The following is a 60,948-nucleotide window of genomic DNA, read 5'->3' as shown; positions in this document are numbered from 1 at the left end:
CTCTCACTACCTCAAGCTAAATCTCCCCAAAAACGAAGCTCCTTATTTTCCCCCTTCTTTCAAAATCTCCACCCCCATTTCTCTATAACTGCATCATTACCCCAACCCCATATGCCTGATAACTTGGGGTCACACTTGACACAGATCTTTTACTCCTCACATTCAGTCCTTTACTAAAGTCTGCCGCTTCCACCTTAAAAAAAAAAAAAACACATCTCTAGAATTAGACATTTCCTTACACAAGACAACTAAGATTTTAATCTACTCATATCCTTTCCCGCCTCAACTACTGCAACGCAATCCTCTCATCTCTCTAGCTCCTTTACAATCCATAATGAACGCCTCTGCCAGGCTCATCTTCCTTACACGTTGCTCTTTATCTGCTGCACCTCTGCCAATCTCTTCACTGGCTTCCTCTTGCCTCCAGGATTAAACACATAATTCTCACCGACACACAAAGCCCTCAACTGCACTGCTCCCCCTACATCTCAAACCTGGTCTCCAGTTACTCTCCCTCCCGACCCCTTCTCTCATGATCTCCTACTCTCGTTACCTCCTCAGATTCAAGTTTACAAGATTTTTCCAGACTGGCTCCCATCTTATGGAACTCTGCCTCGCTCCACGACTCTCCCCTAGTTTTGAAAGCTTCAAGCGCTCCCTGAAGACTCTACTATTCAGGAATGCATACAACCTACACTAACCTTCCTTTCTACACTGCTATCCCCTTAAACCCCATAAGCATGTAAGCATACTAGCCCAGCTGTCTGTAGTTCACAATCATAAGAGCCAACTAAAACATTGCAACTCTCGGCAGGGCCTTGTACCCACTTGACCCCTGTAAATGTTATTTTGTATACCATCTATGTTCATAGCGCTGCAGAATCTGTTGGCGCTCTACAAAATACCTGATAATACTAATTATACACATTTTGCAACTCTGTATTCACTGCATAAATAAAAAGTGGTATTAAAATGTTCAATGAGGCAGTTGTTTTCATGGTTGTTACTTTATGGTTACACATTTCTAGCATTGTCATATTAAAGAGATTCTAGAATCTGTATAAATGAGGCTCCTCCATACAAGTCAGTTTGAGAATCTAACCCTAGTTGTGTTCAGCTAATTCCCAGGAATGTATTGTTGCTCAAAAACTGATTATGTTCAATCCCTTAATAGAATGAAAGGAGCAATTATTGCACTGGAATTAGGAAACCCTGCATTAGATTTTCATTTCGCACTTATGTCCCTTTAAAATCATTGCACATCAGACTTCACAATAAATATTTTTTTATTTGACAGTTTTTTTCTTTTAATATAAAACAATGTATTTTTTTTTTATATGTGACATTCTACTCACTGCATTAGGTCATTCTAGAGCAATGACTATAACAGTAACAATCTTATGGCTTTATAAAGCAGGGGCAACATTTCTGCAGAAAAAGTCTATAATTATCATATAAGTACAGTTATGTTAAAGGACCATAATACCCAAATGTTTAAACACTTGAAAGTGATGCAGTATAGCTGTAAAAAGCCGACTAGAAAATATCACCTGAACATCTCTATGTAAAAAAAGATAGATATTTTACCTCAAAAGTTCCTCAGTAGCCACATCCCATTGTAAAGGATTTCTAGGGGGATGAGCCTCATGCACTCATTATTTCACCAATCAGGTAAAGGAAGCTTACTATGAAATCTCATGAGAGTTAAGTCAAATCTCATGAGATCACAGTAAGAGTTCATGACCTCAGCACTGCTGATGCTGATTGGTTGCAGTTCATTTCTTCATTATTATTTTTTTGCTACCTGCAGCTGGGAACAGCCGAGTATAACTTTTTACACAGAACTTACTCTGCTGAGCTGAGGAGATTGTGAGGTAAAACATCTTCCTTTTTTACATAGAGATGCTCAGGTGATATTTTCCTGTCAGCTTTTTACAGTTATACTGCATCAGTTTCAAGTGATTTAGCATATGAGTATTATGTTCCTTTAAGGAACACAATGCAGATTAAACTGTAAATATACAAAGAGGTTACTTAGACACTGGGCATGACCCAAGATTAATTTAAACAAATGACAGGTCCTCAGTTCCTGTAACCATAATTGTATGTGCACCAAGAAGCTAAATATGAATTTGTTCTTCCTAAATCATATGTACCAAGTTCAGGAAAACTTCATTTTTACTCCTCTAAAACGGGAATACCATAATAAAAGTTTTTGTTTAAATATACAAACAGTTGAATGGAAGCACACACATTTTTTTACCATTGAGATAAACAGGAGATGGTGACACTAGTGAAATAAAAAGGGGTACTATAGCATTTTCACCAATAAGGCGGGAGGAATATTGTGTTGTCTTAAAGGGATATGAAATCCAAATTGTTTCTCTTATGACGATTCAGATAGAAGTAATTTAGAAAGTTGGTTAAAAAAAAATCATACTATCTTCAATTTCTCTTCGTTGTCTTGGTATCTTGTTAAAAAGCAGGGATGATTGCTTATGAGCCAAATCATTTTCTGGATAACTATATGGCAGCAGTTTTGCAAGAGCACTACATCCTGCTATGTAGTGCTCCAGATGCCTACCGATATAATGTAAACTAAGCAAATTTACTAATAGAGCATGCCATTTTAAAATGGTTTCCAATTTACTTCTGTCTTAATCACAAAACAAATTGGTGTTTCATATCCCTTTTAGCCAATACTATTCTATTAAATTCCAAGACAGTTTCAATTTTGAACTTCAGCAAAATTTTACTTTTTTTTTTTTTTTTTTTTAACATATTGTCCATAATAAAAAAAAGGTAGACTAAGGATTTTTGGTGCCAGTTGGGCACTGGGGAAGTAAGCATCTCTAGGGAGAACACCACTAATACTGTAGTCACAGCATGCCCTATTTCCTTTCTATTAAAAGGAAACATGTTAAAAGCTAAAATATATATATAAAAAATATGATATAACATGCTTTAAAATATCTGAACTCTTGTATGAGCCAAATAGAGAACATACCAGAGCATCAATACACATCAAAAACAGATTTTCATTGATTTTACTTGCCCAGCAATAAGACCATAATCCTTCATTTATAAGAGATATTACTGAATTCATCCAGCAGATCAGTACCTGTCAATCATGTAAGAATACAACAGCAAATCTAAGAAATATTAGGAACATTATCTGTTTTTCACACACACTCCTAAAAAAACTGCATATAATCATTTCATTGCATGCTTTGGAAGCACCTCTATGCAAAAAAATATATAATATACAAAAACTGAATATAAAAGTTTTGGTAGTCTAAGACAACTTGTATTTAAATCCACATCACTTGCTTATATACTAAATGTAAAATAGGGGGATTTAAAACCAAAACAGAAGCAGCCCACAAAGCAACCGTAGAACTGTAGTGTCCATCTAAAGTCAGTTTTTAAGCCATGGATGTGCTTCTAAGGAAGACTTGCTCCTGTCTCCATAGTCATATAGCAATTCCTCTCCTGCATTGATGTCCCGAGATGCAATCAGTATCAGGTGAGGCAAGTTGTGGATATTGTGGAGCTTTGTGTGACAGTTTCCAGCCTTGCTATGGTTTATTAGCCTTCCTAAGCGGTTGGTTTCTTTTGTAGCATCAATACTGCCAAGAAATTACAAAAGTGTTAATGGAACAGAGATTTCAGACCAGTTAAAGGGGTGCATTTCAATTTGAAATAGAAGCACGTTTGCAATATACTTCCATTAACAAAAATGCTTCTAATAAGTTAGTTTCCATAGGCATATGCACATATTCTGTTAGGGGCCTGTGCACCAGTTTTCAAACATCACACCTTCTCAGAGGGTCAGCAGCAGTAGACACTTATTACGTATTCAGAAGCATTACGCACCATAGCCACCTCTATAAGCATGCATAGTTTTTGAATACTGGTGAATGGGCCATCACAGGATGCGTGTGTATGCCTCTAAACTTACTAGAATCATTTTTGACCTTTGTATCCCTTTAAACTATGTGACAAGGCATGTGCATTGAGAATGGAAAAATAAAATGTTCTAGTATGTTAAACCCCAGCAAAGACGACTTTGTGGAGTTTAAAGAGATACTAAAATCTGAACTTTTTACTTCTATTACCAAATTTTGATACGCACATACACGCCAGCTCCTACTGAACATGTGCCCAAGGTCATAGGGTATATGTATATTTGTTTGATTGGCTTATGTCTGTCACATGATACAGGGGGCCAGCAAATTGGGGGGGGGGAGATAAATATAACAGAAAAATAAAAATCTACTGCTGATTTGAAACTCAGAGTAAGTTGCATTGTCTATATATGCAATTCTACTGTATTTAGTGGTCCTTTAAATACGCTATTCGTAAAAGGACAAATCAAATGCAAAATTATTTAGAATGTCCCTTTAACCCTTTGAGTGATAAGCACTTTCCCACCTGGGTGCTAAGATTTTTTAAGGTTTTTTATTTTTTGACCCACTGTTGGTGGGTCTTGGGGGTCTGTAGCTGCTTAGATGTCCGAGATACAGGTTTCTAAGCAGCATGCCCCCTGCTCCTATACTTAACATTGTTAAGAATAAATTTGTGGTGACGTCATCACGTTATTGCGTGACGTCACTACGCATAACGGGAAGCCCCGGCGATGCCTGCCACTATACAGGCACAATCGCCGGGGTAGGAGCGGGTGGGAGCCCCCAGATCTCCCTCAAGGTGGGAGACTGGTGCCACTCTGTTACTAGCAGAGTGGGAAACTGACGGCTCAGAGCCGTCATTAGCACTCAAAAGGTTAAAAACAAAAAAAAAAAAACCCACACAATTATCCTCCTCTTCCCAATGAATATTTTATAAATCATTCCTTTATTTTGTAATTTTAGATAGCCGATTTTCCATGTTGCCACATACTGAAAATGTAAATACTGCTGATTCTAAGAGATAGTTTTCACTTTAGATGATTCAGTCACGGAGAGTTAAATTATTTGTGTTACTATTCACTCATATTTTTTTCCTTACTGGAGTCACAATACAGTGTCAAAACATTAGAGGTCAGTGTTTTACTATATACAGTGCATTAGGAGACCTAGAGAAACAAAAATTATGCTTACTTGATCATTTAATTTCCATCTGTGGGAGGAGAGTCCACTGCTTCATTCATTACTTGTGAGAATTAAGAACCTGGCCACCAGGAGGAGGCAAAAACATCCCAGCCAAAGGCTTAAATACCTCCCCCACTCCCCTAATCCCCCCAGTCATTCTGCCAAGGAACAAAGAACAGTAGGAGAAATATTAGGGTATAAATGGTGCCAGAAAATATTAAATTCAGGCCCGCCCCCCGGAGAAAGTGGACTCTCTCACAGATGGAAATGAAAATTATCAGGTAAGCATAAAATGTAGGGTTTCCATCTTAATGGGAGGAAAGTCCACTGCTTCATTCATTACTTGTGGGAAGGAATATCCAAGCTCTAGAGGACACTGAAGGAGGAAAAAAAAATTAAAAAAAAAAAAAAAAAATTATGCTTACCTGATAAATTTATTTCTCTTGTAGTGTATCCAGTCCACTGATCATCCATTACTTGTGGGATATTCTCCTTCCCAACAGGAAGTTGCAAGAGGATCACCCACAGCAGAGCTGCTATATAGCTCCTCCCCTCACTGCCATATCCAGTCATTCGACCGAAACAAGCCGAGAAAGGAGAAACCACAGGGTGCAGTGGTGACTGTAGTTTAATTAAACTTTAGACCTGCCTGAAAAGGACAGGGCGGGCCGTGGACTGGATACACTACAAGAGAAATACATTTATCAGGTAAGCATAAATTATGTTTTCTCTTGTTAAGTGTATCCAGTCCACGGATCATCCATTACTTGTGGGATACCAATACCAAAGCTAAAGTACACGGATGAAGGGAGGGACAAGGCAGGAACTTAAACGGAAGGAACCACTGCCTGTAGAACCTGTCTCCCAAAAACAGCCTCCGAAGAAGCAAAAGTATCAAATTTGTAAAATTTGGAAAAAAGTATGAAGGGAAGACCAAGTCGCAGCCTTGCAAATCTGTTCAACAGAGGCCTCATTTTTAAAGGCCCAGGTGGAAGCCACAGCTCTAGTAGAATGAGCTGTAATCCTTTCAGGAGGCTGCTGTCCAGCAGTCTCATAGGCTAAACGGATTATACTCCGAAGCCAAAAAGAAAGAGAGGTTGCCGAGGCCTTCTGACCTCTCCTCTGTCCAGAGTAAACAAAAAACAGGTTAGATGTTTGTCGAAAATCTTTAGTAGCCTGTAAGTAAAACTTCAAGGCACGGACTACGTCTAGATTATGCAAAAGACGTTCCTTCTTTGAAGGATTAGGACATAATGATGGAACAACAATCTCTTGATTGATATTCTTGTTATAAACCACCTTAGGTAAAAACCCAGGTTTTGTACGCAGAACAACTTTATCTGAATGAAAGATCAGATAAGGAGAATCACAATGTAAGGCAGATAACTCTGAGACTCTTCGAGCCGAGGAAATAGCCATCAGAAAAAGAACTTTCCATGATAGAAGTTTGATATCAATAGAATGAAGGGGTTCAAACGGAACCCCTTGAAGAACCTTAAGAACTAAGTTTAAGCTCCATGGAGGAGCAACAGGTTTAAACACAGGCTTAATTCTAACTAAAGCCTGACAAAATGCCTGAACGTCTGGAACTTCTGCCAGACGCTTGTGTAAAAGAATAGACAGAGCAGAAATCTGTCCCTTTAAAGAACTAGCTGATAATCCTTTGTCCAAACCCTCTTGGAGGAAGGACAATATCCTAGGAATCCTAACCCTACTCCATGAGTAATTCTTGGATTCACACCAACCAATGAAGATATTTACGCCATATCTTGTGGTAAATTTTCCTGGTGACAGGCTTTCGTGCCTGTATTAAGGTATCAATTACTGACTCGGAGAAGCCACGCTTTGATAGGATCAAGCGTTCAATCTCCATGCAGTCAGTCTCAGAGAAAGTAGATTCGGATGATTGAAAGGACCTTGTATTAGAAGGTCCTGTCTTAGAGGCACAGTCCATGGTGGAAAGGATGACATGTCCACTAGGTCTGCATACCAGGTCCTGCGTGGCCACGCAGGCGCTATCAATATCACTGATGCTCTTTCCTGTTTGATTTTGGCAATCAGACGAGGGAGCAGAGGAAACGGTGGAAACACATAAGCCAGGTTGAAGAACCAAGGCGCTGCTAGAGCATCTATCAGTGCCGCTTCTGGGTCCCTGGATCCGTAACAAGGAAGCTTGGCATTCTGGCGAGACGCCGTGAGATCCAATTCTGGTTTGCCCCAACGGAGAACCAATTGAGCAAACACCTCCGGATGGAGTTCCCATTCCCCCGGAAAAAAAGTCTGACGACTTAGAAAATCCGCCTCCCAGTTCTCTACACCTGGGATATGGATCGCTGACAGGTGGCAAGAGTGAGTCTCTACCCAGCGAATTATCTTGGAGACTTCTGACATCGCTAGGGAACTCCTGCTTCCCCCTTGATGGTTGATGTAAGCCACAGTCGTGATGTTGTCCGACTGAAATCTGATGAACCTCAGTGTTGCTAGCCGAGGCCAAGCCAGAAGAGCATTGAATATTGCTCTTAACTCCAGAATATTTATTGGGAGGAGTTTCTCCTCCTGAGTCCATGAACCCTGAGCCTTCAGGGAGTTCCAGACTGCACCCCAACCTAGAAGGCTGGCATCTGTTGTTACAATTGTCCAATCTGGTCTGCGAAAGGTCATACCCTTGGACAGATGGGCCCGAGATAACCAGCAGAGAAGAGAATCTCAGGTTTCCTGATCCAGATTTAGTAGAGGGGACAAATCTGTGTAATCCCCATTCCACTGACTGAGCATGCATAATTGCAGCAATCTGAGATGCAGGCGAGCGAATGGCACTATGTCCATCGCCGCTACCATTAAGCCGATTACTTCCATGCACTGAGCCACCGTGGGGCGCGGAATGGAGTGAAGAACACGGCAAGCATTTAGAAGTTTTGATAACCTGGACTCCGTCAGGTAAATTTTCATTTCTACAGAATCTATTAGAGTCCCTAGTAAGGAAACCCTTGTGAGAGGAGATAGAGAACTCTTTTCTTCGTTCACTTTCCACCCATGCGACCTCAGGAATGCCAGAACTATCTCTATGAGATTTGGCAATTTGAAAGCTTGACGCCCGTATCAGGATATCGTCCAGGTAAGGAGCCACCTCTATGCCTCGCGGTCTTAGGACCGCCAGAAGTGAGCCCAGAACCTTTGTAAAAATTCTTGGGGCTGTAGCCAACCCGAATGGAAGAGCTACAAATTGGTAATGCCCGTCTAGAAAGGCAAACCTCAGGAACTGATGGTGATTCTTGTGAATCGGAATGTGAAGGTAGGCATCCTTTAAGTCCACTGTGGTCATGTACTGACCCTCTTGGATCATGGGTAAAATGGTTCGAATAGTTTCCATCTTGAATGACGGAACTCTGAGGAATTTGTTTAGGATCTTTAAATCCAAAATTGGTCTGAAGGTTCCCTCTTTTTTGGGAACCACAAACAGATTTGAATAAATCCACTGGATGGATCATTCCCATTACAAGGAGATCTTGTACGCAGCTTAGGAATGCCTCTCTCTTTATCTGGTTTGCAGATAATCTTGAAAGGTGAAATCTCTCTTGTGGAGGAGAAGCTTTGAAGTCCAGAAGATATCCCTGAGATATGATCTCCAACGAACAGGGATCCTGAACATCTCTTGCCCACGTCTGGGCGAAGAGAGAGTCTGCCCCCTACTAGATCCGTTGTCGGATAGGGGGCCGCTCCTTCATGCTGTCTTAGAGGCAGCAGCAGGCTTTCTGGCCTGCTTGCTCTTGTTCCAGGACTGGTTAGGTTTCCAGGCCTGCTTGGATTGAGCAAAAGTTCCCTCTTGTTTTGAAGCAGAGGAAGTTGATGCTGCACCTGCCTTGAAATTTCGAAAGGCACGAAAATTAGACTGTTTGGCCTTTGATTTGGCCCTGTCCTGAGGAAGGGTATGACCCTTACCTCCAGTAATGTCAGCAATAATTTCTTTCAAACCAGGCCCAAATAAGGTCTGCCCCTTGAAAGGAATGTTGAGTAATTTAGACTTTGAAGTCACATCAGCTGACCAGGATTTGAGCCATAGCGCCCTACGCGCCTGGATGGCGAATCCGGAATTCTTAGCCGTTTGTTTAGTCACATGAACAATGGCATCAGAAACAAATGAGTTAGCTAGCTTAAGAGTTCTAAGCTTGTCAACAATTTCAGTCAATGGAGCTGTATGGATGGCCTCTTCCAGGGCCTCAAACCAGAATGCCGCCGCAGCAGTAACAGGCGCAATGCATGCAAGAGACTGTAAAATAAAACCTTGTTGAATAAACATTTTCTTAAGGTAACCCTCTAATTTTTTATCCATTGGATCTGAAAAAGCACAACTGTCCTCAACCAGGATAGTGGTACGCTTTGCTAAAGTAGAAACTGCTCCCTCCACCTTAGGGACAGTCTGCCATAAGTCCCGTGTAGTGGCATCTATTGGAAAAAAAAATTCTAAATATAGGAGGTGGGGAAAAGGGCACACCGGGCCTATCCCACTCCTTACTAATAATTTCTGTAAGCCTTTTAGGTATTGGAAAAACATCAGTACTCACCGGCACTGCATAGTATTTATCCAGCCTACACAATTTCTCTGGCACTGCAATTGTGTCACAGTCATTCAGAGCAGCTAATACCTCCCCAAGCAATACACAGAGGTTCTCAAGCTTAAATTTAAAATTAGAAATCTCTGAATCAGGTCTCCCCGATTCAGAGACGTCACCCACAGACTGAAGCTCTCCGTCCTCAGGTTCTGCATATTGTGACGCAGTATCAGACATGGCTCTTACAGCATCTACGCGCTCTGTATCTCGTCTAACCCCAGAGCTATCGCGCTTGCCCCTCAATTCAGGCAATCTGGATAATACCTCTGACAGGGTATTATTCATGATTGCAGCCATGTCCTGCAAAGTAATCGCTATGGGCGTCCCTGATGTACTTGGAGCCATATTAGCGTGCGTCCCTTGAGCGGGAGGCGAAGGGTCCGACACGTGAGGAGAGTTAGTCAGCATAACTTCCCCCTCGACAGACCCCTCTGGTGACAATTCTTTTATAGATAAAGACTGATCTTTACTGTTTAAGGTGAAATCAATACATTTAGTACACATTCTCCTATGGGGCTCCACCATGGCTTTTAAACATAATGAACAAGTATCCTCTGTTTCAGACATGTTTGTACAGACTAGCAATGAGACTAGCAAGCTTGGAAAACCACTTTAAAAGCAAGTTAACAAGCAATATAAAAAACGTTACTGTGCCTTTAAGAGAAACAAATTTTGACAAAATTTGAAACAGTGAAAAAAGGCAGTTACACTAACAAAATTTTTACAGTGTATGTAACAAGTCAGCAGAGCATTGCACCCACTTGCAAATGGATGATTAACCCCTTAATAACAAAAACAGAATATTAAATGACAAAAACGTTTTTTTTAAACACATACACAACTGCCACAGTCTACTGTGATCGTTACCCTCCTCAAACACGACTTTGAAGCCTTTTGAGCCCTTCAGAGATGTCCTGTATCATGCAGAGGGAAGCTGAATGTCTGTCAGTATTTTTAGCTGCACAGAAAAGCACTAAAATAGGCCCTTCCCACTCATATTGCAACAGTGGAAAGCCTGTTACTAGGCAAAAATAAAGCCAGCCATGTGGAAAAAAAACTAGGCCCCAATAAGTTTTGTCACCAAACATATATAAAAACGATTAACATGCCAGCAAATGTTTTATATTACACTTTTATTTTCATTTTTCTAGCAAATTCCATCCCTAGAAATATGTTAACTGCACATACCTTATTACAGGAAAACCTGCACGCTATTCCCCCTCTGAAGTTACCTCACTCCTCAGAATATGTGAGAACAGCAAAGGATCTTAGTTACTTCTGCTAAGATCATAGAAATCACAGGCAGATTCTTCTTCTAATGCTGCCTGAGATGAAACGGTACACTCCGGTACCATTTAAAAATAACAAACTTTTGATTGAAGTTAAAAAACTAACTATAATACACCACTCTCCTTTTACTATGTCCATCTTTGTTGAGAGTTGCAAGAGAATAACTGGATATGGCAGTGAGGGGAGGAGCTATATAGCAGCTCTGCTGTGGGTGATCCTCTTGCAACTTCCTGTTGGGAAGGAGAATATCCCACAAGTAATGGATGATCCGTGGACTGGATACACTTAAGAGAAAAAAAACAAAACCAAAACAAAAAAAAAAAAAAAACACACTAGGGTTAAAGAGGCGGACCCTATACTAAGGGCACCACAGCCTGCAGAACCTGTCTCCAAAAAGCTGCTTCCGCCAAATCAAAAACATCAAATTTGTAAAATGTTGTAAAAGTATGTAAAGAGGACCAAGTAGCTGCCTTACAAATCTGCTCCATAGAAGCCTCGTTCTTAAAGGCCCAAGAAAAGGCCACAGCTCTAGTTGACTGAGCCATAATCCTCTGAGGAGGCTTATGTCCCACTGTCTCAATGTGAAAAGGAGGACACTTCTCATCCAAAAAGATAAGGAAGTTGAAGAGGCCCTCTGAACCCCACGCTTCCCAGAAAGAGAACAAAGAGAAAGAAGTTTGTCTAAATTCCTACGTGGTCTGAAGATAGGTTTCCAACATAATTCTGGATGTGGTTTGTGCCTTGAAGTCCTAACTTGGTTCGTAAAACAGCCTTATCGGCATGGAAAGCCAGATGAGGGATACATTGCAAGGCAGAAATCACAGATACTCTGTGCACAGAAGCAATAGCCCGTAGAAAAGGAACCTTCCAAGACAATTTAATGTCTACTACATGCATAGGCTCCAATGGAGCCCGTGCAAATCTAAAGAACAAGATTTAAACTCCAAGGAGGAGCAATAGATCTTTACACAGGCCTGATCTTAGCAGATCCTTAAGTGACTACACATCAGGAAGCTCAGCGAACCTCTTGAGCAGTAACAGACAGGGCCGAAATCTGCCCCCTCAGGGGACTTGCAGAAAGCCCTTCTCCAGTTCATCCTGGAGAACAGAATAAGTAGGTCCTCCACACCTTATGATAGATGCGACGAGCAACCAGCTATGACCTTGAAATGAGAGTAAAAATAACACTCTCAGAAACACTCTTGGCTAGGACTAAGCGTTCCATCACCACACAGTCAGCCTCCGAGATCTAGACCTAGATTAACAAAGAGACCTTGGTCAGCAGATCCCTGTGACAAGGTAACTTCCACAGAGGAAGGAATGAAATCCCCACTAGTCCGCAAACCCTATCCTTCGTGGCCAAGACGGAGCAATCCATATCACCAACGCCTGCTTGATTCGAACCACTACACTAGGAAGTAGTGGTAACAGCCGTAAAAGATAAATTAGATTTAACCTCCAAGGCCCCACTAATTTATTTGTTAGCTCCGCCTGAGGATCCCTGTACCTCGACCCATATCTGGTTAACTTGGTAATGAGACGTCATAAGATCTCCCTTTTAGGGATAGAACCTCACAACTCCATATAGAGTCCAGGGCCGGGAACGATTTGTTAAAGGGAGAAGAGAAGAACAATCCAGTCCCATTCATTCTTAATAATGTTAGTCATCTAACAGGAGCAGGGAAGGATAAGCTACTACCCTGTCCTCAAAATCTATCCATTTTAGGAATTAAAGGTTCATCAGTCAATTTGGCCTCTGGAACCACTGAATTCGCCAAAACATCCTTTAGAAGAAAGCGTAAAATCCTAAAACTAAAATCTGGTTCCTCCGCAGGCAGAGGTTTAGAGGCAGCAGACTCCAACCCAGAATGTTCATACTCTGAAGTTTCAGAAAAGAACTTCATCCTCTGATAACCCTATCAGTTAAATCCAATAAATTATCTGATGTACTCTGGGAAGGAGTGCAATATGTAACCTTTCGCTTAGCAGGGCGAGGTAAAGCATTAAAGGCCGCAGACACTGCCATCTGAACTGCGCAGTAACGTCTGGTGAACAAATGGCCCCCTCCAGATGGAGGATCAGCAATGCTACGTGAAACTGCATGTAGAGAGATAAGCATGTAGGGTACGCACCTCACTGGACGGCTCAGTGGTATCAAACATGTTTGATATCACATTATCAAGGTATATGGAACATAATTGAGGGGGCGGTACTAAGGCCTCCTCACATTATAAACAGGAATTACTCACTAGGAATAGAGGGCGTGCCCTCTAACAGAATCCTCCATCGCTAGTCCAATAAAAAAAAATTAAAAAACACTGCACCTTAATATCCCAAATGTCTGTGGCACTCACCACCTCCCATGACCCAGACAGTACAGAGAGTTAAGACTCCTCTCCGATAGACACCCGGTCAGGAAAGAGGGAAAGAATCATATGGTGCACAATGCAGGACCGTCCCTGCTATGAGAAAAAGCTTGCTAAGATTGTAAGCTGCATGGCTCTCAAAGTGAAACCTGTATATTCCATAACAGCCTATGAGCCCATAACATCTCACACAAAGCAGCATAAAATCAAACATACAAGATTATTCCCCCCTGTTCAATAATCCCCCTCAGGAGATATTAACCCTTGATTCTATACAGATAAAAAAAATGAGTCACACTGTGACCCTGTCTTCTTGCGTTATCATACATGTATAAAAAAAAAAAAAAAAAAAAAAAAAAAAAGGAAATAAACAATCTTACCAGAATCTATGCCGTGGAACAGGAACACGACCTTTCAAGTGTGACAGGTTAGTAGCATCGCTCCTGACATGGACTTGAGAGCAGAAAGCAGGCAACGAAACTCGTCAATGCCGATTGATTATAGAGCTGTTAATCTGAGTCGGGATGGTTTCGCAGAGACGACACTCCCTGCATCTCCAGACTCTAGCTTTCACCCATGCTCTCACTGAGAGGCTGACAGGACTACTTAAAACTCCAGTCCCATTGTGAAGAGTACTACCCTCCATAAGAGACTACTCCGAATCTTTCGACACTTCTCTGCCAACCTCCTGTGACAAGAGGCAAAGAATGACTGGGGGAGGTATTTAAGCCTTTGGCTGGGGTGTCTTTGCCTCCTCCTGGTGGCCAGGTTCTTAATTCCCACAAGTAATGAATGAAGCAGTGGACTCTCCTCCCATCAAGATGGAAAATGGTTTATATACACACACACCTCCTCATTGGTGATGCGGAGGGGTGTCCTGCAATTGGCTGGTTAGTGTGTCAGTTGACGTCTCAGATGGGTTGTGCATTGTCGTGGATTTATGAAGGATCACGTGACTAATAGCATGGCACGGATGCCATGAGCATCATTTTGGTGTGTCAGTGGCATGACCGTTCCTGAAGGGGGAAGTGTACACATGGAGGCTACGTGGTCAATAGGAATGACACGCATCTATTCAGTGCGAATATCGCTGGGCATTTGGCTGGTATTGATGATGTCACTTGGAATTGTATGCATAGTGCCATGTGGAATTTCTTTTTGAAAACTTTGTGGTTAAAGTGACATAACCAAATTTTTAAACACTTGAAAGAGATGCAGCATAGCTGTAAAAAAGTGGACTAGAATATATACCTAAAGATCTCTAGGTTAAAAAACCTCAAAAATGTCCTAAGTATTCACACCCCATTGTAGAGAACTTTAAGCAGCAAATCAGTTTGCCTGTCTCGGGACTTGCAAGGGAGCTTGCCTCATGCACACTCCTGTTATTTCCCTATTCAGTAAATAATAAACTACCCCTTGTCAATACAGGAGGTTTTAACTCTTTGAAGTTTTCCGAGTTCTTTTTCTCTTTTGGGCTCTAACATCCTGACACTGGACCTGATCACCAGAGGGAGCTATCTGGGGGACTCATATAAACCCAGCCTGCTTGGTCTGCACTATTTGTTAGTGATCTAGACTCGAGAGTATTCGTCCTCTGAGTGAGCATGAATGTGTTTTTACATGATATACTGCGTCATTGGGGCACCTTGTTTTCATTTTTTAATATTGCAATAATGACTAAGAAAAGCTATGTTAACAGGAGTGGAGGTGGGAAATGGGATAACCAGCCCATTTAAAATGGTGTTCCTGCAACTGCACTGAATACAACAAAATCTTAAGTCATTTGCCTAAGTACATTGTCTCTTTAATAAACAATCACAAAAAAACATGATAAAACACACACATATATAAAACTCAAAATGTTACTTTCATGATTCAAAAAAAAAAAAAAAAAAAAAAAAAATTGGAGACTTTATAAAATTGTATGCTCTATTACCAAATTTACTTCAATCTCATGTTATTGTTTGTTGGAGATATCTAGATAGGTAGCGTGCACATGTCTAAAGCACTATGTGGCAGGGAAGAGTGCTGCTATCTAGTGCTCTTGCTAATGTATAAACATACTTTTAAAACTGCTGCCATACAGTGCAGTGGACACGTGCACCTTCTTGCTTTTCAACAAATCACCTATGACTAGAGGGAGACTGGGAATAACCTCCAATATTATGCTCATAAAAACAGAATTTATGCTTACCTGATAAATTACTTTCTCCAACGGTGTGTCCGGTCCACGGCGTCATCCTTACTTGTGGGATATTCTCTTCCCCAACAGGAAATGGCAAAGAGCCCAGCAAAGCTGGTCACATGATCCCTCCTAGGCTCCGCCTACCCCAGTCATTCGACCGACGGACAGGAGGAAATATGCATAGGAGAAACCATATGATACCGTGGTGACTGTAGTTAGAGAAAATAATTCATCAGACCTGATTAAAAAAACCAGGGCGGGCCGTGGACCGGACACACCGTTGGAGAAAGTAATTTATCAGGTAAGCATAAATTCTGTTTTCTCCAACATAGGTGTGTCCGGTCCACGGCGTCATCCTTACTTGTGGGAACCAATACCAAAGCTTTAGGACACGGATGAAGGGAGGGAGCAAATCAGGTCACCTAAACGGAAGGCACCACAGCTTGCAAAACCTCTCTCCCAAAAATAGCCTCAGAAGAAGCAAAAGTATCAAATTTGTAAAATTTTGCAAAAGTGTGCAGAGAAGACCAAGTCGCTGCCTTACATATCTGGTCAACAGAAGCCTCGTTCTTGAAGTCCCAAGTGGAAGCCACAGCCCTAGTGGAGTGAGCTGTGATTCTTTCAGGAGGCTGCCGTCCGGCAGTCTCATAAGCCAATCGGATAATGCTTTTAAGCCAAAAGAAAGGAGGTAGAAGTTGCTTTTTGACCTCTCCTTTTACCAGAATAAACAACAAACAAAGAAGATGTTTGTCTGAAATCTTTAGTAGCCTCTAAATAGAATTTTAGAGCACGGACTACGTCCAAATTGTGTAACAAACGTTCCTTCTTTGAAGCTGGATTCGGACACAAAGAAGGTACAACTATCTCCTGGTTAATATTTTTGTTAGAAACAACTTTAGGAAGAAAACCAGGCTTAGTACGCAAAACCACCTTATCTGCATGGAACACCAGATAGGGCGGAGAACACTGCAGAGCAGATAACTCTGAAACTCTTCTAGCAGAAGAAATTGCAACCAAAAACAAAACTTTCCAAGATAATAACTTAATATCTATGGAATGTAAGGGTTCAAACGGAACCCCTTGAAGAACTGAAAGAACTAGATTTAGACTCCAGGGAGGAGTCAAAGGTCTGTAAACAGGCTTGATTCTAACCAGAGCCTGAACAAATGCTTGAACATCTGGCACAGCTGCCAGCCTTTTGTGAAGTAAAACAGATAAAGCAGAGATCTGTCCCTTCAGAGAACTTGCAGATAATCCTTTCTCCAAACCTTCTTGTAGAAAGGATAGAATCTTAGGAATTTTTATCTTGTTCCATGGGAATCCTTTAGATTCACACCAACAGATATATTTTTTCCATATTTTATGGTAAATTTTTCTAGTTACAGGCTTTCAAGCCTGAATCAGAGTATCTATTACAGAATCTGAAAACCCACGCTTTGATAAAATCAAGCGTTCAATCTCCAAGCCGTCAGTTGGAGGGAAACCAGATTCGGATGTTCGAATGGACCTTGAACAAGAAGGTCCTGTCTAAAAGGTAGCTTCCATGGTGGAGCCGATGACATATTCACCAGGTCTGCATACCAAGTCCTGCGTGGCCACGCAGGAGCTATCAAGATCACCGAAGCCCTTTCCCGATTGATCCTGGCTACCAGCCTGGGAATGAGAGGAAACGGTGGAAATACATAAGCTAGGTTGAAGGTCCAAGGTGCTACTAGTGCATCTACTAGAGTCGCCTTGGGATCCCTGGATCTGGACCCGTAGCAAGGAACCTTGAAGTTCTGACGAGACGCCATCAGATCCATGTCTGGAATGCCCCATAATTGAGTTATTTGGGCAAAGATTTCCGGATGGAGTTCCCACTCCCCCGGATGGAATGTCTGACGACTCAGAAAATCCGCTTCCCAATTTTCCACTCCTGGGATGTGGATTGCAGACAAGTGGCAGGAGTGATCCTCCGCCCATTGAATTATTTTGGTCACTTCTTCCATCGCCAGGGAACTCCTTGTTCCCCCCTGATGGTTGATATATGCAACAGTCGTCATGTTGTCTGATTGAAACCTTATGAATTTGGCCTTTGCTAGTTGAGGCCAAGCTTTGAGAGCATTGAATATCGCTCGGAGATCCAGAATGTTTATCGGGAGAAGAGATTCTTCCCGAGACCATAGACCCTGAGCTTTCAGGGGTTCCCAGACCGCGCCCCAGCCCACCAGACTGGCGTCGGTCGTGACAATGACCCACTCTGGTCTGCGGAAGCTCATTCCCTGTGACAGATTGTCCAGGATCAGCCACCAACGGAGTGAATCTCTGGTCTTTTGTGACAAGAGCTTAGAATTTTTGATTTTCTGACCTCTGTCAGAAAAATCCTCATTTCTAAGGAATCTATTATTGTTCCCAAGAAGGGAACTCTTGTTGACGGGGACAGAGAACTTTTTTCTTTGTTCACTTTCCATCCGTGAGATCTGAGAAAGGCTAGGACGATGTCCACATGAGCCTTTGTTTTTGACAGAGACGACGCTTGAATCAGGATGTCGTCCAAGTAAGGTACTACTGCAATGCCCCTTGGTCTTAGAACCGCTAGAAGGGACCCTAGTACCTTTGTGAAAATTCTCGGAGCAGTGGCTAATCCGAATGGACGTGCCACAAACTGGTAATGCCTGTCCAGAAAAGCGAACCTTAGGAACTGATGATGTTCCTTGTGGATAGGAATATGTAGGTACGCATCCTTTAAATCCACCGTGGTCATAAATTGACCTTCCTGGATGGTGGGAAGGATCGTTCGAATGGTTTCCATTTTGAACGATGGAACCCTGAGAAATTTGTTTAGGATCTTGAGATCTAAAATTGGTCTGAATGTTCCCTCTTTTTTGGGAACTATGAACAGGTTGGAATAAAACCCCATCCCTTGTTCTCCTATTGGAACTGGATGAATTACTCCCATCTTTAACAGGTCTTCTACACAATGTAAGAATGCCTGTCTTTATTTGGTTTGAAGATAATTGAGACCTGTGGAACCTTCCCCTTGGGGGTAGTTCCTTGAATTCCAGGAGATAACCCTGAGAAACTATTTCTAGTGCCCAAGGATCCTGAACATCTCTTGCCCAAGCCTGAGCAAAGAGAGAAAGTCTGCCCCCCACCAGATCCGGTCCCGGATCGGGGGCCATCCCTTCATGCTGTTTTGGTAGCAGGCTTCTTGGCCTGCTTACCCTTGTTCCAGCCTTGCATCGGTCTCCAGGCTGGTTTGGGTTGTGAAGTATTACCCTCTTGCTTAGAGGATGTAGAATTAGAGGCTGGTCCGTTTCTGCGAAAGGGACGAAAATTAGGCTTATTTTTAGCCTTAAAAGACCTATCCTGAGGGAGGGCGTGGCCCTTTCCCCCGGTGATGTCTGAAATAATCTCTTTCAAATCAGGTCCAAACAGTGTTTTACCTTTGAAAGGGATGTTAAGCAATTTTGTCTTGGAAGACACATCCGCTGACCAAGACTTTAGCCAAAGCGCTCTGCGCGCCACGATAGCAAACCCTGAATTTTTCGCCGCTAATCTAGCTAATTGCAAAGCGGCATCTAAAATAAAAGAGTTAGCCAATTTAAGTGCTTGAACTCTGTCCATAACCTCCTCATACGAAGATTCTTTATTGAGCGACTTTTCTAGTTCCTCGAACCAGAAACACGCTGCCGTAGTGACAGGAACAATGCATGAAATTGGTTGTAGAAGGTAACCTTGCTGAACAAACATCTTTTTAAGCAAACCCTCTAATTTTTTATCCATAGGATCTTTGAAAGCACAACTATCCTCTATAGGAATAGTAGTGCGTTTGTTTAGAGTAGAAACCGCCCCCTCGACCTTGGGGACTGTCTGCCATAAGTCCTTTCTGGGGTCGACTATAGGAAATAATTTCTTAAATATAGGGGGAGGAACAAAAAGGTATGCGGGGCCTTTCCCACTCCTTATTTACTATGTCCGCCACCCGCTTGGGTATAGGAAAGGCGTCGGGGGGCACCGGGACCTCTAGGAACTTGTCCATCTTACATAATTTCTCTGGAATGACCAAATTGTCACAATCATCCAGAGTAGATAATACCTCCTTAAGCAGTGCGCAGAGATGTTCTAATTTAAATTTAAATGTTACAACATCAGGTTCAGCTTGAGAAATTTTTCCTGAATCTGAAATTTCTCCCTCAGACAAAACCTCCCTCCTGGCCCCTTCAGATTGGTGTGAGGGTATGTCAGAACCGTTATCATCAGCGTCCTCTTGCTCTTCAGTGTTTAAAACAGAGCAATCGCGCTTTCTCTGATAAGTAGGCATTTTGGATAAAATGTTTGCAATAGAATTATCCATTACAGCCGTTAATTGTTGCATGGTAATAAGTATTGGCGCACTAGATGTACTAGGGGCCTCTTGTGTGGGCAAAACTGGTGTAGACACAGAAGGGGATGATGCAGTATCATGCTTACTCCCCTCATTTGAGGAATCATCTTGGGCAATATCATTATCTGTGGCATCATTGTCCCTACTTTGTTTGGACACTATGGCACAATTATCACAAATTTAAATGGGGAGAAACCTTGGTTTTCATACATATAGAACATAGCTTATCTGATGGTACAGACATGTTAAACAGGCTTAAACTTGTCAACAAAGCACAAAAAACGTTTTAAAATAAAACCGTTACTGTCACTTTAAATTTCAAACTGAACACACTTTATTACTGAATATGTGAAAAAGTATGAATGAATTGTTCAAAATTCACCAAAATTTCACCAGTGTCTTAAAGCCTTAAAAGTATTGCACACCAAATTTGAAAGCTTTAACCCTTAAAATAACGGAACCGGAGCCGTTTTTACATTTAACCCCTATACAGTCCCAGCTATCTGCTTTGCTGAGACCCAACCAAGCCCAGAGGGGGATACCAAATGACGCCTTCTATAAGCTTTTTCAGTGGTTCTTAGCTCCTCACACATGCATCTGCATGCCTTGCTCTCCAAAAACAACTGCGCATTAGTGGCGCGAAAATGAGGCTCTGCCTATAACTAGAAAAGGCCCCCATCTGAAAAAGGTGTCCAATACAGTGCCTGCCGTTTTTCTAAACAATCCCCAAGATTATAATAACTATTAAGAGTTATAATCTGCAAAATATGCTTAGCAAAGTAATCGTTTTAGCCCAGAAAAATGTCTACCAGTTTTTTAAGCCCTTATAAAGCCCTTTATTCTTTTACTTAATCTAAGAAAATGGCTTACCGGTCCCCATAAGGGGAAATGACAGCCTTCCAGCATTACATAGTCTTGTTAGAAATGTGGCCAGTCATACCTCAAGCAGAAAAGTCTGCCAACTGTTTCCCCCAACTGAAGTTACTTCATCTCAACAGTCCTGTGTGGAAACAGCAATCGATTTTAGTAACGTTTGCTAAAATCATTTTCCTCTTACAAACAGAAATCTTCATCTCTTTTCTGTTTCAGAGTAAATAGTACATACCAGCACTATTTTAAAATAACAAACACTTGATTGAAGAATAAAAACTACATTTAAACACCAAAAAACTCTTAACCATCTCCGTGGAGATGTTGCCTGTGCAACGGCAAAGAGAATGACTGGGGTAGGCGGAGCCTAGGAGGGATCATGTGACCAGCTTTGCTGGGCTCTTTGCCATTTCCTGTTGGGGAAGAGAATATCCCACAAGTAAGGATGACGCCGTGGACCGGACACACCTATGTTGGAGAAATATATTTAGTGTTTCATGTCCCTTTAAATATGTTGTCACAAGCATGAAAATTAGATTTGTCATAGTCAAGCTGTATTCAACCCAATTCACTTACTCACCAGTAGGTTTTATTCAGATACTGAAAGTAATACATATAGCAGCCAGTAGATGAATCCTGTGCATACAAAGCTTCTCTCTTTTTAGCATCTGTGATCTCTATAAGGTCCCCGTGGTATTCTACCACAAATTCTCCACGATTAAACTTTCTTGTTGCAATCACTCCTCTTCCTTTACCAGTAATGATATCAATCTAAATGGAAAACAAACAGGCATGCTAAAAGTTCTTACATTTGATTTCTTAAAGCCAGAGTTGACTAGATAATATACAAGGTCTTCATTCACTCTCCAATAAGTACACACCTTCAGTCCTTCTTCTTTCCCAGTTGTAATCAATTCATCTATTCTCTTCTTCTCTTCTATCTATTGAAGAAGGTAAAATAAGCCGCTTATTTTATAAAATATTGGAGGAAAAAAAAAAATATATATATATATATATATATATATATATATATATATATATATATATATATATATATATATATATATATATATATATATATATATATATATATATATATATATATATATATATATATATATATATATATATATATATATATATATATATATATATATATATATATATATATATAACACACACAATAACTACCTCTAATTCTGTTTTGCTCTTTCTGCCACTTCGTCTAACAGGGAAATAATCAGTGACCTTCCTGATTGGAGAATTCTTTACTTGAGCTCTGTGGAGACAAAAAATAAAAAAAATCCCAGTTTTTAGTGCCATTGGTTTCACAACCTAAATCAAGTTTTATAGTTTTAATTAAAAGGGTAATTTTAGTAATAGTAGTTTAGAATTCACTGTAATGTGTTTTAAATATCATTAGGAACATTTTAGGTTCTCAAAATTTCTTGCATTAAAAGTGCATTAAAGTTGACTTCATACATTAAAAGGGACATGAAATCCCAAAGTTTTTTCATGATTCAGGTAGAGAACACACTTTAAACAACATTCCAATTTACTTCTATTATCCAATTTGCTTAATTCTTAAATGTCCTTTGTTAAAGAAATAATACACATAGTTGAGCCAATCACACACAGCACCTATGTGCAGCAACCAATCAGGAGCTACTGAGCCTATTTAGATATGCTTTATTTATGATATATCCTGAGAATGAACCAAAATTAGATAATGAAAGTAAGTCGGAAAGTTGTTTAAAATCCCATGCTTTAAATCCTGAAAAAAAAAAATGGGTTTAATGTCCCTTTAACCTGCCCCCCAACACACACATTCTTTCATGCTTAGGAAATAGAAGATTTGATGTCTGTAAATATACTCACTTCCTTCTGGGAGGTTTAGATTTGACGACCTTCTGAGAGTCAGTTTTGTTAACAGCAGTTTGCAAGCCAGAATTCTTCGGAGTCTCTGTCAGCTCTAGTTTGGGGCCAGAAAGCACCTCAGGATTTATACATTTGCTCGCCTTGCGTTCCTCAGATTTTACTGAAAGTTCAGGGGCAACATTCTTTCTTTTATCAACTATAAAAATATATATATATAATATATCATTAAATTTAAAAATAACAGTTTTAAACTTTACCTTTAAAGATCTGAAAACTTGTTTTTGTACTCACAAGAGTGGAAGTAATGTATATACTATACTTAAAGGGATACTGAACCCAAATGTTTTTTCATGATTCAGATTGAGCGTACAATTTTAAGCAACTTTCAAATTTACTATTAATTTCTTTGTTCTCTAGGTATCCTTATTTGAAAAAGCAGGAATGTAAGCTTACGAGTCAGCCATTTTTGGTTCAGAACCCTGGATAGCGCTTGCTGATTGGTGACTGCATTTAAAAAAAAAAAAAAAAAAAAAAAAAAAAAAGGCCGGCTCATAAGCTCTTTTTCAAATAAAGATAAAGAAAAATAGGAGTAAATTAGAAATTTGCCTGCTCTATCTGAATCACGAAATAGGAAATATGCAGCATAGTTAAAGGGATACTGAACCCATTTATTTTTTAACATTGCTACATATTGCACAGCAATTGCTATGGTCAGTGCATTAACTTATTCATATCTGACCTCTGCCTGAATACAATGAAGCAAAGTAGTTTCAAGAGGGTTCTCAGAGTTGTATCCCTGAAGTGCTCTAAACTAGCAAATATTTGCAAACTTTCAGGGTTGTATGCAATTTGCAAATTAAGATTTTAACAACCAGAATTGCCATAATATTCAGTTTATTTACACTCTGTATTTCTCCTGAGCATCCCTCTCTTATTATCGGCAGTATGTATCAAACAGGGTTGTGCAGATCTATTCCACTCCAATCTTATTTATTGAACTTCTTGAAGCTTAGCAAGGGGTCAGTTCTGTGTACACAGATTTGCAAAGCAACAATGGACTTAAATGGGACATGAAAAACATTAAAACAAATATATATATATATATATATATATATATATATATATATATATATATATATATATATATATATATATATATATATATATATATATATATATATATATATATATATATAATTATTTTTTTCTTGGTTTGAACTTAGCAATTGTGTAGTCTGTAAAAAAAGTTGACTATCCCACTCAAAATTGCCCAAAATAATCGTAGCCAAACCTTTGCGAGAGTAACATTGTGAATGGATAAAATGGAATTTACCAGAAGAAAAAAAAAAAAAAAAAAAAATTACTTTAGCGCTATAAATATACAGCTTCAGGTTACATAATTAAAAAAAAAATAGCTATTTCAGTATAATTAACTTTTGTAATGTGTCAGATTATTCTTTGAAAAGTATTTTATTTAAAAGGGACAGTCTACTTGAAAGTGTATGGTCTAGAAAAAGACAATTTTATAACTTCTAAATCTCTAACTTTCTTCATGTTTCTAAGCCTCAACAGGTCACCTGCATCTTACTAGCTTTTCACAGCCAATGCAAGCTTATGTTCACCATATAGATAACATTGGGCTCACTCCTGTCAAGTTATGCTTGAGACACCACTGGGGAAAAAAAAAAAAAAAAATTGGGGGGGGCTCATTGTTCTCAAATAATTTGCTCACTAAAGCGGTGGTATCTTCAGTCCAAACTATACTGTTTTAGAACATCTAAATCAAGATTATAAATCTTTTCCATTTTTAAATCCACCAGACGTAGGAGTAACCTTGTTTTAACGTAATGATCTTGTCGCAAATAGTCATGGAAGATTGAGATTGGTATTTAAATGGACACTCAATCAAAATTAAACTTTCATTATTCAGATAGAGCAGCCATTTTAAACAACTTTCCAATTTACTTCCATTAACAAAATATGCACTGTATTTTTATATTAAAACTTTTTGAGTCACCAGCTCCTACTGAGCATGTGCAAGAATAAGTGTGTATGCATTTGTGAATGGCTGATGGCTGTCACATGGTACAGGGGGAGTGGAAAAAGACAACTTTTAAAATTGTCGGAAACAAAAATCTACTACTCATTTGAAGTTCCGACTAAGTGCTATTGCATTGTCCTGTTATCTTGCATTTGTTGATTATGCAAATCTACTGTGTTGACTGGTCTTTTAAACTTTTAAAAGGGCAGGTAACCATTCCATAATGTCCAGTCATTTTTCTCAGTTAAATTACAATATAGGATGTCTTAATTGCAGATAAGCATAAAACGTTGGAAAATTTGGGTACAGAATTCTGTCCCTCAGCAAGTTTTAAATAAATGAGTCCTTTTCTCTCCATTGTATCACATTTTGTAGGCCTTTTTGGATTCCAACTTTTAAAGATCTCATAACCAAGACTAAGAGGGAAGTCTGGATTGCCTAAAATAAGTAAACATTAAGAAGTTACTTCATTAAATCTGAAGTTCTTTTCAGTGTTTATGCCAAGCTTCAGTAATGTTACTAAATACTGGCATATTTTGAAGGGAAGTTTTGAGCCTGGGCAATATAAAAACATAATTTATGCTTACCTGATAAATTCCTTTCTCCTGTAGTGTGGTCAGTCCACGGGTCATCATTACTTCTGGGATATTAACTCCTCCCCAACAGGAAGTGCAAGAGGATCACCCAGCAGAGCTGCTATATAGCTCCTCCCCTCTACGTCACACCCAGTCATTCGACCAAGAACAAACGAGAAAGGAGAAGCTAAAGGGTGCAGTGGTGACTGGAGTATAATTTAAAAATTTAGACCTGCCATAAAAACAGGGCGGGCCGTGGACTGATCACACTACAGGAGAAAGGAATTTATCAGGTAAGCATAAATTATGTTTTCTCCTGTTAAGTGTGATCAGTCCACGGGTCATCATTACTTCTGGGATACCAATACCAAAGCAAAAGTACACGGATGACGGGAGGGATAGGCAGGATCTTTATACAGAAGGAACCACTGCCTGAAGAACCTTTCTCCCAAAAATAGCCTCCGAAGAAGCAAAAGTGTCAAATTTGTAAAATTTGGAAAAAGTATGAAGTGAAGACCAAGTTGCAGCCTTGCAAATCTGTTCAACAGAAGCCTCATTCTTAAAGGCCCAAGTGGAAGCCACAGCTCTAGTGGAATGAGCTGTACTTCTTTCAGGAGGCTGCTGTCCAGCAGTCTCATAGGCTAAACGTATTATGCTACAAAGCCAAAAAGAGAGAGAGGTAGCCGAAGCTTTTTGACCTCTCCTCTGACCAGAGTAAATGACAAACAGGGAAGATGTTTGTCGAAAATCTTTAGTTGCCTGTAAATAAAATTTTAGGGCACGAACTACATCTAGATTGTGCAGAAGTCGTTCCTTCTTTGAGGAAGGATTAGGACACAAGGATGGAACAACAATCTCCTGATTGATATTCCTGTTAGTGACTACCTTAGGTAAGAACCCAGGTTTAGTACGCAGAACTACCTTATCCGAGTGAAAAATCAGATAAGGAGAATCACAATGTAAGGCTGATAACTCAGAGACTCTTCGAGCCGAGGAAATAGCCATTAAGAATAGAACTTTCCAAGATAACAATTTTATATCAACTGAATGAAGGGGTTCAAACGGAACGCCCTGTAAAACGTTAAGAACAAGGTTTAAACTCCATGGCGGAGCAACAGTTTTAAACACAGGCTTAATCCTGGCCAAAGCCTGACAAAAAGCCTGAACGTCTGGAACTTCTGACAGACGTTTGTGTAACAAAATGGACAGAGCTGAGATCTGTCCCTTTAAAGAACTAGCGGATAAACCCTTTTCTATACGCTCTTGTAGAAAAGACAATATCCTAGGAATCCTAACCTTACTCCAAGAGTAACCTTTGGATTCGCACCAATACAGGTATTTACGCCATATTTTATGATAAATCTTTCTGGTAACAGGTTTCCTAGCCTGTATCAGGGTATCAATTACTGACTCAGAGAATCCACGCTTTGATAAAATCAAGCGTTCAATCTCCAGGCAGTCAGCTTCAGAGAAATTAGATTTTGATGTTTGAAAGGACCCTGAATCAGGTGGTCCTGTCTCAGAGGCAGAGACCAAGGTGGACAGGATGACATGTCCACTAGATCTGCATACAAAGTCCTGCGTGGCCATGCAGGCGCTATTAGAATCACTGATGCTCTCTCCTGTTTGATTCTGGCAATCAATCGAGGAAGCATCGGGAAGGGTGGAAACACATAAGCCATCCCGAAGGTCCAAGGTGCTGTCAAAGCATCTATCAGAACCGCTCCCGGATCCCTGGATCTGGACCCATAACAAGGAAGCTTGGTGTTCTGTCGAGACGCCATGAGATCTCTCTCTGGTTTGCCCCAACGTCGAAGTATTTGGGCAAAGACCTCCGGATGAAGTTCCCACTCCCCTGGATGAAAAGTCTGACGACTTAGGAAATCCGCCTCCCAGTTCTCCACTCCCGGGATGTGGATTGCTGACAGGTGGCAAGAGTGAGACTCTGCCCAGCGAATTATCTTTGATACTTCCATCATAGCTAGGGAGCTTCTTGTCCCTCCCTGATGGTTGATGTAAGCTACAGTCGTGATGTTGTCCGACTGAAACCTGATGAACCCCCGAGTTGTTAACTGGGGCCAAGCCAGAAGGGCATTGAGAACTGCTCTCAATTCCAGAATGTTTATTGGCAGCAGACTCTCCTCCTGAGTCCATGATCCCTGAGCCTTCAGGGAATTCCAGACAGCGCCCCAACCTAACAGGCTGGCGTCTGTTGTTACAATTGTCCAATTTGGCCTGCTGAATGGCATCCCCTTGGACAGATGTGGCCGAGAAAGCCACCACAGAAGAGAATTCCTGGTCTCTTGATCCAGATTCAGAGTGGGGGACAAGTCTGAGTAATCCCCATTCCACTGACTTAGCATGCACAATTGCAGCGGTCTGAGGTGTAGGCGTGCAAAGGGGACTATGTCCATTGCCGCTACCATTAAGCCGATCACCTCCATACATTGAGCCACTGACGGGTGTTGAATGGAATGAAGGGCACGGCAGGCGTTTTGAAGTTTTGTTTGTTGTCTTCTGTCAGGTAAATCTTCATTTCTACTGAATCTATAAGAGTCCCCAAGAAGGGAACTGTTGTGAGTGGAACGAGAGAACTCTTCTTTTCGTTTACCTTCCACCCATGCGATCTTAGAAATGCCAGTACAAACTCTGTATGAGACTTGGCAGTTTGAAAGCTTGAAGCTTGAATCAGAATGTCGTCTAGGTATGGAGCTACCGAAGATTCCTCGCGGTCTTAGTACCGCCAGAAGAGCCCCCAGAACCTTTGTGAAGATTCTTGGAGCCGTAGCCAACCCGAATGGAAGAGCTACAAACTGGTAATGCCTGTCTAGGAAGGCAAACCTTAGATACCGGTAATGATCTTTGTGAATCGGTATGTGAAGGTAAGCATCCTTTAAATCCACTGTGGTCATGTACTGACCCTTTTGGATCATGGGTAGGATTGTCCGAATAGTTTCCATTTTGAACGATGGAACTCTTAGGAATTTGTTTAGGATCTTTAAATCCAAGATTGGTCTGAAGGTTCCTTCTTTCTTGGGAACCACAAACAGATTTGAGTAAAACCCCTGTCCGTGTTCCGACCGCGGAACCGGATGGATCACACCCATTAATAAAAGATCTTGTACACAGCGTAGAAACGCCTCTTTCTTTATTTGGTTTGTTGACAACCTTGACAGATGGAATCTCCCTTTTGGGGGAGAGGATTTGAAGTCCAGAAGATATCCCTGAGATATGATCTCTAACGCCCAGGGATCCTGGACATCTCTTGCCCAAGCCTGGGCGAAGAGAGAAAGTCTGCCCCCCACTAGATCCGGTCCCGGATCGGGGGCCCTCAATTCATGCTGTCTTAGGGGCAGCAGCAGGTTTTCTGGCCTGCTTGCCCTTGTTCCAGGACTGGTTAGGTTTCCAGCCTTGTCTGTAGCGAGCAACAGCTCCTTCCTGTTTTGGTGCAGAGGAAGTTGATGCTGCTCCTGTCTTGAAATTACGAAAGGAACGAAAATTAGACTGTCTAGCCTTCGGCTTGGCTCTGTCTTGAGGCAGGGCGTGGCCTTTACCTCCTGTAATGTCAGCGATAATTTCCTTCAAACCGGGCCCGAATAAGGTCTGCCCTTTGAAAGGTATGTTGAGTAACTTAGATTTAGAAGTAACATCAGCTGACCAGGATTTTAGCCACAGTGCTCTGCGTGCCTGAATGGCGAATCCGGAATTCTTAGCCGTAAGTTTAGTTAAATGTACAACGGCATCTGAAACAAATGAATTAGCTAGCTTAATTGTTTTAAGCTTGTTTGAAATTTCCTCTATAGTTATTGAGTCAAGAGTCTCTTCCAGGGACTCGGACCAAAAGGCTGATGCGGCCGTGACAGACGCAATACATGCAAGAGGTTGTAATATAAAACCTTGTTGAACAAACATTTTCTTAAGGTAACCTTCTAATTTTTTATCCATTGGATCAGAAAAAGCACAGCTATCCTCCACCGGGATAGTGGTACGCTTAGCCAGAGTCGAAACCGCTTCCTCCACCTTAGGGATCGTCTGCCATAAGTCCCGTGTGGTGGCGTCTATTGGAAAAAAAATTCTAAATACAGGAGGGGGGGGGAAAAAGGGCACACCGGGCCTATCCCACTCCTTAGTAATTATCTCTGTAAGCCTCGCCGGTACCGCATAGTATCTATCCAGCCTACATAATTTCTCTGGAATTGCAACGGTGTTACAATCATTCAGAGCCGCTAATACCTCCCCTAACAGTACGCGGAGGTTATCAAGCTTAAACTTAAAATTAGAAATGTCTGAATCCACTCTAATGGGATCAGAACCATCACCTGCAGATTGAAGCTCTCCGTCCTCATGTTCCGCATACTGTGACCCAGTATCTGACATGGCCCTAGTATTATCAGCGCACTCTGTTCTCACCCCAGAGTGGTCCCGCTTCCCTCTAAGTTCTGGTAATTTTGACAAAACCTCAGTCATAACATTAGCCATGTCCTGCAATGTGATTTGTAATGGCCGCCCTGATGTACTCGGCGCTACAATATCACGCACCCCCCGAGCGGGAGATGCAGGTACTGACACGTGAGGGGAGTTAGACGGCATAACTTTCCTCTCGTTGTCTGGTGAAAGCTGTTCAATTTGTACAGATTGACTTTTATTTAAAAGTAGCATCAATACAATTAGTACATAAATTTCTATTGGGCTCCACTTTGGCTTTAGCACATATAGCACAGAGATATTCCTCTGAGTCAGACATGTTAAACACACTAGCAAATAACCAGCAAACTTGGAAATACTTTTCAATTCACTTTTATAAATAGTATGCAAAAACGCACTGTGCCTTTAAGAAGCACAGAAGGATATGACAGTTGAGTACAATAAAACAGATAATTTTATGAAAAACAAACTTTTTTCTCAGTAAAAATACAATCTTAGCAAAGGATTGCTCCCATTAGTAATGGATAACTAGCCCTTTAATAGCAGGGAAAAAAAAAAAAGTACAGAATGTAACGTTTTTTTATCACAGTCAAGCACAATCTCACAGGTCTGCTGTGAGTGATTACCTCCCTCAAAATAACTTTTGAAGACCCCTGAGCTCTGTAGAGACGAACCGGATCATGCAGGGAAGAAGAACAGACTTGTGACTGAATTTCTGATGCGTAGTAAAAGCGCCAAATTCAGCCCCTCACACACAACAGTGAGGGAGATCAGTAAACTGTCATAAATCCAACAAAATGCCCGCCAAGTGGATAAAACTAATGCCCAAATAAGTTTTCACCCAGTACCTCAGAAATATAAACGATTTTACATGCCAGCAAAAACGTTTCACATCAATAAATGTATTTGTCATAAAAAGCCTGCTGCAAGCCGTTTTAACTGCAAAATAGGCTAAAGTTTTATGTAAACAGTATTATTTCAGTGAAATGCCATTCCCTAGAATACTGAAGTGCAAATATACATACATGACAGCCTGATACCAGTTGCTACTACTGCATTTAAGGCTGAACTTACTTTATATAGGTATTTGCAGTATTTTCTAGTCAATTCCATTCTCAGAAAATAAAAACTGCTACATACCTCTATGCAGATTCATCTGCCCGCTGTCCCCTGATCTGAAGTTTACCTCACTCCTCAGATGGCCGAGAACAGCAACATGATCTTAACTACTCCGGTTAAAATCATACAGAAAAAACTCAGGTAGATTCTTCAAATTCTCCCTGAGAAGGAACAACACACTCCGGTGCTGTTTTAAAATAAACTTTTGATTGAAGTTATAAAAACTAAGTATAATCACCACAGTCCTCTCACACATCCTATCTATTAGTTGGGTGCAAGAGAATGACTGGGTGTGACGTAGAGGGGAGGAGCTATATAGCAGCTCTGCTGGGTGATCCTCTTGCACTTCCTGTTGGGGAGGAGTTAATATCCCAGAAGTAATGATGACCCGTGGACTGATCACACTTAACAGGAGAAACACTGCTTTCAATAAAAAAAAAAAAAAGTATAACAGAAAACAAGTTATCCTCTATTTCCTAAAAAGGCACAGTCTACACAAAAATGGTAATTGAATAATAAGAAAAAAAAATAAATAAATAAAAACCACACACAAACACCTTTACTACCCATCCTCAGCTTAGCACAACCAACATTGTTATATTAATATACTATATAACATTTACACCTCAAAATATCTGTCTGTTTCCAAGCCACTGCATATAGCCTCTTATAACATGCTATTTTATACGCTTTTCGCAAAAAGACCCTGCTAATTCATGTGTGCCATATAGATAACATTGTGCAGGACACTGCACTAATTGGCTAAAGGGCAAGACAATAGATAGCCATTTGATCAGGGGGCAGTATGTTGTGGTAAAAAGTATAATATAACTGTGTTGGTTATGTAAAAGTGGTGAATGGGTAATAAGGAATAAATCTTTTTTAAACAAACAAATTTGAGCAAATTTACTTATGGAGAAATGCACCCCCTCCCCAGAAAGCTGGAATAAGCTTCATTAACCCATACTCTTTCTGAATAAATATGGGGAGGTTTGTATTTAATAAAATTTGTGAAAAAATACATTTTGATCAAGTTGATCATTGCTGACAAAGAAAGAAGGAGGACTCTCGCCAATTCTAATTTACCTCTAAACCAGAACATTAGATAGTTCATTTCATACAACCTTTCTGGATTCCACCCTAGGTAAAAGTCTAAACATTTGATCTGATCCTCTACTTCCTTAAAGGACCAGTCAACACATTAGATTTGAATAATCAACAAATGCAAGATAACAAGACAATGCAATAGCACTTAGTCTAAACTTCAAATGAGTAGCAGATTTGTTTATAACAAATTTCAAAGTTATGTATATTTCCACTCCCCTTGTACCATGTGATAGCAATCAGCCAATCACAAATGCATATACGTATAGTTTGTGAATTCTTGCACATGCTCAGTAGGATCTGGTGACTCAAATTGTAAATATAAAAGACTGTGCACTTTTTTTTAATGGAAGTTGGAAAGTTGTTTAAAATTACATGCTGTAGTTGACTTCCGGAGGAGGAGCACAGGTGTATGGTCACGCAAGACACCTGCTCTGATTTACCTTTCCTTCAAGCCTGATGGCGGGAAGGCTGCGCCCAAACCCTTAGACCCAGGGCGGCTTGAATAGCTAATACTAACGCTACCGGAATCTCAACTTAGTGCCACTTCAAAGCACTAAAACTGCATGTAGCAGTATCCTCAAGAACCCATAAAATCTATGCAAAACTTCCTGCTTTAAATGTTTGAACAACAGAACCACTAGCAGCCGCTACAATAAATAGCGGAGAAGCATAAAAGGGAGAACTTTTTAACACACTAGCATTTAGTACATTCAATATCTGTACTATCTTAAAACTTTCCCTCTATACTGCTGGTATCTGCACACGGCTTCCACCTAGCCCGAAGGGCAGAAAAATACCTGAGCTCCGGTCAAAGACTTGACTAACAATACAAAGGTCTAATATCATTTTGGACCCGGCTCTCTAAAAATATAGAAGATGCCATTTCTACTTATCAGCGCATAGTCCCTCTCACAACCTTACCGGATCTAGTAACTCCTACCTGGCTTGGAGTGAGAGTTTTTTCCCCTGTCGACTGGTGACTGATCCGAATGCTGCTCTCTGGATGCCTTGGAGCACATCGTTCGTAGAGACGAAAGAGAACAGAGGCGTAGGGATACGCTGAACGCTACTTCTGATTGGACCGGACTTCTCTTCCACCGATGATGCGTGAGAGATCCGGATCCTAATCTTCCACTGCACTGGTTGCCCGGACTCCGACAGAAGTGACTTTCCAGACGCCGGAGCTGAGCTCTCAGTCACCTACCGGGTAATTTGGCCTGCAACTACCCTTTCTCCTGCTTGACCGGTGCTTCCCCTCCCACCGGTGCTGCGTGTAGGGGAGGCCCGGCTTATTGGAGAAAATCTTATGGACACTGTATGCCTTGATCAGGAGTCGGTAAAGTATGCAATATATAAAATGACTTTTGCATGTACTTTCTCTACTGCCGCAATCCTATTGTTTGCCCCTTGGGATTAAGCAGATATGGACTACTAACAATTGAATTGTATAGATTTAAGATGGAAAGCCCCTGCTAAAACCAAGAAACCTAAGTAAATTTTTTTTGGAAAGACCTATGACAAAATGAATGTATAGACTCTGTCAAAAATAACTCTCTCTCTCTATCATTGTCTATAGAGACTAGGAGAGTTTAGGTGCAAATGTATTATTAGTAAAACAACTTGAAAGTATTACTCTATAAGAACACATTAACAACAGCTTGGTAATCTCTCTTTTTTAAAGTTGTTAGAGGTATATATAAGCTATGCTAAATATACATTAATGTCCTTAAAACTACACATACTGAGCAACATAATTTGCAACTTTCGCTTGATTGTAAACCACAGTTATAAGCTTGGTATATAAGATCTTGAATATTGTATTAGTTTATACTCTACTGTTATTTGAAGAGGCCTGTAGATAAAACACTCTAGATAACCATCACAACAATAGCATATAGAAATACGAAGAGGAGGGAGAGAGAAGGGAGAGGGGAAGGAGGGGAAAGGGAGAAAAAAAAGAAAAAGAACTATCCTCTTAGCACAGCAGTATTAACTTGCTATCAAATTTTTGTATATAGAAATCAGAGGAGCCTAACTATAAAATAGACTATCAGCAAGACAAATTGCAATAACAGTGTATAGAAATTTAAGAAGCTAACTGATTAATATAGTAACATCAATTCACTATTATATAAAGAAACACAAGTATAAGCAAACATCTATTTTTTATTAAGAGGCTAAATTGACAGGGACAAGAGAGAAACACAGAGGGAATATAATCTTGGGGCTAACTCTGACAATACAGCTAAATTGGTTAAAACTACCCTTTACAGGTAAAATCTGCCAGAGATTAGTCCTAACTAAAATCAAAGAAACCCTAATAGAATCTAATCAAACACATTTATTTTAATTAAGTAGAAGGAAAGGGAGAGAAAAAAAGAGAAAAAGAGAAAAAGTCTACTGAAATAGTATAAGGTCAACCCCTTGAGATAACATACCAGAAGACACTAATCTCTGTTCATACCTCTTTTTAGAACATAAATAAGACACAGGTAAAGTGAATCTCTGTCCTACCTCTTTTGTCCTCATATTAACGTAATAAATAGAGACTGGGTGTTTAGACAACCTTAAGAGCTGAATATTTTTTCAAGCCTTCAGCACAAAATTGATATAAATTCCTGTCGTGTGCCTGCGCCATAAAACACGAATATCCTAAATCACTGAGAATAAGTACAACTCTTTTTGCACGATTTACTTTAGGTCACTTTAAGCACTTATCACTATCACTTTAATTGATATATGGTCTTGGTTTTTCTCTCTCCCCCTTTTTTTTTTTTTTTTTTGCACCAAAACACTTACACATCCCCTAAAATAAACTTCACACGAGAAGAATAAAACCCAATTCTTCCCGGTCTTAAAAGAGGCGCTCTCCTCCTTTATCCTATTTCTTTCACTCACTTGCTAAAACACTCTCCACAAATTTCTTATCTTTATTAACACAATAAGTGTGTAGCCTATGGACAAATTCTTATCCACTGCATCTAAGACACCATCACCAATTATGGCAGCTAGAAACAGAGACAGGAAGCCTAAAAATACCCAGGATCCTGTCACTGAATCACAATCAACCCCGTACAGTGTAGTACCCCCCCCAGAATCTCTCAACTTACACAGCTTAGTTGGAAGTATTACAGAAGCTCTCACACCTAAATTTGAGGCACTTAGGGCAGAGATCAAACAAGACATTTCTCTATTAACCCAAGAGATTAGGCAATTCTCCAATAGATTGCAAGAAATGGAGCAGAGAGTGTCTGACCTAGAAGATTTAACGGCAGGACACAATTCTAATTTAGAAACTTCAAACAATAATATCCAAAAAATCCTTAATAAGTTGGAAGATCTGGAAAACAGATCTAGGAGAAATAACATACGAATAATTGGGCTCCCAGAGGATAAACAATATGATGACTTATCTTGTTTTATATCAGATACACTTACAAAGGCCCTTGGAATCCCCTTAACTTATCATCCGATATTGGTGGAGAGAGCTCATAGACTGGGTACCTCTCACTCAGGTAATAAAAATGGTAATCGTCCCAGACCGATTATCGCAAGATTACTTAATTTTCAAGATAAAAGCATGATATTGCAATATTTTAGAAAAAACCAACCAATCCTCATAGATAAGACTAGGATCTTAATTTTTCAGGATTTTTCAGCCCATACAGCTGCTAAGAGAAAAGAGTTAGCCCCGATTTGCACCAAGTTTATACAGAGCGGCCATCGCGCCACTATAATATATCCTTCCAAACTTAAAGTAATAACCAATGATAAAACATATCTATTTGAGGATGTCAGACTGGCTGAAACTTTCTTCAACTCCCTGAATTCACAAACATAATAAGGAATGATTCTGTTGTATAAAAGTTTGGTCCTTGAGACTAGGGTGCCCCCCTGGCCTAGGGTGATTCATGTTCAATACATATATATGTACAGTGTGTTTTTTTTTTTTTTTTTTTTTTCTCTCCTTCTCCTTGTTTTATTTCTTCCCCCTTTTTTTTTTTTTTTTTTTTTCTCTTCCTTCTTCCCCTTTCCCTTTACATAAATGGCGCAAGTGACAAATAATTTAAAAATAGTATCTTGGAATGTGGGAGGTATTTCAACCCCTATCAAACGAAAAGCGATACTTGCCTATCTTCGAAAGACCCAAGCTGACATTGGCCTTTTACAAGAAACCCACCTAAATTTAGAGGAATCTTTAAAATTAAAGACGCAATGGGTTAAAGAAATTTTGATAGCGCCAAGTATTGGGAAAAAAAGAGGTGTGGCTATACTAATTGGTAAAAGATCTGGGGTGACGGTTTTGCACTCTGGGGCTGATTCCGGGGGGAGATATATCCTGGTAAAAATAAAATTATTAAATATAACTTATACACTTTGTAATTTATACGGACCAAATACTAATGACCCAGAGTTCTGGAGCATGATCCAATCTAAACTTCTCTTATTCAGTGAAGGGCACTTAATACTAGGAGGAGATTTCAATATGGCACCAAACTGTCCCTTAGATAGATTAAGAAAAAATCTCAAACAGTTAAAGCAGAAAAAAAGATAACTTAGACACTAAAATAATTAACCAGATTAAGTATAATTTAGCGTTACGTGATATTTGGAGAGCCCAGAACCCTGACGTCCAAGACTATACCTGCCTATCAAAAGCTCATAAAACCCTCTCCAGGATTGATCTGTTTTTAATAGACCAATCCATACCTATATACAAAGTGAAAGCAGATATAATGCCAATTATTTTGTCTGACCATGGACCTATTTCCCTCGAGTTTCACTTTGATCACCCTAAATCGAAAACATCGCGATTCTTTTTTCCTTATCATTTGGCAACAGACTCAAAATTTAAAAGGTGGATCAAGGATAAATTTACTGAGTATCTTAATTTTAATGGCGAATATATAGAGCACCCAGATATATTTTGGGAAACAGCAAAGGCCGTGCTTAGAGGAGAAATCATTGCTTTTACTGCCATACTAGCTAAAAAGATAAAATTAAAAGAAAGAGAAACAAATAACTATCTGGTCAATTCATATAATCACTATTTACTTGCAAAAACCCCCCTAAATTGGGCAAAGTACGTCCGCGCCAAATCTATCAGAGACACTTTTCTAATGACTCAAGAAACCAATAGAGAAATCAGACTTCAGGCTAAATTATATAAATTTGGCAACAAATCGGGAAAAATGCTTGCCAAACTAGTTAAAAATGAAGAAAAAAAGCCAATAATAGAAAGATTATCTCACAAGGGGAAGCAGATAACAGAACCAGAAGAAATTCTGAATATATTTACTGAATATTTTCGAAATATATATTCTAACAGAGGATATGATGCTTCTCAAGCCACAGAGTTTTGGAATAAAATTACCTGCCCCCTGGCCTCTCTTGAAGAAGTAGCTATCCTTAACTCCCCTATCTCAAAAGAAGAAATAGAAAAGGTAGTCACTAATCTTTCCCTCAATAAAGCAGCAGGCCCAGACGGGCTCCCAAATGAATTTTATAAGCTTTTATCACCTGAAATAACGCCCTACTTGAGTAATCTTTATAATAAAATATACATTAATGGTAAGCCGGTCCTCTCCTCCTTTTCTTCTTCATTCACGACTTTGATCTTAAAAGGAGGAAAGGATCCATCACAAAAAGAATCATATAGGCCAATCGCCCTCTTAAATTCTGACTACAAAATCATGACGGCTATATTAGCAAATAGGATGCAATCTATTTTAACGAGAATTATTCACATGGATCAAGCGGGCTTTCTTAATAAGCGAAATTCCGCTGCAAAAATTAGAGAACTCTTGGTCACAATGGATTATATTCAGAATCTTCCTTCTTCTGAGGCGGAGAGAGAGGGCACCCCAGACTTAGCTATTCTGTCAATCGACGCTGAAAAAGCGTTTGACTCAGTAATCTTTAATCACATAATAACATCTTTATTAAAATTTGGGATTAAAGGAAAGTTTCCTGATTTTTTAGAAAATCTGCATCAACAATCCAAAACACAACTGATAATAAACAACACTATCTCTACCCCTATCTCAATAGAACGAGGGACACGGCAGGGCTGCCCTCTCTCCCCGCTTCTTTTTGATATAGCTATTGAACCCTTAGCAATTATGATAAGAAAATCTCTTGATGGCATAAAAATTCGGAACTATGAGATAAAAACTGGACTATATGCCGATGACTTATTAATCTATCTCTCTAATACAAAATATAATATACCAAGACTTATTTGTATAACAGATCACTTTAGTTCTTTTTCGGGTTATAAAGTCAACAAATTAAAATCCGAGATACTTTGGCTAAGAAGAAATAATAGTTCTATCCTTAGTACACCATTTACTGCAGTCTCTGAATCTTTCAGATATCTTGGTATACATATACCAACTAACTTAAAAGATTTATATAAACTTAACATAACTCCTATACTAACTACTATAAAGGAAAAGTTAAAAGACTGGCAACATTTACCATTATCTACATCTGGCCGATCAGAATTATTTAAAATGATTCTTCTCCCCAAACTTCTTTATATCTTGCAAAATGTGCCCTTGATTTTGTTGGAGAAAGATATACGTTCTATTAATATGTGGCTTAGGCAATTCTTGTGGCAAGGCCAAAGATCTAAGATATCACTTGCTAAACTTACTGCACCAAGAGATTATGGAGGTTTAGCAGTCCCAAATATCAGATTTTATAATCTTAGCTTTTTAGCCCGCATCATAATGGATTGGATCTTTGTCAAGAACTATGTATTAAATAATGAGCTAGAACTCAACGTCTGTGAACCCTACCTCCCATCTGCTATGATTCATTGTCTGCCAAAAAAGCTTCCAACAAAGATTAAAAATCTCAAAACTATATATAACCCCATTAAAGCTTGGTGGAAAATAACTAAGCTTTTAGCAATTACTAGTACTGCCACAAATCACCTACCTCTGATAGGAAACCCACAATTCTAAGCAGGCATCAATTCTGCGGTCTTTAATAGATGGCATGATAATGGCCTCAACAGGGTATTATATCTAATTAATGCTGATAGAAAATGTGTTAAAACCTTTGAAGATTTAAAAAATGAGTATAATCTTGACAATAAGGATTTTTTTGCATATCTGCAAGTAAGACACTTTATTGTTGAATTAACTAAAGAAGCGGGTTGGCATTGGACGTTAGGCAATCTGGAAAACTGGTCAATCTTAAATAAAAATGGGCAGATGTCTATAGCCCCATGCTATCATACACTTAGCATTAAAAAGAATGCCCCCACCCTGGATAAGATGGCAGAGATATGGTCTTCCCTAATACCCCAGAGCAATATTGAAGCAAAGACTCTTCAGTTGTCAATCAACAGAGTGGCAGCAACCACTTTGTCGGCTACCTGGCGAGAGGCGCACATTAAACTTTTGCACAGGGCCTATTTCACCCCGGAGAAAGGCCTCAGAGTGCATAATCAACAGTTTAGTAAATGCCCTAAGTGCTCTTACCCGGCAGCAAATCTTATACATATGTTTTGGCATTGTCCCAAAATCAGAGGTTATTGGAGTAAATTAGAATATTGGCTTAAAACTACCTTGAAAGCCGAAATGCTCACTTTATCACTATATCAAATCATTTTATGTTTAAATAGGGAAAATATTCATCAAAATAATGAAAAATTAATAAACTTATCTATCCTAGCTTCCAGATATTTGATTTGTAAAAAGTGGAAAATGAGAACACTACCAACGATCACTGAAGTTAAAAATTATTTAAAAAAACAATGTGTAATAGAACAAAGAAGTGCAAGTATTGACAAGGAATTGGAGATAAAGAATTTTTTTAATAAATGGGCACTGTTCATAAAGACACTCCATGAAAGTGAAATTGATTACTTGATCTTCCCATTTAAAAACTCAGAAATAGTTCTTCTTGGCATTTGGTAATTAGGAAGGAAAGATAGGGAACCATGAATATCTCGTTAGCTCGCCCCCTCTTCTCTCCAAAAGTGAGTAGCCTCCCCTTCCCTTTTCTCCCCCTTCCCCCTTTTTTTTTTTTTTTTTTTTTTTGTGTTTGTTTGTTTGTTTCTCACTGATATAGAATATCATATGAGTCAAGGCAATTAAGCAAATTGTTTTTGCACCCAAAAGGGGAGGGAGGGGGGGGGGGGTCTAAGAGAAAAATTCTCAGTGGAGCACTCAACAAAATCTTATGACATGTTAATAACATTGACAAATATTCTTCTATAATTTTATGTAATACTTTTTTTTTTTCTCTTTGTCATGGGCCCTGCGTGGCACAAAATGTGATTTCTTTTTATTTCTTGTATGCTCCATTGATCAAAAAATAAAAAGTAAAAAAAAAAAAAAAAAAATTACATGCTGTATCTGAATCCTGAAAAACAGAATTTATGCTTACCTGATAAATTACTTTCTCCAATGGTGTGTCCGGTCCACGGCGTCATCCTTACTTGTGGGAATATCTCTTCCCCAACAGGAAATGGCAAAGAGTCCCAGCAAAGCTGGCCATATAGTCCCTCCTAGGCTCCGCCCACCCCAGTCATTCGACCGACTGACAGGAGGAAATATATATAGGAGAAACCATATGGTACCGTGGTGACTGTAGTTAGAGAAAATAATTCATCAGACCTGATTAAAAAAAACAGGGCGGGCCGTGGACCGGACACACCGTTGGAGAAAGTAATTTATCAGGTAAGCATAAATTCTGTTTTCTCCAACATTGGTGTGTCCGGTCCACGGCGTCATCCTTACTTGTGGAAACCAATACCAAAGCTTTAGGACACGGATGAAGGGAGGGAGCAAATCAGGTTACCTAAACGGAAGGCACCACAGCTTGCAAAACCTCTCTCCCAAAAATAGCCTCCGAAGAAGCAAAAGTATCAAATTTGTAAAATTTGGCAAAAGTGTGAAGTGAAGACCAAGTCGCTGCCTTACATATCTGGTCAACAGAAGCCTCGTTCTTGAAGGCCCATGTGGAAGCCACAGCCCTAGTGGAGTGAGCTGTGATTCTTTCAGGAGGCTGCCGTCCGGCAGTCTCATAAGCCAATCGGATGATGCTTTTAAGCCAAAAGGAAAGAGAGGTAGAAGTCGCTTTTTGACCTCTCCTTTTACCAGAATAAAACAACAAACAAGGAAGAAGTTTGTCTGAAATCTTTTGTAGCCTCTAAATAGAATTTTAGAGCACGGACTACGTCCAAATTGTGTAACAAACGTTCCTTCTTTGAAACTGGATTCGGACATAAAGAAGGTACAACTATCTCCTGGTTAATATTTTTGTTAGAAACAACCTTTGGAAGAAAACCAGGCTTAGTACGCAAAACCACCTTATCTGCATAGAACACCAGATAGGGCGGAGAACACTGCAGAGCAGATAACTGAAAAACTCTTCTAGCAGAAGAAATTGCAACCAAAAACAAAACTTTCCAAGATAGTAACTTAATATCTATGGAATGTAAAGGTTCAAACGGAACCCCTTGAAGAACTGAAAGAACTAGATTTAGACTCCAGGGAGGAGTCAAAGGTCTGTAAACAGGCTTGATCCTAACCAGAGCCTGAACAAATGCTTGAACATCTGGCACAGCTGCCAGTCTTTTGTGTAGTAAGACAGATAAAGCAGAGATCTGTCCCTTTAGAGAACTTGCAGATAATCCTTTCTCCAAACCTTCTTGAAGAAAGGAGAGAATCTTAGGAATTTTTATCTTATTCCATGGGAATCCTTTGGATTCACACCAACAGATATCTTTTCCATATTTTATGGTAAATCTTTCTAGTTACCGGTTTTCTGGCCTGAACCAGAGTATCTATCACAGAATCTGAAAACCCACGCTTCGATAGAATCAAGCGTTCAATCTCCAAGCCGTCAGCTGGAGGGAGACCAGATTTGGATGTTCGAATGGACCCTGAACAAGAAGGTCCTGTCTCAAAGGTAGCTTCCATGGTGGAACCGATGACATTCACCAGGTCTGCATACCAAGTCCTGCGTGGCCACGCAGGAGCTATCAAGATCACCGAGGCCCTCTCCTGATTGATCCTGGCTACCAGCCTGGGAATGAGAGGAAACGGTGGAAATACATAAGCAAGGTTGAAGGTCCAAGGTGCTACTAGTGCATCTACTAGAGTCGCCTTGGGATCCCTGGATCTGGACCCGTAGCAAGGAACCTTGAAGTTCTGACGAGACGCCATCAGATCCATGTCTGGAATGCCCCATAATTGAGTTATTTGGGCAAAGATCTCCGGATGGAGTTCCCACTCCCCCGGATGGAATGTCTGACGACTCAGAAAATCCGCCTCCCAGTTTTCCACACCCGGGATGTGGATCGCAGACAGGTGGCAGGACTGATCCTCCGCCCATTGAATTATTTTGGTCACTTCTTTCATCGCCAGGGAACTCCTTGTTCCCCCCTGATGATTGATATACGCAACGGTCGTCATGTTGTCTGATTGGAACCTTATGAATCTGGCCTTTGCTAGTTGAGGCCAAGCCCTGAGAGCATTGAATATCGCTCTCAGTTCCAGAATGTTTATCGGGAGAAGAGACTCTTCCCGAGACCATAGACCCTGAGCTTTCAGGGATTCCCAGACCGCGCCCCAGCCCACTAGACTGGCGTCGGTCGTGACAATGACCCACTCTGGTCTGCGGAAGCTCATTCCCTGGGACAGATGGTCCAGGGTCAGCCACCAACGGAGTGAATCTCTGGTCTTCTGATCTACTTGAATCATTGGAGACAAGTCTGTATAGTCCCCATTCCACTGTTTGAGCATGCACAGTTGTAATGGTCTTAGATGAATTTGTGCAAAAGGAACTATATCCATTGCTGCAACCATCAACCCTACTACTTCCATGCACTGCGCTATGGAAGGACGAGGAACAGAATGAAGAGCTTGACAAGACCTTAGAAGTTTTGATTTTCTGATCTCTGTCAGAAAAATCCTCATTTCTAAGGAATCTATTGTTCCCAAGAAGGGAACTCTTGTTGACGGAGACAGAGAACTTTTTTCTATGTTCACCTTCCATCCGTGTGATCTGAGAAAGGCCAGAACGATGTCTGTATGAGCCTTTTCATTTGACAGGGACGACGCTTGTATTAGAATGTCGTCCAAGTAAGGTACTACTGCAATGCCCCTCAGTCTTAGAACCGCTAGAAGGGACCCTAGCACCTTTGTGAAAATCCTTGGAGCAGCGGCTAACCCGAATGGGAGGGCCACAAACTGGTAATGCTTGTCCAGAAAAGCGAGCTGATGATGTTCTTTGTGGATAGGAATATGTAGGTACGCATCCTTTAGATCCACGGTAGTCATAAATTGACTTTCCTGGATAGTGGGTAGAATCGTTCGAATGGTTTCCATCTTGAACGATGGTACCCTGAGAAATTTGTTTAGGATCTTCAAATCCAAAATTGGTCTGAAAGTTCCCTCTTTTTTGGGAACTACGAACAGATTGGAATAAAATCCCATTCCTTGTTCCTTTATTGGAACTGGGTGTATCACTCCCATCTTTAACAGGTCTTCTACACAATGTAAGAACGCCTGTCTCTTTATTTGGTTTGAGGATAAGTGAGACATGTGGAACCTTCCCCTTGGGGGTAGTTCCTTGAATTCCAGGAGATAACCTTGAGAAACTATTTCTAGCGCCCAGGGATCCTGAACATCTCTTGCCCAAGCCTGAGCAAAGAGAGAGAGTCTGCCCCCCACTAGATCCGGTCCCGGATCGGGGGCTACTCCTTCATGCTGTTTTGTTAGCAGCGGCAGGCTTCTTGGCCTGCTTACCCTTGTTCCAGCCTTGCATCGGTTTCCAGGCTGGTTTAGGTTGTGAGGCATTACCCTCTTGCTTAGAGGATGCAGAATTAGAGGCCGGTCCGTTCCTGAAATTGCGAAAGGAACGAAAATTAGACTTATTTTTAGCCTTGAAAGACCTATCTTGTGGAAGGGCGTGGCCCTTTCCCCCAGTGATGTCTGAAATAATCTCTTTCAATTCTGGTCCAAATAGAGTTTTACCTTTGAAAGGGATGTTAAGCAATTTTGTCTTGGATGACACATCCGCTGACCAAGACTTTAGCCAAAGCGCTCTGCGCGCCACGATAGCAAACCCTGAATTTTTCGCCGCTAATCTAGCTAATTGCAAAGCGGCATCTAAAACAAAAGAGTTAGCCAATTTAAGTGCGTGAACTCTGTCCATAACCTCCTCATATGGAGTCTCTCTACTGAGCGACTTTTCTAGTTCCTCGAAACAGAACCACGCTGCTGTAGTGACAGGAACAATGCACGAAATGGGTTGTAGAAGGTAACCTTGCTGTACAAAAATCTTTTTATCCATAGGATCTTTGAAAGCACAACTATCTTCGATAGGAATAGTAGTGCGTTTGTTTAGAGTAGAAACTGCCCCCTCGACCTTAGGGACTGTCTGCCTTAAGTCCTTTCTGGGGTCGACCATAGGAAATAATTTCTTAAATATAGGGGGGGGAACAAAAGGTATGCCGGGCTTTTCCCACTCCTTATTTACTATGTCCGCCACCCGCTTGGGTATAGGAAAAGCGCCGGAGTGCACCGGAACCTCTAGGAACTTGTCCATCTTGCATAATTTCTCTGGAATGACCAAGTTGTCACAATCATCCAGAGTAGATAACACCTCCTTAAGCAGTGCGCGGAGATGTTCTAATTTAAATGTCACAACATCAGGTTCAGCTTGTTGAGAAATTTTTCCTGAATCTGAAATTTCTCCATCTGACAAAACCTCCCTCATGGCCCCTTCAGATTGGTGTGAGGGTATGACAGAACAATTATCATCAGCGCCCTCCTGCTCTTCAATGTTTAAAACAGAGCAATCGTGCTTTCTCTGATAAGTAGGCATTTTGGATAAAATATTTGCTATGGAGTTATCCATTACAGCCGTTAATTGTTGCATGGTAATAAGTATTGGCGCACTAGATGTACTAGGGGCCTCCTGCGTGGGCAAAACTGGTGTAGACACAGTAGGAGATGATGTAGTATCATGTTTACTCCCCTCATCTGAGGAATCATCTTGGGCAATTTCATTATCTGTGGCAGTACTGTCCTTACTTTGTTTGGACGCTATGGCACAATTATCACATAAATTTAAATGGGGAGACACATTGGTTTTCATACATATAGAACATAGCTTATCTGAAGGTACAGACATGTTAAACAGGCTTAAACTTGTCAACAAAGCACAAAAAACGTTTTAAAACAAAACCGTTACTGTGTCTTTAAATTTTAAACAGAAAACACTTCATACTTTTTCACATATTCAGTAATAAAGGAATAGTTCAAAAATTACCAAAATTTCACCACAGTGTCTTAAAGCATTAATAGTATTGTACACCAAATTTCAGAGCTTTAACCCTTAAAATAACAGAACCGGAGCAGTTTATAAATTTAACCCCTATACAGTCCCAGCTATAGTCTTTGCTGAGACCCAACCAAGCCCAGAGGGGAATACGATACCAATTGACGCCTTCTAGAAGCTTTTCCAGCAATTTTTAGATCCTCACACATGCATCTGCATGCCCTGCTCTCAAAAAACAACTGTGCAGTAATGGCGCGAAAATGAGGCTCAGTCTACAACTAGGAAGGCCCCCTGACTGGAAAAGGTGTCTAACACAGTGCCTGCCGTTTAATAAACGTTCCCCAAGTTTATAAATGCAAATTGTCAGCATAAATATGAATAATATGCCCAAATAAAGCAATCGATTTAGCCCATAAAAATGTCTACCAGTTTTTTAGCCCATAATAAGCCCTTTATTCTGTTTGACTAAGAAAATGGCTTACCGGTCCCCATGAGGGGAAATGACAGCCTTCCAGCATTACATCGTCTTGTTAGAAATATGGCTAGTCATACCTTAAGCAGAAAAGTCTGCTAACTGCTTCCCCCAACTGAAGTTACTTCATCTCAACAGTCCTATGTGGAAACAGCAATCGATTTTAGTTACTGTCTGCTAAAATCATCTTCCTCTCACAAACAGAAATCTTCATCCTTTTCTGTTTCAGAGTAAATAGTACATACCAGCACTATTTTAAAATAACAAACACTTGATAGAAGAATAAAAACTACATTTAAACACCAAAAAACTCTTAACCATCTCCGTGGAGATGTTGCCTGTGCAACGGCAAAGAGAATGACTGGGGTGGGCGGAGCCTAGGAGGGACTATATGGCCAGCTTTGCTGGGACTCTCTGCCATTTCCTGTTGGGGAAGAGATATTCCCACAAGTAAGGATGACGCCGTGGACCGGACACACCAATGTTGGAGAAATGTAATTTAACCTGAGTGTCCCTTATACTGCAATTTATATTATAAACCCAAAGGATTTAGGATTTCTCCCAGATGATCTATTTTTTTTCCCCCGCGACAGATTTGTTCATATAAGAAAGAAAATAAAAATGGGGAAATCTTCTTGGCATTACCCATAAACAGTAACAAAATCATCTATATATAGGGAAGGTGTAAGCATTTTTCCTCCTAGATGGGTCCCTCAATTCTCATTTTAAAACAGCTAATGTTTCTAAATCAAGATTAAAAAGTAGAGGGGAGATAGGCCAATCTGCCTCGTCCGTTTAGATATCACAATTTTTGGACTCAAACCACCATTTATTAAAAGGGACAGTATACTATAAAATTGTTTTTACTTTAATGTGTTTCCAATTACTTTTTTTACCAGCTGCAGAGTATAAAATGTACGAGATTTGCTTTTTAAGGCATATTTGTGTATATGAATTAGCCGATTTTGTGTTTTGAAGCCACATCCTAATAAAATGGGTTGAACTTGTAAGTATAATCAGATCTCATTACTTTATCACATTGTGTACATATACCTGTCCATAAAACAATCATCAATACTTGGAGAGAACAATGAGAAATTAACATTTTATTACCTTATCTCTTCTAAACCCCACTGGGAGTGTAATTTCTTCTACTGATTGTGTAAACATAGCTTGGCCTTGAGGCAAAAAACTTTTTTAAAATGCCAATATAAGAGTAATGGAAATAATTGTAAACAATGTAATACACTCCAGCAGGTAAAGAGTGGATCATTGGGAACAAATTAATGCAGAGAAACATTTTAAGTAAACTGTCCCTTTAATACATGATGTATCATTATTACAAATTAAAAACAGATAACATTAAACGGACCACTCAGACCAAATTTGTGTAATGTTGCAAGTTACCCCAGCCTGTCGAGTCAAACACCTTATTCACATCTAAGGTGACCAGGACAATATCCACTTTACAATTATTATTTCCCCCCCCCATCATTATTCCAATAATCTAATACAAAAATCTGCAAATTACTTTATAGAATTCCTACCGCCCATAAACCAGATTGATCATTATGCATTTGAGAACGTAAGGCTGTTAGCTATTATGAATGCAAGCAACTTATGACTGTTTAAGAGAGAGATGTTGGTATACAGGAGCCCAAAACTTCCGGATCTTTATTTTTTAATAAGAATGTTACAATAAATTATGTGAAATAAATACATTTTGAGTATAGGATTCATTGAATCGCTGGATAAGTACATAAGTATTGATCAATAGAATGAGCCAACATTCTAGATCATTTTAATTATTGCATTGTTGCTTACACAGGACTATCAGTAAAACCCCTGCAAATTAGGTCCCTTTAAGTCATCCATCATTAAAATGGCTGATTAGACTGCAGGGGACATTTCTTACTTCCAGCGTGCTGTTGAAAGTTAAAGTTAGGAGCTTAACCAGAACTATCAAGCACTCTTGCAAGTTTCACAATTGCCTGATTTAAACTGACATTTAAAAACTAGATTTTTCTTTGCATAAATGTCTTGTATATGATCCATTTATATAGCCCATCTGGGAGAGTTTTGATAACTATGTATAGTGTGTGTGTGTGTGTGTGTGTGTGGGGGGGGTTGTTTGTTATTTTTAAGAACATTGTGCTGATTTTCAGACACCTAACCAAGCCCCACAGTGTCAGATGTATTTTTGCGTTAGACTCCTGCAGGTTCCTGTTTATATAATCTGTCTTTTCATATGAAGGTAAGGGGGGAGGGGTCTGCTCTAATTGTTTTCCCACCCTAACCATCAACAGTGCTAAACTGGGAGCATCTAACTATGTTTAAAGATTTTAAACTGAATTTTTAGATCACTATATGTGCATATTTTTCTTTATAGTAGTGTTTATTACATGCAGTTATATGAGAATTTGTGTACGCTGTCCCTTTAAAGTTCTGTCCTGCTGTACTTTTTTCACAATTTTAAATACCCTTGAAGCTCTAAAAGAAAACTGGGAATACCCAAACCCTGCCCAAGATTCACTGGCTTCTCCCAACCATCCCATGCCCTGAGCAATAAGCTCCACCCACACAGTCTTGCACCTAGACACATTTTAAAACGAAAACTCAACACACAGCCAGATGAATAACTGATGTACTAGGATATGAGATGAAAAAAAAAAAAAAGTTTTTTTTAAAGCAATGTTAAAGGGACACTGAATCATTCTCTTGCTATCTTTATTTGAAAAATAAGTCATCTAAGCTTTTTTTGGTTCAGATCTCAATCAGCAAGAACAACCCAGGTTGTTCACCAAAAATGGGCCGGCATCTAAACTTACATTCTTGCATTTCAAATAAAGATACCAAGAGAATGAAGAAAATTTGATAATAGAGAAAGTTGCTTAAAATTTCATGCTCTCTGAATTACAAAAGAAAAAAATTTGGGTTCAGTGTCCCTTTAAGCTCAGCTTGTGTATCCATTTATGGAAGAGAACACCATTTATTTACCTTCTGCTTTTTTGTGGTTCTCAGCTGCTGTTTTTCCTGAACATTTGCTCTCATGGTGGGTGACAGAGTTTTCATCTTGCAGAGGAGGACGGGCACTCTGAGATTTCACAGGGCTCATAAAAGTATAAATTTTGGACTGTCCCAAACACACAAGTTCCTAGGGAAAAAACAAACTTGTAACAGTTTATAAAAGGAGAAAACCAAACCCACAGACTCAATCTAAATAGCACAAAGAACAAATATTAAACATACACACAATTTTATTGATAAACAATTGTGCTTATTATTAAATTCATAGGTTAGTCATAAAAGGACTAAGTATAGATTTTCCGTTCTAATGATTATGTAAGTATTTTGATTAGTGTAACATTTGTCCTACACTAGGATCATTGTGATTAGGCTCTGATCATTGCTTGATTGTGTGCTAAACAATAATATATACCTTGTTTATTATAAAGCCATATCATTAGAAGACTGCATGTTTATGAAAAGAAACAGGAAACATACCAACTCATTACGTGTTATTTGCTCATGTAACCCATTCTCACGTTAAAACGTTTTATTTAACAGAAACGCACCGAAAGGGTTAACCGAGCTACATCAAAAAACAAATCGACATCAGGATAGCCACAGACAGGAGCATGTTTAATAACTCAGAATGAAAATAAAGTTAGAAGTCAGCTGACCAACCCCGTTCATTGTCGGGCGGTTCTCATTTGTTCCGCCGGTCCTTGTGCTTTCTGGGGTATCTCCGGTCCGTCCGTCGCTCGGTTTGGACATTTTCTTTCCTAGAGGAGAGAGAGGACCGGGTTTGTTTTCGTTTGGATGTAGGAGGAAGGTTCAGCGCATCGTAAAGGCAAATGCAGCGCACTGCGCCGCCATCTTTAAAGGGACTGAAAGGGAGACCGACAGTTGCGTGTCTGAGACAACTAGTCCGGCCCCTGCAAACGAAGGCAGTGCTCATGTAGCCCAGCCCTGGGACAATTTCCTAGACACTGACAGCACATTACAGTCTTATAATATACACTTTTAAATGGTGAGGATTAGTGTAGCTATTATGAAAGACGGCCCAGAAAATTACTGCATCCGTCAGTCTGATTTTAAACTATTCAAATACGTGGCAAATTCTACTAATGTAAAGTAAATAAGTAAACATTACCATCATGAAAAAAAAAAAAAAAAAAAAATCTCATGGCAGCAACAAAACCACATACTTGTCTGATAATCTGTATAAAACAAAGTAGCTGCAGCATTTTATTTTATTTTTTAAATACGCACAAATAAAATAGCACTTCTTAGGTGTGTGTCTATATAGTCCTATAATAATGCTATTAATCAGTTTATATTATAAAAAAATAAAATAGAAACCCACCATACTTACCAATAAATTTCTTTTTTTCCAGGATGAGGAGAGTCCATAGGTGTCCACAAAACGAGTCGCTAGTGGCAAACCCAATGCATTATACGATTGGTTGTGCATCCGGTGACCTCAGAGAAATGGGCTAATCGGGCACTGTAATTCACCCATCTTTACGATTTGTTTTTGCCTCTGCCTGGGGGGGCGCCCCACCGATACTCTGACATCCACCCCAAGTGAACCTTGGGGAATGAGGTTTACAAGGGGTCTTCGGCCGCCCCCCTCCCCCAGGGGGAGGCAAAAATAGAGATAGTGAAGATGATGGAATTACAGTACCCATTGTTTTAATGGTGTAACATGTATGTGTGGTGTATGCCTCACATACATGTATGTGTACTGGTGTAAGGGGCTCCTACAAAGCGTTAGCGCTCATCCCGAATAGACCTGTGTCTCTGTGAGGTCACCGGATGCACAACCAATCTGATAATGCATTGGGTTTGCCACTAGTGCCTAGTGTCCACATCTAGGATATATTTCCTGCCACTAGGAGGTCAAGAACCCTTACAAGAGCTTTAATCCCTCCCACCTCTCCCCACTCAATATACATAATAGCCGAGCAGAAGAGAGACAGAAAAGGTAGGAAAGACAAAATGCAGGGATAAAAAGGTGTAAATAAGAACTGTTGCCCATATAACAAAAAATAATTTTAAAAAATGGCTGGTCCTAATACCCAATTGCTTTAATGGTCCTATGTACTCATTCCGAAAGAAAGGAATGTATCAGTATAAATGTTTTTTTTTTTGTAAGATGCCCATAACATGTGGGATACAATACCCAAGCTGAGAGTCAATGTTAAGGACAGGTGGGACAAAATGGCAGTACCTATTTGCTGGACACTGCGGCCTGAAGTGCTTTCCTCCCAAGAGCAGCTTCGGAGGAAGCATAAATATTCTGCAACCAAGTAAGCGTTACAAATAGTCTGCTTTAGCCATGATGCCAAGGCCACCGCTGTAGTCTCTTCCCTTTCTGGGACCTGAAAAGTGGACAAATACGCTGGAAGCCTGTCTTAAATCTCTAGTAACCGGAAGTTAGAATTGTAAGGCTCTGACTATATCCAAATTGTGTAGTAGGTGTTGCCTAGAGTTAACCCCTTAATGACCAAGAACGTACAGGGTACGTCCTACAAAAAATGTCCGTTAACGATCAACGACGTACCCTGTACGTCCTTGAGGGGTTTGAAGCTATCCTGATTGCTTCCAGCTGCTTTCATGGTATTGCAGTGATGCCTCGATATTAAGGCATCCTGTAATACCTTTTTTTTTTTTATATAGCACACCAATGCAGCGAGGTAGCGATGGTGCCTATCATTGGTGGGTGGGAGCCATAGAAGGAAGGCGGCCCATCGCTACTCGGCATCCAGTTCCTGTATGTGCATGCCGGGAGCGTGCAGCAACTGCTGCCACCAATCTAAGGGCTAGATTTATCAAGCCCTTGCGGCAGCAAGTTCTCACAAGAACTTGCTCGCCGCGATTTATCAAGCAGCGGTCACCAGACCGCTGCTTCCCTAACTTCTTTGCCACATCTATTCTGGCGAAATTCAATCTCCTCGGTCGAGTCCGACCGAGGAGATTGACAGCTCCTGCCCGCGCGTGATTGGCTGTGCGTGGGCAGGGGGCGGGATTGCACGCGAGTATTGCGCTCGTGTGCAATGTTAATTACCTGCGGGTAATTGCGCCCCGCCACAGGCGAGCTGAGACGTACAGGGGCGCATAAATCTAGCCCTAAGTGTATGGGAAGGAGGGGGGATAAAGATCAAAGGATCTGGGAGAGGGGTATTGGAGGGGGGGGGCAGATACACTACAGAAAAAATGTATTCAATATAAAAAAAAAAATAATAATATTAAAAAAAAAATGTTTTGGGGGGGAGAACTGGGTACTGGTGGCAAATAGGTAGGGGGGGAAATCCATCACAGCTGGAAAAAAAAAAAAAAAAAACACAAAAAAAAAAAGCGCCTTTTATTTTAGTACTGGCAGACTTTCTGCCAGTACTTAAAGGGACAGTCTAGTCAAAATTAAACTTTCATGACTGAGCTAGGGCATGAAATTTTAAACAACTTTCCAGTTGACTTATTAAAATTTGCTTTGTTCCCTTGGTGGTATTTTTGAAAAGCTCACCCTAGGTAGGCTAAAACTGATTTCTAAACCATTGAAAACAGCCTCTTAGCTCAGAGCATTTTGAAAGTTTTTCACAGTTGGACAGTACTAGTTCATGTGTGTCATATAGATAACATTGTGCTCACTCCTGTGCAGTTATTTAGGAGTCTGCACTGATTGTCTAAACAGCATGTCTGTCAAAAGCACTGAGGTAAGGGGGCAGTCTGCAGAGGCTTAAAGACAATGTAATCACAGAAGTAAAAAAAAAAAAAAATATATATATTTCTATAACAGTGTTGGTTATGCAAAACCAGGGAAGGGGCAATAAAGGGATTGTCTATCTTTTTAAACAATAAAAATTCTGGTGTAGACTGTCCCTTTAAGATGGCGGGGACAATTGTAGGGTGGGGGAGGGAAGAGCTGTTTGGGAAGGATCACGGGGTGGGATGTGTCAGGTGGGAGGCTGATCTCTACACTAAAGCTAAAATTAACCCTACAAGCTACCTAATTGACCCCTTCACTGCTGGGCATATTACAAGTGTGGTGTACAGCGGCATTTACCTAATTAACAAAAAACAATGCCAAAGCCATATATGTCTGCAATTTCTGAACAAAGGGGATCCCAGAAAGCATTTACAACAATTTGTGCCATAATTGCACAAGCTGTTTGCAAATAATTTCAGTGTGAAACCAAAAGTTTGTGAAAAAGTGATTTTTTTTTTTTTTTATTTGTTTGATCACATTTGGCAGTGAAATGGTGGCATGAAATATACCAAAATGGGCCTAGATCAATACTTGGGGTTGTCTACTAAAATAAATCATACATACACACGTCAAGGGATATTCAGGGATTCCCGACAGATATCAGTGTTCCAATGTAACTATCGGTAATTTTGAGAGAGAGGAAAAAAAAAAAAAGCAAAGAACATGTAAACATTGGGTATTTCTAAACTCAAGACAAAAATTTTTTTTTAGAAACTATTTACCTACTGAGAGCTAGCTGAATACATTGGTAATCCAATTGCAAGAGGCATATATGTGCAGACACCAATCAGCAGCTAGCTCCTAGCTTTGATATGCTTTTCAACTAAAAAAAAAAGTCAAGAAAATTAAGCAAATTTGATAAAAGTACATTGGAAAGATTTTTAAAAATGTATGCTCTATCTAAATCATGAAAGATGTCCTATCACCAAGTTAGGGTCCTAAATGATAATTTGATTCTGCTTAGTCTGGAGCCCCAAGGCACAACATGCAGTGATGTGAGATGTCATTGCAGAAAGAATGGGTCACGAGGGAACCGTTGACACTTTTGCTTTGTGGTGCTGTTCCACAACAGGCTGTTCTCTTTAAACATAGTTTTGCTCTGGTTGTATTGTGTACATTTTCCTTAACACAGTGAAGCCACAGCAAATAAGGGGTAGCACAGCAGACCATTGATTGACGACTGCCTCCTTTTACATGCTGCAATATAATATATAAAACTTTTAAAAATTGTTTTATTCTCCAGTTAATAAGTATATTGCAATTGTGTTGGTGCTTTAGTATAACTGCCTAATTTAAAATGGTATTTAATTTTAAAATGACCTGCAGAAATATTTTGACTAAAAATGTCATCGCAGAAAGTGAAAAAATTTCAATGAGATTCCAGAGGGATGATTCTTTTAATGGTTAAAAGGGAAGATGTCATTACAGAACCATTAAAGGGATGGTAAATTCAAAACTTAAATAATTAAAGACTGAGAATGCAATTTTAAACATCTTTCCAATGTACTTCTATTATCTAATTTGATTTGTGCTCTTGGTATCCTTTGTTGAAAAACTAGGTAGGCTCGGAGGCAGCAATGCACTAGTTGGAGCTAGCTACTGACCGGTGGCTACACACACACACACACCTTGTTATTGGCTCACCTTATGTCTTCAGATAGCTCCCAGTAATTAATTTATATTCCTTCAAAAAAAGTAAAACCAAGAGAAGCAAATAACAGAATTAAATGGGGGCGGGGAAGAGTATGTTCTAGCTAAATCATGAAAAGGGACAGATGAGAAAGGGAAACATTTGAGTGATAAGATAGAGATCAGATCTATCTGCAAGCTTAGCCTATTCTGGTGGTCTGTGGTTTTAAAGAGCAAATCCAGCAATTCCCTTTGCAAAAGAAGCATAAATTAGCAATTTTACATACATTTTATACATTGTAGCTGGTATAACAAGTCATGGGAACACATTCAGGTAAAACAATTTTAGAGTGAACTGTCCCTTTCAGTAAATAGAAAATCCATCTGAATCACAAAAAAAGAAAGTTTGGGTTACATGTTTCTTTAAAATGGTTTATACTTATACTTTTTTTTACTGTTCTTCCATACACAGAAAAGAACAATTTTGAGTACAGTGTTCCTTTAAAGGGACATCAAAGCCAAAGTTTTACTTTCATGATTCCGATAGAGAAATGCATTTTAAATGTAAAAATCTTTCCAGTTTGCTTCATTCTATTAGTATCCTTTGTTGAAGGAGCAGCAATGCACTACTGGGTACTAGCTGACCACATTGAGTGAGCCAATGACAAGAAGCATATATGCAGCCACTAATCAGAAGCTAGCTCCCAGTAGTGCATCTGACTTGCATATCCAGTAATCTGATTGGGTCAAACAGTTTGTATGCACTGCAGACCCAGCTCGCCCAACTAATACTTGGTATACTTGTGTTCGCAGATATTAACCCATTGTTTGCTATGTACTGCCCATCAGTTTCACATACATACTGGCAAATAGTAGGTTAAAAGTGTAACTATAACTGGACCATCTATCAGTATTACAGTTTAAACTCGTACACTCAACACCCATTTGATGCGCTTTTTGGGATAAACAAGTATTGTGTGAATTATGAAGATAGCACAAGGTATCTGGCAATATAAAGAAACCTCCCGCAAACTACCTATACAAATCCTAAACACATTTAGTCAATCACTTGAATCTACAAGGCACATTCGCATTGAGAATAAACGTTTTCGCACATTACCTCTTCCCATGATTGTTTTATATCGAAATCAGCAGGTAATCCAGGGATAAGAACGCAAAATACTATCTAAATAAATTTAAAAAAAAAGGCAAATAACTTAAAGGGGAAAAAACCTATACATAAACCACGCTGCCACAATGGCTTTAAAGCCCAAGCAGCCGCATTAGTTTTGCGGAAAGAAGCTTGTTGGCAAATATCACCGCCCATCTCTTTCTTGATTTGATTCTGTTCATGTCAATTAAACTATCTATGTATTCTATTGGGTTACGCGGAACATGTCTCGCCCCCATCTACCATACCGCCACGCCTACTATCTAATGAGTACATTTTTTAAATTTCCCCTGTCTTTCATCTGGTTGGCTGGGCTGGATGCATCAAGTATTTGATTGGTCGTCATGGAAACGGTTTTAAAACCTGTCTACCATATAGGCTACATTGAAAAGTAGGATTTTTCGATTAACATTTGTTGCTAATTAAAATCAATTAGAAAAACAGAGTTGTACATCGAAAACTTTAACCAAATGTAACTTGCTTCCTAAACACCACTGTAGCTTTTTTTTAAAGCATTCAGAAGTAAACATAGCATATCAAATGCTTACGTCATAAAAATAATATATATTTTTACTGGATCATGATTTAAATGTTAATGGTGTTACATTGTTTTAGATTGATATAGCATTTAAAGGGATACTAACCCCAATTTTTTTATTTCATGATTCAGATAGAGCATGCAATTTTAAGCAACTTTCTAATTTACTCCTATTATCAATTTTTCTTTTTTCTCATGTTATCTTGATTTGAAAAAGCAGTAATGAAAGTTTAGGAGCCAGCCCATTTTTAGTTCAGCACCTGGGTAGCACTTGCTGATTGGTTTGCTACATTTAGCCACAAATCAGCAAGTGCTACCCAGGTGCTGAACAAAAAATGGTCCGGCTCTAAAGCTTACAGTACTGCTTTTTCAAATCAAGATAGCATGAGAACAAAGAAAAATTGATAATAGGAGTAAATTAGAAAGGTACTTATAATATCATGCTCCATCTGAATCATGAAAGAAAAAAATTGGGTTTAGTATCCCTTTAAGTGTAGTTATATCAGAAACAAGTTAGACACATAAAAATACACTATGACTGATGCATATTAAAATAGATATTTTGCAGCATAAATGCATCTACTCAAAAAAAGTGAATCTCACGCCCAGTCTGAAAGTGGGGGTTGCACTACAGCAGGATTTAGACGTATTCATTTTTCCCTGACTAGCATTGCCTTTCTGAAATAGTCCACTCAAGAGTAAGGAGATGAGCTCATTTGTACTTTGTAATTCTATGGTTACTTTGCTATTAAGGTGATCATAAGTATAACTATCAACTAATAACAGCACACAAAATCATACCCAATAGTGTTCAGCAGCATGTGAGCTAATCATGAATAAAATAGCAAAGTAAATTAATAATTGACAAAAATGTCATAATTCTAAATGAGGTACTAAAAGTCAAAATTAAACTTTTATGATTAAAATAGATCATGCAGTTCTAAGGGACTTTCCAATGAACTTCCACTATGAAATTCTGCACATTCTTTTTATATGCACACTTTTTGAGGCACCACATCCTACTGAGCATGTGCAAGAGTTCACAGTTTATACGTATTTGAGTCTGTTATTGACTGATCATGATACAGGGAGTAGGCAAATTAAAGGCTGGGACACACTGCAAGTGGAGTGGCGCGCAGCGTGTAGATGCGGCTGTGCGCGCTCAGTGCGTCCTGCCTTTTCATCTCTGAGCACTCTGCTCCAAAATATTTGAACTTCAGAAGCAATGCGACGCTGTGTGAAGCAGCTGCTTTGCCTTGCGCTGCATAGCTTGGAGTGTGTCACAGCCTTTAGTGTTCAAATTCAGAGTAAGTGCTATGGCATTGTCTTTTTTATTATGCACTTGCTGGTTGTGCAAGTCTGCTGTATTTAATGGTCCTTTAAATTTGTCTTATATTGAGCATTTAGATCTGTATTACACTAATAAACTTCTATATAGTTATCCCAACCAAGACATCAAGTAGATACCTACAAAGTATCAAACAAAAACAAATCATTAAATAAATAAAACATGAGACTAACATCCGTTAGATTGTAGGGATATATAGGAGAGAATAATTACCCACACATATTTTTTTAAATTTACAAACATGAGCAGCAAACTATTTTTTAAAGGGACAGTATGCTTTAGAATTTTTGTTTAAAAAGATAGATCATCCCTTTATTTCCCATTCCATGGTTTCGCATAACCAACACAGTTATATTATTATACCTTTTACCTCTGTAATAACCTTGTATCTAAGCCTCTGCAGACTGCCCCCTTATTTCAGTTTTTTTGAAAGCCTTGCATTTTAGTCAATCAGTGCTGACTCATAAATAACTCCACGGGAGTGAGCACAATGCTATGTTTATGTCACACATTAATTCATTCTGTCTAGCTGTGAAAAAGATAAGAGACGGCCTTCAAGGTCTTAGAAATTAGCATATGAGCCTACCTAGGTTTAGCTTTCCACAAAGAATACCAATAGAACAAAGCACATTTGATGATTAAAGTATATTGGATTTAAAAATTCCTTGCCCTATCTGACTGATGAAAGTTTATTTAAGTATGCATAGATGTCTGCATATATTATGCAAGCATGAAAAAATATGAAAATATATGAAACAAAATGAAAAATATGAAATTTAAACCCTTGCATTACTTTAGTTATATCACTCATTATATTGAGTCTTATGCACTATTTATGTTGTTCTGAATCTGATTTAACCCCTTCCTGCTGCTAGGACGTTAAATACCGTCCTAACTGCACTGGGCTTTAGTGCCATTAGAACATCATGAAACATACTAGCCATTTGGCTGACCTATATGGGATCGTAGGCTTGGGGGTGGGCCTAGCCTCATAGACACTAAACCCTGACCCATTACCATTATTGAAATCATGCGATTGCATGAACGATTGTCTAATTATATTTTTACTCATTTGTTTATATTGTAACTTTGTTCTGATGTAGACAAATGAGTCCGGTGATATCTCTAGGCTTATCTTGGAGAGCACTCTGGGAAGAAGTACCAAAGGAGGAAACAGATAAGCAAGCTGGAAGACCAAGGAGCTACTAGAGCATCCACAAACTCTGCTTGAGGGTCCCTGGACCTCACAAAGTACCTGGGAAGTTTGTTGATTAAAGAGAAGCCATCAGATCTAACTCTGGGAGACCCCAAAGATCCACAATCTGATCGAACACATCCTGGTGAAGAGACTGGATGTAGAGATTGATGACTGAGAAAGTCCGCTTCCCAGTTGTTCACCCATGGAATATGAATCACAGAGACTAGACAGGAATTGATTTCTGCCCATGAAAGAATTTGAGACACTTCCCTCATGGCTAGGGAACTGTGAGTTTCCCCTTGATGGTTGACATAAGTCACTTCTGTGACATTGTCTGTCTGAAAACAAAGATGAGACTCTGTTTTCAAAAGAGGCCAAACCTGAAGAGCCCTGAAAATGTGCTCTCAGAGACCCCAAACAGCTCCCAACCTGAAAGACTTACATCTGTAGTGATCACAGTCCAGGTAGGAGAAGCAAAAGAAGCACAATGAATAATGAACTGATGATCCAGCCACCAAGACAGAGACTGACTTGTACTGGGATCCAAAAACATCCTTTGAGACAGCTGATAAGCATACAAAGCTGTAGAGGTCTTGTGTGAAAATGAGCAAACCGAATTGCATCTGAAGCTGCAATCATAAGACCTAGAACTTCTATACAAAAAGCAACAGAGAGTAAACAGAGAGACTGATGGATTAGACAAGCTGACACCAATTTTTACCTTCTCTGCTCTGTTAGAGAAAGACTCATGGAGACTCAATCTATTTGAAATCCCCAAAAAGGTACCTTTGTTTGAGGAATTAAAGAACTCTTTGGAAAATTGTTCCTCCAACCATGTAGTTGAAGAAACAATAACAGTTGGTTGGTGTGAGATTCTGCTAAAGGAGAAGACAGTGAAGGTATGGAAAACACTTAAATACCATGAGTTATGATCATATGCACCCAGAGCCTTTGTGGAAATTCTTGGTGCTGTAGCCAGATCAAATATTATATTATATTAGTTATAAAGATACAGTACATGTTATTTATATGAAAATATATACAAACTATAGTAACAGATATATATGAATCAATGTTTAGATCATATACTTTATCACATGATCAATGATAGTTCTAAACTTGATGATCTGGATATTAATAGCAACTCACCATATAATAAATATGAAATCAAGGGTAAGAGGTAAGATACATAAATCATACATAAATTCTGCAAGATTCATTCTACAAAAAGACTCGTATAATTAACAATTTCACCATAATGCCCTTTTCAGGGCAATGTGTAGCTTAGGTTTTTTAGATTTTGTGGATTTGGGGAGTTTGTGGGTTTGGGGAGGTGGGGGTTTGTAATGTTAGTGGGTATGTTTTTTTTTCTTCACAAAAAGAGCGGATATCTTTAGGGCAATGCCCTACAAAAGGCCCTTTTTAAGGGCCATTGGTAGTTTATTCTAAATTAGTTTTTTTTTTATTTTGGGGTGTTTTTTTAATGGGTATTAGAAGAGGAATATTTTTTATTATTTTTGATAATTTATTTGTTATTTTGTGTAATGTATTTTTTTAGGGTTTTTTTGTAGCAAAAGAGCTGTTTAACTTAGGGCAATGCCCTACAAAAGGCCCTTTAAGGGCTCCCCAAAAGGCCATTTTAAGGGCCCTTGGTAGTTTGGGGGGTGGGGATTTGTATACTGTTAGGGGGTGTTTGTTTATTGTTTTGTTTTGTAGCAAAAGAGCTGTTTAACTTAGGGCAATGCCCTACAAAAGGATCTTTTAAGGTCACCCAAAAGGCCCTTTTAAGGCCCTTGGTAGTTTATTCTAGATTAGGCTTTTTATTTTGAGGTGTTTTTATAAGAATCGGAATCATTTTTATTTTTTTGGATAATTTCCTTGGGTTTTTTTTGTAATGGTAGTTTTTTTATTTTTTGTAATCATAGTTTTTTTTTATTTTTTGTAATGTTAGGGTTTAGTGTAAGGTAGCTTAGGCTTTATTTCACAGGTAATTTTGTATTTATTTTAACTAGGTAGTTATTAAATAGTTAATAACTATTTACTAACTAGTCTACCTAGTTAAAATAAATAGAAACTTACTTGTGAAATAAAAATAAAACCTAAGCTAGCTACAATATAACTATTAGTTATATTGTAGCTAGCTTAGGTTTTATTTTACAGGTAAGTTTGTATTTAGTTTTAAATAGGTATTATTTAGTTAATAATTGTAAATTTAATTTAGATCTATTTTAATTATGTTAAAGTTAGGGGGTGTTAGGGTTACGTTAGGGTTATGGTTAAGGTTAGGTTTAGGGGTAGGTGTAGGGGTTAATAGTTTAATTTAGGTTGTAGCGATGTGGGGGGCTGGCGGTTTAGGGGTTAATTGGTTTATTTAGTGGTAATGATGTGGGAGGCCAGAGGTTTAGGGGTTAATGACTTTATTTAGTTGCAGCGATGTCGGGGAGCGGCAGAATAGGGGTTAATAACTTTAATATAGTAGCGACGATGTTGGGGTGCGGCAAGATAGGGGTAAATGACTTTAGTATAGTGGCGGCGATATCAGGAGCGACAGATTAGGGGTTAATACCTTTATTTAGGTGGCAATAATATT

General features: G+C 39.5%; 1 protein-coding gene across 2 annotated transcripts; it reads right to left on the bottom strand.

The window, feature by feature from the left end:
* Nucleotides 1–1,268: 1,268 nt before the first annotated feature.
* Nucleotides 1,269–55,365, bottom strand: KMT5A (lysine methyltransferase 5A). 2 transcript variants are annotated; one of them, XM_053701800.1, is made up of 8 exons: nt 55,224–55,365; nt 49,390–49,487; nt 48,700–48,856; nt 22,656–22,851; nt 21,969–22,056; nt 21,659–21,718; nt 21,358–21,548; nt 1,269–3,629 (listed from the first exon to the last, which is right to left on the bottom strand). In XM_053701800.1, the coding sequence occupies exons 1-8, from the start codon at nt 55,231–55,233 to the stop codon at nt 3,419–3,421; spliced, it is 1,011 nt and encodes a 336-aa protein (XP_053557775.1). In that variant the 5' UTR covers nt 55,234–55,365; the 3' UTR covers nt 1,269–3,418. The 2 variants fall into 2 exon arrangements, with proteins under 2 accessions (XP_053557775.1, XP_053557776.1); XM_053701801.1 differs by lacking the exon at nt 55,224–55,365 and adding an exon at nt 50,081–50,206.
* Nucleotides 55,366–60,948: the final 5,583 nt, after the last annotated feature.

The sequence above is a fragment of the Bombina bombina genome, chromosome 2 (assembly GCF_027579735.1).
Source record: "Bombina bombina isolate aBomBom1 chromosome 2, aBomBom1.pri, whole genome shotgun sequence".
In the NCBI taxonomy this organism is placed as follows: domain Eukaryota; kingdom Metazoa; phylum Chordata; class Amphibia; order Anura; family Bombinatoridae; genus Bombina; species Bombina bombina.
Note: the sequence above shows the minus strand (reverse complement) of the source record. Positions and strands in the feature narration are given on the sequence as shown.

What these genes read in the sequence shown, in the direction of transcription:
- KMT5A (XM_053701800.1), bottom strand. An exon ending in ACCGCCCGACAATGAACGGG is followed by an intron (nt 48,857 to 49,389) that starts GTTGGTCAGCTG and finishes TTTTTTCCCTAG; the next exon opens with GAACTTGTGTGTTTGGGACA. An exon ending in GGAAAGAAGAAGGACTGAAG is followed by an intron (nt 21,549 to 21,658) that starts GTGTGTACTTAT and finishes TTTTCCATTTAG; the next exon opens with ATTGATATCATTACTGGTAA.